Source organism: Dioscorea cayenensis, chromosome 18 (assembly GCF_009730915.1).
Source record: "Dioscorea cayenensis subsp. rotundata cultivar TDr96_F1 chromosome 18, TDr96_F1_v2_PseudoChromosome.rev07_lg8_w22 25.fasta, whole genome shotgun sequence".
NCBI classification, from domain to species: Eukaryota; Viridiplantae; Streptophyta; class Magnoliopsida; order Dioscoreales; family Dioscoreaceae; genus Dioscorea; species Dioscorea cayenensis.
In genome coordinates this window covers 19,450,895-19,517,874 of record NC_052488.1, presented here as the reverse complement: position 1 = coordinate 19,517,874, position 66,980 = coordinate 19,450,895, and the positions used below count along the sequence as shown (strand labels likewise).

Here is a 66,980-nt window from a genome sequence, read left to right as displayed (position 1 = left end):
CCTCTAAAATTTCAACATGATGCCAATATTTTAACTCTGCTCAAATCTTTCATCTTAGCGCAGTGCTTAATTCATGAGTTGGGCCTTCAGTTGGGGATATCTAAATAGCTGATAATTGCTAATCTCTTGCAGCCTGCCGGTGGTCCAAGCAGCATGATATTCAGTGAGGAAACTCCAGTCAAGACAGCAAAGAAAATCTACACTCAGAAAGCAGCAGAACTCTCTGGTAATGACATCTTCAAAGAAGATGCACCACCAGGATCAGCTGACAAACCCCTCAGCAATGCAAAGCTAAAGGAGATGACTGGCAGTAACATTTTCGCAGACGGAAAAGTCGAGTCTAAAGATTATTTTGGCGGCGTTCGCAAGCCACCCGGTGGGGAAAGCAGCATTGCACTGATTTAATTGTTCTAACCATCCTTGTTTTTCAATCTGGTGTTGGAAAAACAAATGGATATTTATTTGAAATGTAGAACAGGAAGATCAGTGTGTTGTGATGTGGTGTTGTGTGATGGAAGGGACTTTGATCTTAACTATTGCGAACTTTGGACTTTAATTTGACTAGAAATGATGTGTGTTTTCTAGTTGGTTAATATCATTGTTAGGTTTAATTGTTTCTCTTAATTTTTTTTTTTTAAAAAAAAGTCCGAACTTGGTTGAGCCTAGTCTAAAGACCCCCCCTTATTCAATAGCCAAGTCTATAGTGCTAAAAGCCTTGTTGTGCTAGTTCAAGTTCCTTGACATCTATTCTCTCATTCCTAACTACATATATTTCTTTTTTCCCAAGTGTAACTAAATTTAATTTAATAATTAATATTTATAATAAAAATAAAATAAAAATAAAAGGTATTTCCTAATTAACCTTTCCCAAAAGTATCATGTCCCTCATACCAGCAACCAGAGTGTAGGGAGATATTTTGCGGTAACCATACCGGGTAGCAAAGATATCTCCATATTAAATATTATTATTTTTTTTTAAAATTCACCCAAAAGAAAACCATAAAATCAAGCCCCACGAACCAAACGTCCATATAAATTCTCTCACCTCACTCTTCCTTCTTGCGCTTCCTTTCTCTCTCTCTCTCTCTCTCTCTCTCTCTCTCTCTCAATTGCTCCTCATGCCCTTCATCGGTTCATGGATGAAACCTCAATGCCACAACGATTTGTTGTGATTGATTTTGTTACTAGGGATGGTTTGTTTCAATCTCTGATTTCGTGTTTCCTGTGGTTTGTTTTCTGTTTTTTCTAGAGGTTTTTGATGATTTTTTTCTGTTAGGAATGAAGGATTTAGGGATGAAAACAATGGCGAAGCATTGATTCTATGCCTGTTATCTTGTTTTTGTTGATTTGATGTCATCCTGATCTCCAATACTATGGTTTCCGGTGTTTTCCTCTTTTTCTGGGATTTTTCTCTGGTGGAATGGAGAAGAACAATATAAAACCGTGATTTGTGATCTCTGTTTTGAGATCCTAATTTATTTTCTTGATTTTTGGATCTTTTTTGTGAGGGTTTTGTGTGTTTCTTGGGGTTTCTGTGGTGATTTCTGGGAGGAAACCATGAAATTTGAGAAGCAAGAGGAGAGGGAGATGGAGAACCTCTTGGATGAGATCCCTGATGCCATTGACAAGCATAGCATGCATGATGGATTGCTCGGCGATGACCTTTTTGGTGCCTCTGACTTCAAATAATTCATTGTTATGGCAAAGGTTTGTCGAATCCCATCAATATGTGCATCACGGTGGCGAAGGCAATGGCAATGGCAATGGTCACGCTCATCCAGCTTTGTCGCCGGGCTCATCGAGCTCCCTTTCCGGTAGTTTATCCTCTGCCGGTGAAGACCAGATGATGGATGAGCTTAGGTTGCTTAATGGCTTTCAAAAGATGAGCATTGGAAGCAAACCAATGAATGCATCGGCATTAAGGAAAACCAATTTCGATTCATCGATGTTTAAGACTAGTTATAGCAATGTTGATAGGAGGCATTCTCCTGATAAGGATATCGGAGCTTCACGTTGCCCTGTATGGGCCTCAGGGGAGCAGTTTGCAGTGAATGGTGGTTTATTTGATTCTTACCGACGTGATGCTTTGATGCCTTCTTATGATAGTGTCTGTACTGAACCCATTAGAAGCAGTAACTTTGGTAGAGAGTTTTTTGATAGGGGAGCTCAGAATGTGTGTGGTTTCTCTTCTAGGCGTGGGTCTTTCACTGGCCAAAGCTTTTCAGAATCAAGGAGGAATTTGGTTGATAATAGAAGTGCATTGGATTCTCTAATCTCTTCTTATAGATTGAATCCTAAGCTGCAGTATGAGTATCCAATCCATGATGGTTATGTCTCTTGGCCTCCATCTTCAATGGAGAACGTGCAAAATATGGAAAATCTTCAAATTGAAAACAGTTTGATTATACAGGGTGATGGACTGCATTATTTGCCTAAGGGATTGAAGACGTCTCAGATTGATCACTGGCAGTCTAGAGGTGGTTTTGGGGGTACTGCTGATAATTGGCATAATCTTCGGCCGCATTGTGCTCCTGTACAGCCAACTTCATATGATCAGTTGATGGAGATCCAAGGTGGCATTTACCACCTAGCAAAGGACCAACAAGGGTGCCGGTTTTTGCAATTGAAGTTTGATGAGGGGAAAACTCAAGTTGACAAGATATTTGATGGAATTATTGACCATGTTTGTGAGCTCATGTTGAATCCATTTGGGAATTATCTTATGCAAAAATTGCTGGATGTGTGTACTGAAGAACAGAGGATTAGCCTCATCCTCGTACTCAGAAGATATCCTTATCAACTTGTCAGAATCTCTCTTAACATACATGGGTATTGCTCATTTTCCAAAAGTTTAATCTTGGCTTGCCTTTGGTAAACTATGTTATCGGAAATGGTATTCTTATTTGTGTCGTTATTGCTTATATTTTTAACAATTGGCTCAGGACTCGGGCAATACAGAAACTGATAGCAACTCTCAAAACAAGTCAGCAAATTGCTCTGGTGATCTCCGCCCTTCAACCAGGGTTTCTCGAACTCATCACAGACGCAAATGGCAACCATGTTATAAAATGTTGCTTGCAATATCTTGCCATGGAGAACAATGAGGTATAAACATCTCTTTTAACTTGATTATCAAATTCCTGCTTCCTTTATAATTTTGCTACAATTGTACTTTAGCCTTTATTTACAAGAGTTCTTGAATCTTAATAGCATTTAATTATGCTCACATTATTGAATTACATGCATGCTTATTTCAATATGAACTTGCTAATATGCAAACCGATTCTTATATGTTTACCTGAAAATGAACTCCTAAGATTGACCACAATTCTCTATAGAAAAAGGCTGAACAAACGTTAATTAATTTGAGTTATTTATTTCCTGGAACATGGATGCAGTTTGGGCTTCTGCTAGTGTTTATCTTCATTACTTTTTCTTTGCAAATGAAATCACCTGCCCAGATGCATTTGAAATTATTTGGTTTTGATGTTGCTAAGCTTGTGGCATCTAATATAATGTTCCACCAGGTCACTGAGCTCTGTTATTAATGCTTCTTATTAGTGTTCTTGTTCACCAAAATATGAATAAGTTATATTACCAAATGAACCAGAAATGCTATGAAACAAAGCTTTTATGTTTCACAACAGAATGTTGCAGGGTCCCACATTCCGACTTCTAACATCCTAGGAATCTTCTACTCTATTGTTTGAACTTACCTTATTTTGTTCAAATTTTAATTAATATACTTTTTTGGTACATTTTATGTTTTTTTTTTGCTGTTACTTCTGTATAAAATCTTTCTGCTTGATTTGTTGTTGCAGTTTATCTTTGACAGTGCTGCAAAAAACTGCATTGAAATTGCAACTCATCAACATGGATGCTGTGCCTTGCTAAGTTGCATTACTGCTTCATCCGGAGAACATCGAATGAAATTGCTGTCGGCCATTTGTGTTAATGGACTTCTATTGGCACAAAGATCCTTACGGGTAAATTAGTTCATAATTCTGTTGGGTTTTGTTTTCAGGATTAAGTATTAGGTCAGGAGAAGCTCTAACATCCTTAGAAATTGTTGTATAGATATGGCTGCATCTGTGGAGTTGATTGTCTTCAGATTCATATAGTATGAAACATCTTTTATGAATTTATCACTTATGCATAGTTGCTTGCATTTGCTTTGTCACACTAAAAGATTTATGTTTTCCTAATTGCTGTTAAAGCATTCTTTGCAAAGCCTTTTTTAACATATTCTGCAAATGACATTGATTCATTTATACTAGATGTTATTCTATGTTGTTTTTAATTGAAATATGCACGTGGATTTGTTTATAATAGTAGAATTCGGCCAAGAATAAAATTCAAAATAGTTCTCTGTTTTGTGCACTGTTCAGTATACTCTGCATTTTACGTCATAACTTTCATGTTTTGTGCTGAAAGAAGAGTAACCTCATTGTCCTGCATATTCACTGGCATCTTGATAATGAAAACTTTCATTTTCAAATTCTTAATGAAGGATGAATCAGTTGTTGTAATTTGTAACCTTCTGTTCTGGAAGTGTAATTTTCTTTTACCACTGAACCATCTGCTTGCAAAGTGTCATTGGTATTCTCTAACATATTTTAATTTTTCTTTACTTACAATATGTGGATTATTCTTGTTCAGAAACTATGTTGTTCAATATGTTCTCGACCTGAAGAACCCAATGATTATTGCAAAGTTGGCATCTCAATTTGAGGGGTACTATGTTAATCTCTCAATACAGAAGTTTAGCAGCAATGTGGTCGAAAAATGCTTAAAAGTAGTTAGTGAAGATCATCGGGCAAAGATTATACTAGAACTAATCTCCGTCCCCCGTTTTGAGCTGTTAATACAAGATCCATTTGCAAACTATGTCATCCAATCTGCCCTTCAAAGTTCTAAGGTTTTTGTTCTTCCCTTCTTGTGTACACAAATTCTTTTTTTTTTCCTTTTCGTTTTGTTTTTAATGTCTTCGATGCAGGGTTCTCTCCACGCTGCTCTAGTGGATGCTATCCGTCCTCATGCTTCCCATCTCCGAACAAGCCCATTCTGCAAACGCATTTTCTCTCGTGCTCAATTGAAGAAGTGAAGTGCATTTTGATTGTTGTTGAGCTGTGTTGTTGTCCTTCATATTTAACGGCACTCCGTATCATGTTTAGGCCTGTAGAAATAAGCGGTTTCGCCTTCTTCTGAGCTATGTATCTTCTGTTCACTCTGTGTATCACCTGTAGTACTCTACTCTGTTTGTCCATATAGTCTATGTCGTTACTACTGTCATGTTGTAGACTACTGTTGTTAGCTCCTCCAGTTCTTGTTACTCAGTCAGTCAGTGATATACTTTTTTTTAGATGCAGTGCTGCTATTTTCTTTGGATAATTTGTTTATTTATACTCTCTTTCTTATTGTTCTTTCTAGCTACTATATTTAACTTGACAGCGCTGCTATTTTTTCATTTTCAAGTTTTGTCCCATTAAAAATATCTTATAATTATAGGTGCCTTTGTTTTTTTGTTGCTTTATTTTCTTTTATATGTTTATTTTTTGGTTTCTTAATAAAACGGTGGTCCATTGAATATTTTTGCAAAAAATACAAAAATATTTTATAATTTTTTGTATCCCTTGTTTGGTTTGGAGGGGGATGGGGAGGGGGAGGGGGAGGGGGATGAGTAAAGGGTATGGAAAATTTGGTTTAATGGAGGAGTTTGGAGGAGTAATTTTTTTATGAGTGTGTTTATATGATTTTCTTTTAATTCCTAATTCCAGAATTTATTAGTAAAATAAAAAATAATAATAAGATATTTAAAAAAAATGAAAATGAATAAAAGAGATGGAAAAAGAGGGAGTTTGAAGTTTAAAAAAAAAATTTAATTCAAAAAAAAAAGAAGAAGGGATAAGAATTGAAAATTTTTTAATTTAAATTTTGAAAAAAAATTCTCGTGATTGAGGATTTTCTGGGGGTGTTGAGGATTTTTGGGGGAACAGGAAAAAAAAGAAAGAAACAAGAACAGAGAAAGGAGGAGAAGAAGAGAGAAGTGGAGAAAAGAAGGAAGAAGAGAAAAGAAGGTTCACCATTCATTTAAAAAAGGGTGGTGTACACAAGAAGGGAAGAACAAAAACCTTGAAAATGTTCAACATTCATTTAAAAAAAATGATGATGAATGAAAGAAAGAAAAAAAAAATGAATGAAAATTTTCACAAAAAGGAGAAAAATGTTTCTCGTCAACACTCCTTGAAAATGTTGAGTTGGCAAAGACTTTCCTTAAGTCCATTATGAGGTCTCTTTCGAGAAAAAATGAGTTTGAGATCCATTTTAAAAGCAAGTCAAAATTATCAAATTAGTGACCTAACCATGTTGAAAGTCACGACTTAAAAATCCAGTGGTCAAGTCTCAAAAGCATTGAAGAGTCAAGACCTAAATGCCTTATGTAAGTGACAAATGCAATTTCTCAAAGTTTCAAGACACCGAGAGTCAAAGACTTGAGGAGTTTCACAAGTCCAAAAAGCGGAGATTTTACTAAAGCACAAAGGGCCAAAGTCTTCGATGATAAAAGAAGAAAAAGAATTACCAAGTAGGGCAACTCATAAATATAGAGTGGCAGCGAACTGAGAAATAAGCGATGTGTTAAGACACAAACCCACATAAAAAAAAGGAATCAAGGAGGGCTACATTCACAGAGCTAAAAAGGGGTCTTCTAACATAAAGGAGCTAGGAGCGCCAGCCAACCAAAGCAAAAAAAAGAGAAAGCTTGAAGAGCATGATAAAAATAGTTCTCTATAAAAAGAAAAAAAAAACTCTCTTGTCAAGTTCTCTTAAAAAATAACTCTCTTAATACTTGTGTATTCTCACCTATGATCATGTGTTCACATGTATCTTTGAAATTAATAAAAAGATTGTTATGTTTATTCAGTTATTTCTCATTCACACTTGTTTCCTAATTGGAGGTTCCCATGATGTTGTCTGGGGTAATTAATATTAGGGCTTGCCCCTAATAGGAGTTATGAACCTGCAATCACCTAAAATATAAAAAAATTAAAATTTGATTTGTGATCCATGCTTTTTAGCCGGTCAATCCCAATTAAAAGCCGGGTGGAAAGAAAAGAGCCCACAGAGTGAAAAAAAATTTAATATGTATTTTATTAATTTATTTTTTATATAAAATCTATCATAATATTTTTATATATATATATATCTAAATATTAATATTAGTATTAGTAATAATAATATTAATAATATTATTATTTTATTTTTAAACTAATACTATAATTACTGATTTTTTATATTTGTTTATCATTTTTATATTACTATTATAAATAAATAATATATTATTATTAATCTTCAATTTTAATTGACACATTAAAAAACATAGAAAAAAATATATAAAAGATGAAATTATATTTTAAAAAAAATATTATGATAATTTCTCATTAATTTCTTATTTTCACAAAAGTTTAAACATTAAATTTTTCCTATAATAATCTCACCCATGCAAAAAGACCCTAATTTGGAATGATTGAATGTGAAGAATCTGGATAGGTGAAACACCTCTCCAAATTTCTCCTCCTCCTTACTCTTCTAATCAAACACATTTCACCCTTAAAAAAAAAAAAACCCAACCAAATAAGGGGTCTGTGATTAAGATAGGAACTCAACTCCTCCAAAATTATTTCTCATTCCATAATTTCAAAAAAAAATAATAATAATGAATATATGGACAGAAAAGAACGAGAAGTCTTAATCTTTTAGTTTTGCTTGGCTATACTCCTAAGCCCAAGTTGGTGATACCATACCATTTGCCGGCCGAGTCCGGCGTGCCCAACTGCGACCAACTCCCCCGCCCAAACCCATTGTCTGGGCCCAAGATCTGCCGTTCATCTTATCAAGACAACATGAGTAACAATCTCAAAGCATCCTCTTCGCCCTATCTCAACACCCGCACGTGAGACCACTTCCTTAAACTCTCGGAATAATTCGGCAGCGCACATGATCCTCAAAGAAACCAGCTGGATAAACCCACCTCTGGGACCCACTTCGATAAGTCCGTAACAACCGCGAATTATGCCACGTATGCACATCATCTGGACACACTGTTCCCAACGTGCGGGTGCAATATCAGCCGTTCATCTTCCCATCGATCAAGAGTCACAATCTCAACGCATCATCTTCCGGCTAATCTCAACATCCGCAGGTGAGAATCAACTCACGTGATCACTTCCCAAAACTAAATGAAAAAATTCGGCAGCTCGCGTGAGCCTTGAGAAACCCACCGGATAAACCCACTGCCGGGACCCACATCTAACAAGGCACCACGGCCACGAAAAATGCCACGTTAGCAGCATCGGGACCCACTGGACTCAGCCAATCATAGGGCGCGATATGATCTGATCTCCTCGGCGGGTTTTGGGCCACGAGTTTGGACCTTTGTGGGGCCCGCTTCTCTACTTTGGGCCAACCATTCTTTATTTAAACTAAATCGTTTTATTTATTTATTTATTTATTTATTTATAATCTAAAGCTTTTGAAACGCGAATTGGAAGGAAAAGTTTGCTGGGTGGAAAAGAAGGCTCTGGAGAAGTGAAGAGGTGGAGAGCTGGGTTTGGAAGTCTAGGGATTTTTGGAGTCGCTGAAGGAGCTTGTTTTCTTGCTGGAAGGGTTTCTGGTATTGGATTTCGCACTTTGGTTGCTCTTGTGTTGATGTTTTGGAGCTTGATTTGAAGAGTATGTGTTGTGAATCTGGATTTTTGGGTGCTGATTTCTGTGTTGTTTGTATGAATTAATGAGAATTCTTTTTTGTTAATTTTTTCTCTGGAGAGCTGCAGAGGTAGGGTTTGAAGTTTAGGGATATGGGATTTGTTGAATGATCTTGTTTTCTGGTTTCTGGTATTGGATTTCGTAGTTTTGTTGCTCTTGTGTTGATGTTTTGGCGCTTGATTTGGAGAGTATGTGTTGTGGATCTGGATTTTTTTCATTTTTACTGAGTTCTGTTTTGTTTGTTTAAATTAATGAGATTTTTTTAAAAAAATTATTTTTTGCTCTTGGAGAGGTAGGGGTTGAAGTTTAGGGATATGGGAATTGTTGCATGATCTTGTTTTCTCGGTTGAAGGGTTTTGGTATTGGATTTGGCACTTTTGTTACTCTTTTGTTGATTTTTTTTGGCTTTATTTGAGGGTTTATGTTGGGGATCTGATTTTTTTGGCCGATATCTGTGTTATATGTATGAATTAATTGGGTTTTTTTTACTCATTTTGGGGGGTTAATTTTTTTATATGAGTATTCAAGGGCTTCTTGTTCCTCTTCATTCGGTTTTTAAAACTTGAGTGGTTCTTTCTTTTTTTTTTCTTCCCTGGTTTGAAGGGAAACTTGTGTGCTTAGTGGTTTGCTCTATTATTTATTTATATATTTTTTAAGTTTGATGTGAGTGTTTCAGAGAGAAATTTACTCCTTTTTTTTTTGTGAATTTATTGTTTTCCCCTCTGGTTTTTCATCTCTGAACTGTTTATCAGGGTTTAAGTGGGTGGGAGGGTGATCTTGCAGCAGGAGCAATTGTCGCTTTTCACAAGAAAAAAAAGTACTCTTTTTGTGTTCTGTTTTTCATGATTTTCCTTCTATTTTTATGAGTTTATGGGTTTTATTTTGGTTAATTTGCTCTGGAGTTCCAGGATTTCTTGTTTTTCTTCATTTGGTGTTTCTAAGCTTGGTTAATCTGTTTTATTATTATTATTTTGAATTTCTGGCTTAAAGGTGTAGTTGTCTTGTAATATGTGGTATTTTGTTTTCATGTTTCATGTTTTGAGATGATTTTTGATGGAAACCTGTATGCTTGGTGGTTTTCCCTCCTCTCCTATTTTCTGAGACAACTTTACTTGGACTTTTGTGAATTTTTATTGCTTCTTTCCTTCTGGTTTTTCATCTTTGTGTTGTTTTTCAGGATTTACGTGGAAGGAAATCTGACCTTAACGATAAAAAAGAAAAGAATTTTTCCTTTTTGGCCGGAATTGGTGTTTTTTCCTCTATGAACCTACTGTAGATCTGTCTCTCTCGGCCATAAATGCATAAGGTGCAGGTTGCTTTGCATCTTTTCAGGAACTGGGGCCATGATAAGAGATGTTGTTCTGATGTTGGAAGGATTGGTTTTCATGCAGATTCCTGTTTTTTGGTGGAATTAATATGAATTGTTTTTATTTTGGAATTATTTGCACGTGCCTAACCAGTATAGCATGCTTTGCCCTTCTCTTTGATACTTTATTGTTGAATACTAGATTTTTTTGCTTTCGAAAGTTATTCTTGAAATGAAGTATTTTCTAATTTTTTGAAATAATTTTGATATTTCTTGTAAATTGATTCCTTTTCAGTATTGTTGTTGGGGATTGATTTATTGGAGTTCGGTCCAAGGGAAATATGACTTCGGATCTTGAACCTGGATAGAGGGAATGATGAGGATTCAAGACTGGAGTATGCATGAGGTATCTACATTTTGATCTGTTCTCAATATTCATAAAGTTCATATAGTTTGAGTTGTAAGGATCAAGTGGAAGCCTTTTGTGGCTGTCCTAGATTTTAGATTATGGATTCTAGTTTCAATGTATCCTCTCAAAAAACTAGTTTAGAAAGAGGGTTTGTGCTGTAACTTATTATATATACTTTCTTCCTTGACATATATTTTGGTTATAATAATGCTAGCTTTGCCACCAGGCTTTTTGGCATATTGATTAACATCAACATATTTCAAAAAGCCTGTGAGGATGACAACTTTTTTTTGCCTTTCAGCTTGAAGATATCATCTGTGAAAATTTTGGTAAAAGTGGTGATCATGTTGTGCCACTTTGGTGCATTCAACAAGTGGATGAAATCTTGGAGGCTCTTGATGTGCATAGACAACTAGGGCATAGAATAGGAAGCGTTGGGAAGAGTGCTAATAGTGGAAGATCGACAGGAGATACTTATCAGACGGAAGATGCTGGATCTTTTCACCCTTCTTCAGAAGTTGGAAGCAATAGTATGCTAGATGGTTCATGGTCTCAGGAATCAAAAGGTCCAGCTCCTGCAACAAATGGCACTAAATGCACTGCCAATGTCTCTGCTTTAACTTCTCAGAATGTTATTATCTTAGATAAGTGTGGTGAAGGCAACAAGATTGACTCGGTGTGCAACACAATCTACTTAAAGGATGCAGCCTTTGGTACTCAGGGCACTCCTGATGACTACAGAGGCTGCAATTTATCACCTGCTGACTCTTCTTCTCGTGATACTAATGTTGGCTTCTTGGAAAATGACAAGGACAAAGATGTTGATCTCATGGATTATGATTGGCCTGATGACAGCAACATGGAGGACATTGACAGACTGTTTAGGTAAATGTTGCAATTAATTTTTGGATACTAGTTATATCTATTATATAGTTATGTTGGGTCTGAGTTCATTTATTTCTGATTTTATTTCTTGGAGAAACTGCAATTCCACATTTGCTCAAGGGAGTACAAGCTATGCAGATGAGCCATCATGGCTTGCAGGTTCTTCTCATGGGGGTTATGGTTTGGAACATACCTTTGAGTTAGGTTTAGAATCATCTCATTCAGATTTTAGGGTGTTGAACGGTACATCAGCACTTACAGGTGTGAACTCCAACTTCTCGCTTAAGAATGATCTTCTTGCTGCTTATGACGATAAGCCTCCCACTATTGGCAATCACACTTATGCCGAGTGGTTGGATTCTAATGTCGAAAGTGAGTGGAATTATTCAACCACTAAACAGGTTAGAAGTGAAGATGTGCATTTTGAATTAGTTTATTAATATCTTTTGTTGGTGAAAGTGGCTATCCCCCTTTGGATTTTCTAAGTTACATCATAACATGGCAGGCAAATGATGGAAACGATTGTACCAAAGTTTCAGCCATCACACAACTCAGCAATGAAAATATCCTGTTTGGATCCGAAGACAAAGATGTGGTAATTCTCATCATGTTTCACTTGTCTTTATATTTTTTGGATCGCAAGTGAAAGAAGACTTGCAAGCATTACTCCTATGGTCCAGGATCGTGAAATCAATATTTGGATGAATATTGATAATAGTGTTGTTCCATGATTTGATTACTCTTCCTTTTTCTGGTTTATATTAGTATTTTCAAATTTAGATTGAGGAATTTAGAAAAAAATGCTATCCAGCATGGAACCTTGCAAGTGAACCATTTTATATTTAATTTGTTCCAGAATTCTGTCTCCTTTTCTTATTTTCGCTTAATGTTTTACAGATTAGTGTTCATGCAAAGCCACCGGAAAGCCATTATGTATTTTCAGAGAAAGCAAGGATTCAACACTCAGATTGTAACAATAGCAATTTGGAGCGTCGCCATGGCAAAAAACGACCACTTGCAGAAGAGAAAATTGAGACTTCAGCTGCTTCAGGGCATCAAAACTATTCTTCTCATTTTTCTGATCAAGAGCATTATTCTGGACCCACTTCCAATCCTCTGGGGCAAATGGAATATGACCTGCTGACCCATCAAGTTCCATTTTCCCTGATAAGGTCAAGTGATAAATTTGATAATGAATCTCATCCTCCAACTTCATATAAAGCCTTAGATCATCTTATATGTGATTCCCCTCAAAGATTTGACTGTTTGGATCATCATTTGTCTAAGCCTGCAAGTATGGCAACACAAGAAGATATAGATAACCAGCAGACTAGGCAACAGCTATCTGAGGTTTTGATGGCTAAACTCCCATCACAACAGAATTCTTTTACATCTGCAATTCAGAAGAAGTACCCAAAACACTCTCAGCTTCAATGTGAGATCAGTGATAGCAATCTATTAGTGGATAGAAACTCAGGGCATCCTGTAGTTGAGATGGATGTTCTTACTGCACATGAAGGCTCTTGCTTGACATCTGATCTTTCTGATGACTCACTTAAAGAAACAAGTTTTTGGCAACTTCATCATGTAATGGATCTGGTATGATCAATTATTATTTTTTACTGGTATTCTATAATAGTTGCGTCTCATTTCTAAATGGATTATACACACTCACAGACTGCTATTGATCTTTCCAACTTGCATTTCTATGAGTTTCTCACAATTTGTCTAGTAAATCTCATGTTAAATTTTAAGTATTTCTAGTTCTCTCTTTAGTAAATCTAGTGCATTGGGTATTCTGCTGAGCCACCATGCCCTTTTATCTATCTTGAGAAGTTTTATAAAAATAACAGACTATGGCCATAATTTGTGGTTAAGAGAATGTCTCTAAAGCTTTGATGATTTACCTTGCCTTAATGTGGTTTCTTTCGAATTAGTTGTGTTCTGTTTCAGTAATGACCTGGGTAAGACTATGATATGAGCATGCACAGGTAGACTTCTTCCATGTAAATTCATCCTTCTCTCTCTTTTTCAGTTGGATATTAGGACAACACTATCACTGAGAGATGGACTATACCGTCTGGCCAAGAGTGCTGAACAAAGGCATGGTTTTACCTGCGCAAATAGTCCAATCAGAGCCAGTAAATGTACCGGAAGTTGTAGCACAGAAAATTTACAGAAGTACGTTCAATTTTCCTGAGCTCTTTTCATTATTTGAGGCATATTTTATCGAAATATGTTAATTTATCAAAGCTTGCATGTCATAACTATTTACACACATTTTCATACTTATCTATTCTTGCATTTACATGAAACCTGACCTAAGGTGTGTAAAACACAAAAGATATATTGTAGGAGCGTGGATGCGATTAATTTTTTTTTAACTGTATACAAGAAGAGTAAAAACCTAATTTCAGTCTTTTCACAGCTATGCTGGCTATATGGACACTGAAACTAACACAAACCCCATTGATCGAGCTATAGCACATCTCCTTTTCTACGGGCCTTCAGACAGTGTCAGTAGGCCTACCAGTGATGCTGCATCAATCAAGTTTCTCCCTCATTGTAAGTTCTACTTTTCCATTCCCATCTTAAGTTCTTTCCACATTCTCATCCAGCTATGTCTAACAGATTGAGCTTGATTTATACACCCCTTCTAGCAAGCGAGTGCTGCCTGATCATGTTGATCCCACGTTTGCTCTAGCAATACTGTTCCCATAATCAATATCGAGTGAACGCATGAACCCTTACAAGCATAATTGATGAATCAGCAAAAAGTGAAGAAGGCCTGCTTTCTTTTTTTGTTATCTGGGCATATCTGTATGTGTATTCATATATATATATATATATGTAATATGTATATATATGCTTCAAAATACTGCAGTTCCTTAATAGATAGCAATTTTTCCTCTGTATGGAGTGACTCTTTCTCTTTATTTTCTTACTTCTCTGAAGCCATAACAACCAAATCACCAGAGTTGTTGAGGATTATAGATGAAGGTATTGAATTTATCTTGTTTCAGAACTCTTAAGTGACTCTGGAGTTCAGAAGTTCTCCGAGAACTTTTGTATGAAAAACCTAAAAACCCTAATTTTCATGCTTTTTTGTTTCAGTGATTCTTTTAGGCTCTGTTTGGTTGGGGGAGTGGGGGTGTTGGGGGGTGTAGATGTTGTTCAGATGGAGGAGTGAAGCGGGGTGAGGAGGGGTGAGGCACCCCTCCTCACTAATCCACTCCCCCAAATTGGGGTCTTGTGGGGGTGGATGTTTATTTATTTATTTATTTTAAATAATGTAAAATACCAATAATACCCTTCACATATATGTATAATTCCTATTGTATCCTATTTATTAAAACCCTATCTTTCTCATTTCACAAATGACAAAAATAAGGTATGTTTGAATGATCATTGGGTGTTCACATTTTAACCAATATTTGTCAATTATAATCAAGATGTTATGACTCCTCATAATTTTTTTTTCAAATAAATATTTTTTTCCTAATTATTGTGTGTGTGTTTTATAATGTTTATCATATATTATATATTGTGTTATTATTATTATTCTACAATTGATTATTATATATATATATTATTACCTATTTTATTGTACAAAAGACAAAATAGTCAAATACACATTATACTCTTTCTCTCTCCTCCCCACTTCTTTTTTCAACTAAAAAAAATAAACTGCTCCTCCATACTTCTCCATGAACCAAACACAATATTTTCTCAAACCCTCCATACTCCCTCCCCCCCTGCCCCTCTAAACCAAACAGGGGCGTTAGGCACTCAATACAGTAAATGAAGCAAGATGGTTATTTGGTAGTTCCTGGAAGGTGATTCCTGAGATGCTGACGGTTCTTATTAAACATACTTTGCAAGTGATCATCAATTTTGTTTTATGTTTTTACTTAAAATATATCTTTGTACCTGAATGTATTGATATTTTCTGCTTATTTTTTTATTCGTTTCATTACATTTTATGGGGTGGTGCTGTATTTTCAGTAGTTTATTTTTTTTAAAAATAAATGTGTTGATATTTACGCTTATTTTTTCCTTTCATTATATTTCATTATGTGGCTATGCCTTTCAGCTCGGCTCAAAAAACATCTCAAGTTGAATTATTATCAGATCAAAACGGGTGCATTTTAAATCAGTTTTTTTTTTCTTTTTCCTCAAATGAATGTACTAAAATTGACATTCGAAATTACCAACCAGTTCAATTTTATTATTTAATTCAAGCGAGGAAAAAATGTTAATTATCACCAATCTTCTTTTTTCTATCCATAAACCTAAAAATGGTTATATTTTAAAAGATTTAATTAATTTATGAATTATTTTTTGTCAATTTGGGTTTATGAACCGTTTGGTGTATATGATAATAATATAGGCATGATAAGCTGGTTTGGTGAATCTGATAAAAATATAGGCATGATAAGCTCCATAAAAAAAATAATTATATATATATATATATTTTGAATAATAGGCGGCAAGAGCCTTTTTTATAGATATAAACAGCACCGAATAGTACTGGAGTTCGGATGCACAGTGTATGTACCCGAGTTAAGTGTATGAATAGTATGGAAAACAATACTGTCGGGGGAGGGATTTGAACCCATGATGTCCCCCTTCAGTGCATGATAAGCTCTATACAAAAAATAATTATATATACATACATTATTTTAGTCCTATTTTGAGATAGGTTTTTCTTCCCAAACTGAATGAAGGAAAAAAAAATATTTTATTTTTTAATCTTATGATATGTATTATATTTCACCAAACAAAATGATAACAGCATGATAACTTTATCCTATTTTATCCTCATGAATTGTAAAACACGTAAAATTTACTTATTTCCAAAAATAAATAAATAAATAAAATTAGTTATACTTTTATATTTTTATTGTATTTAAAGGTAAATTTAGAAGATTTTCACCACTTCTACATTTTGGATCCGACCCACTAACGCCCAAAAGATCCGATCCGCTAAACCCGATTTTCATTTCCCCCTTCTATATAAACCCACCCGATGACAACCAAGCATCTTCTCAGATCTCATCCTCCCGAAACCCTAACCTCAAACTCTCCACTCTCTTCTCCTCTTCCTCCGGCGGCGGCGGCAACCAGCGATGTCGCACTTCGGAAGATCCGGCCCTCCGGACATCAAGGACACCTACTCCCTCCTCGTTCTCAACATCAGCTTCAGTAAATCCCTCTGCTTTTTCGCTTGGTCTAATACTTTTCTTGAATTCCAACTGTTGTGAACTGTCTGCCTATTTGCTCTCGATTTGGTGCAGGAACGACGGCAGATGATCTTTACCCTTTGTTTGACAAGTATGGGAAGGTGGTGGATGTATTCATCCCGAGGGATCGGAGGTGAGAGTGGTTTTTGGAGTTTTGGGTCTTGAATGTAGTTTTATTGGTTTCCGGATGAGAATTGGCTTTGTAGGACGGGAGAGTCGCGTGGATTCGCTTTCGTGAGGTATAAGTATGCTGAGGAGGCGCAGAAGGCCGTGGATAGGCTTGATGGTAAAAGTTTATATCTTTCTTTTGTGGTTTGAATATGTTTATTGTTCTGGAGTTTTGGCTATTATGTGTTGATTGTTTTGACTGTTTGGCTTTTCAGGAAGGAGTGTTGATGGTCGGAACATTATGGTTCAGTTTGCCAAGTATGGCCCTAATGCAGAGAGGATGTAAGTTGTCTTTTAATTTTATTTATGGTGATTGTTTCTACTGATGGAACATGATGTCTTAGCTACATTAGTTTTTGGTTAGCTCTGATACTAACAAGAGTTTGGTTGCTTTCAGTTGGACATGTTTTAAATGTATAACCTGGTCTTTGTTTTTAAGATATGTTATAAATTGGTGTTTGAGGTGCATTTATTACTTAGCAATTTTATTCCTGTTATCTATTAGTTGCCTTTGGGCTGAACCATGCTTAGTGATTTTCTTTGTGCTTAGGTGATGACAGAGATTGCATGCTCATGATGCTTCTTATGTTACATAAAATTTATAGGATTAAGCTAATTACTTATTCAAATGTTCAGATTTTTTTAGTATGCTTTGCAGCATATTATAATCATCCGGAAATACAAAGTTCTTGTTGATGTTGTATTCTTGCTTGGTTCATTAGCATGTTGGCTACATTTTGTGATGCTTATGTCATATAATTTACCAAAAGTTTTTTTCCCCTTTCTTTTTTTATATTTTTTAAATTGCCTCATTTTTTTTTTTTTAACCTTAGTGAACCACCTTTTCGATTTAACATTGGTTTTTTATGGTTTGCAGTCAGAAAGGCAGAATCGTGGAAGCAGTACCAAAATCTAGGGGAAGGTCAAGGAGCCGTAGCCCTAGGCCTAGGTAAGCGTACTTAATTTTTACTTATCCTCTTAGTCGAGTTTTGCAAACTACAGAATGGGTGTATTTTATTGATGTAGATTAATTAAAGTCTGCAAAACTGAAACAGCAACAAGAAACTGAAGTAGCTATGTGTTTAGTTTTCTAGTCAACCTGTCTGCACCCTTCTGAAATTTGAGTTGTTTATGCCAAATGTTCATACTCTTTTGTAAACATTCTTTACTGGTTTTTAGTGATTATAGATGAAATAAAGGACTCTATATTTTGTGACAGTGAATTTTCCTTTATAAGAATCTTCATATTATGATTGCTATACCAAATAGTAGCTCTTTCAGTGCTCAATTCTAATGCCAATGCTCAGGTTTTTGGGCTGATAAAGTTGGTGCAAGTATAGATGTTGCTAATCACCTGTACAGTTTGTTTTGCCATAGGCAGATTTATATAACATGTGTTAGTCTTGGAACAGTAACAACTACAGTGAACATCAATCCTAGTATTTTGGAGAATCATTCAGCCCTTCACCATTGTCCTCCACTCCTGTAGCCAATGCCATCTATTTTAATCATTTACACTTGTTTGATTTATCACCTTATCCATGAATTTTAGCCATCATGAAATTGAAATGTCTCAACCCCATCCTTCTGGTGCATTAAGTTTGAACTTGACCATGTCTATCTGAGGGGTTATCTCTCACCTTCAATGGATGTTATTACTAGTTAGTTTACACATATGGACTTTAATACCTCCTTGTATCCGTGCTGATAATTCTTTTTCCTTGATACTGACCATGCTTTCCTGTTAGACATAGAGATGATCATCGAGATAGGGATCATAGGAGACGGAGCCGCAGCCGAAGCAAAGGAAGGTATGAGCGGGACAGGTACTATGACAAGGAAAAGGACCATTACCGTCGGAGCAGGAGTCGCAGTATTAGTCCTGATCGTGGAAGAGGTCGTGATAGAAGAAGGTATTCCGATGAACGAAAGAGCAGGAGCCGCTCATTTGACAGGTATTCTCTACCTTTAAAATTAGTTTATCTACCTTCTGATTTAAAATAAATTATTTTGTCAGTGCATCACCTTCTCGACGTAGCTACAGCCCTAAGAGAAGTGCATCTCCACGTCGGACACCTTCTCGTGATGCAAGTGATGACAAATACAGCAATGGGAAAAAATCTCCACGTTCTCAAAGTGCATCACCCAAAGGTCGTGATGACTCTCGAAGTCCTTCCCCACACAATTCTGCTGAGGTAATTAACCTTTGATACCTCTGATGATCTCTGTTTGTGCCATATGTCGTTCCTTCTTTCAAACTGTCTTGTTCATTAATCTAATCATGCTCCTACACAATTGTTTAGCAGGATTGATGAAAATATGCAGCAGATAAAGCCAAACCAGCAATTGCAAGATTTGTGGAAGTAAAACTATGGTTTTGATGGCAATGGACTTTTTTCAAGGTTTAAATCTTCTTCATTGAAGCTCGCATATGCCCTCTATTTTGTGCTTATAGTAGTCCTGCATGTGTTCTTAGTTATCTACAAGCATTCTAGAAGACTTGTATTTTGTCATGTACTGGATGTTATCACTTCGTTTTACTTTAGAACTGCCCTTGGATGGTTTTATCTTTCTTAGTATGGTTCTGATTTATGATGGACTATATCGTGAACTTTCCTAGTTCTGTTCGAGAGTGAGTAGCTGATTAATGGCTGATTAGCAAGATGCTTGCAAATGGATGCGGTCTTGCTGATGAAGCTGTGTAGCTGCTGCTGATTATAATTTTGATGATATTGATGGTGAATGATGATGATGATGATGATGATGATGATGATTGATGATGTTCATGATGATGATTCATGAGATGATGTTGGTGATGGTGGGTGATCACATGATCGGTGACCATACAAATTTTTTATAGAACAATGGTTGCGATTGCTGAGACGAACTCCTAGTAAATTTCTCTTGGTAAGAACCTCATTTACTTAATTTCCAGTCTTCCTCACAGGAATAAACCTCTGATCATGTTCTCCACTCTTTCTAAATTTTTTGGGGCCTGATCATAAGTTGTTGCTGTGGAGTTTGTGATGATCATGTTGATGATATTCTCTATTGGCTGTTGGGAAGCTGTTGCTGTCCTTGTAGCTGCAGTGGTTTGATCTGAGTGCTAGTCTTTACATTGCTGTTGATGTCCTGGTGCACTGTAGCTTTTCTCCTATGCTTTCCTCCATTGTTTTTGAAGCCGAATCAACTTTCATTAATCTATTGAAATGCAGAAGTATAGGTTTAGCATGCATTCCTGAGTTTTGTGGATTCATTTTTATTCTGGCTGGCTGGCTGGCCTGCACTAAGCTTAGCTGTTGAGTACTTTTGTTGGTGAAAGCTGTGAAAATGGATTCCTCTGCTTGTGATTATATGCATGAATAACCATGTTGGGTTGTTGTTTAACCAGAGGTTTTCTTTTAATTATTATACAGAATACGTTTAAAGACGCATATCACTGGTTCTTTTGAGGCCAATTTTAGGGTATTGGTAGAAATTTGGTTAACGTGTGCGGTAATTTCTTGAGATCCATCTTAAGTGGATGCTAAATGTTGATGTAATATACATGTTACAAACCAGTAGCCCCTGCCTTGATTGTGGTGATGTTGATCATGCTATTATATGCCATGCAAATTGGTACTTGTGTAACAAACATGGTATAACATCACTGTTTCAGGTGTCGTGATAAAGATGATAAGTCAGATTGACAAAGCACATCAATAACTGAATGACGTGGGGGTAAATAAAATAACCAGGTGAAATAGCGGTACATCATTGGCCATGAGATACATAATTAAGAGTAATAACTAGCCCTTGAGCTGGGACTTGAATCCGCAAGTGGTCAAGTGCTGTGCAAGTTTCTCCCCAACTTCCTCCTGCCAATTCAACCCGGTTTTAGCTTCTGGTGAAGCCCATATGATAGCCGCTCCTTGCAAGTAGCTCACGCTAGCTGATGATACTGGAGCCTGCGATCATTTTTTACTATCAATTACAAACAATCAAGTTAAAAAAAGATTAGCATAGCAGCACGTCAGCCTTAGAACTAGTATTCTTCTTACTTGACTTTCCAGAATCCTTTTCACGCTTGCAGCGCATCCATCGCACATCATTCCCTGCAATATAACCATTTTTTTTCTTATCCCCGAAATGACCTCCAAATTATTTTCCCAAAATCTCCTTCGACCCACCCAATCTCTTAATGGAAGTGCGGAAAATTGAAATGAAAAAGAAAAGTGAGCGAGTTATTATGATACCTCGACCGCGAGGGTTAGATCTCCAATGCTCGATCTCGGCTCGCCATCGGCGCTTGAACCGGATACGGCCGCAGGCGTCGGAACACGTTGAGCAGGAGATCTAAGAGAAGAGATCTGGCCGATGAGAGGTCTGAAGCATGTGGAGGAGTACTTCGCGAACCGAATCTGGAGAGAAGAACGGCCAGGGATTAGAGGATTGGAGGTCGAGGTAAGGGTTATTTTGGGAAGAGCAAGAGTCGCCATTTTCCCAATTTGGAGTCCAATGCTGCAGTCGGCTAAGGCAGCTTATTTGTACGCACAAGCCATGATTTTTACAAACTAGTCCTCGAAGAAAATGCTAATAAAATTCTCCGAAAATAACGATAATAATTTCCCTATTTTTAAGGGTTTGAAAAGAATATGTTTTCTCATTTTTATTTCACCCCCGGCCCCCATCTATAACATGATTTTACGAATCGTTATAAAAAAAACCTCGCTATTTTTTTTTCTCTAAAAAATTGCTGAATTTTCAGTATAGGGTTTGTATATTTTGAAGTAGACATGCAAATACACACTTTAACAGGGGTATATATGAATGTGTGTTATCGGACTTAAAAGTCCATCTCCAAGATCCGACCCGAATTCCGGATCCGATAACGAGGCTAGAAGCAGAAGGAAGCGCCGCCGCAGCCACAGAGAGAGAGAGAGAGAGAGAGATGGGAAGCAGGCTCGGCCGCCGAGTGGTGCACTTCGCCAACCTCCCGCTGAAGCTCTTGATGCCGTCGCCGCCCTTCGATTCCATACGCGAGATCGCCTTCAAGACCATCCCCTCTGCGTCCAAGATCGAGATCCGCCGCGTCCTTGAATCCCTCTATGGCTTCGATGTCGCTGATGTTCACACTCTCAACATGGAGGGCAAGAAGCGTCGCCGTGGTCCCTACCTCGCTGCCAAGCCGGACTACAAGAAGGCCTACGTGACTCTCCGAACGCCGCTGTCTATCTCGCCGGAGTTGTTCCCCGTTGGGTTGGTTCAGGAGGAGAGGGAGAGGATCGCGGCGAAGGCGAAGGCAAAGGCGAGTGTTGTGGAGGAAGGGAAGGTGAGTACTCATTGGCTTGATGAGCGTGCTGAGAGGGATCACGGTGAATTTAGTGGGCGGAGAGGGGGTAGGAGCGTGGAGATGAAGATGAAGATGAAGAATAATAAGAAGAAGGAAGAGGAGGCGAAGGAGGAGAAGGCGAGGTTTCCGTGGAGCAGCATGAAGCTGTGGAAATGAGGTATTTTGTTTTAGGGTTTCACTGAAATTTTCAAGCTTGGATTGCAATTTCTAATGAAAATGGATTTAAAATGAGTATAATTACGGTTTTGATCTTTGTTTTAATGAGTTCTCAATGTTGATTTAAATGCTTAGATGTTTAAACTCTTGTCTGGTAGGTGTTTGATATAATGTCTTAGCAAAAAATGGTATAAACTGCGATAAGATTTTTATGAAGCTATGAATGGAAGCCTTTCTTATGAGGTAACCAGGAAGTTAGGGTTTCAAGATGCACTTGTGACACTTGATTTTGAGCATTTTAATCTTGAGTTAGTGTTCTTGGTGAGTAGAGAATGTAATTTTTGAATTGATGTCTGTTGGAGTTCTTGTGTTGGTTTTAATGGTGGGATTCAAGGACCTGTTTAGTGTGGTGAGAACATATATATAACAAAATTCACATTCAGGAACTCCTTGTCAGTGTATCTTTCAATAACATCTTATAGCAAGCTACAAGTGATGCTCCATGTACTTTGAAGTATTGTCATTAGGATAAGAGTGTTGTTTCTTCTTATTTTGGATGACAATTTTCACTTATATAACTATATGAGCAGCACGGGTGAATTAAGCGCTTAGTAGGGCAAATGAAGGTTGTACTCCTGGTGATTTTTTAACTACTAAAGCAATTTTCCCAGATTTCCAGTATATGTGCTTATGGTCATAGAGACTGCAAAGTGCTTTGTCAATTTGGTTAACATGAATAAGTGTGTGATTATTTTGTTGGGTTAATATGTCATTTTGTTTGATGCTTCCTAGTTTGTGTTCTAGCTAGTAATGCTGAAGTGATTTTTGTCTCAAGGCCCTCTCTCAGTCATGGTTCTTGGTGATTGGGAAATGCGATTTTTTTATTAGTTTTTATTGTATTGATTTTAGGGCTTGCAGTGGAAGACCTATGTTCGTTGAGGTGTGAACATATATGTGGACCAAAGTGATTGGATTTTCAATGGGGCAAATCGCACAAGATAAGGCTCTTTGGTCATTTTGATCACTTCAAAAGTGTGTCATTTAAGTCTATACTAGGAAAAATGTGCACTTTTAGTCCGCCACAGTATGTTATCAATTTTCATTATTAATGTTGATCGCTAGGCTTCTATGGCATTTGACATGTCATGCACATATTAACACCTATGCCATGTCAGTTGCCACATGTCATGTGGTTTTATCTTTATTTTTTATTTCTTTTATAAATTTAAAATTGTTGATGTGGCACCAAAACCTATTAAAAAAAAAAAAAGTTTAAAACCACATGACAAGTGGCATATAACATGTCGTGAGTGCTGACATATGCATGATACATCAAATGTCATGCAAGTCCAATGATCTACATCAACATTAAAAACTGACTGCATAATGGTAAGAGACTAAAAGTAGGGGTTTCTCCTAATTCAGCTATCTAAATGCATGCTTTTGTTTTTATTTTTATGGTCCAAAATCACCAAAGCTCATCTAATAAAGGTGCATTTGTCCTTTCCATAACGTCTTTTAGTTGGTCTCAAGTGTTGCTTCATGTAGCTTGGATGATTGAGGCCATCTAACCAGGAGCGTTAATTCTTCTGCTTTTGGAAATGATTTTATTAGGCTTCTGCTGAATTAGGCTCTCTTGTAAAGGCCAAATGTAGTACCTGCAGTGATTTTAACCATGAAACACAGTTCTTGTGGAGAAGATTTCTAATACAAAGGACTTCGTCTACTTGGTAAACATGGATGACTGATGGCTATTTTGCTAAAGTTAATATGTCATTCTCTGTTCTCAATGCTGCCCACTTTGTGTTCTGGCTATGGATGTGCAAATAGCCTGACACTCGTGAATTTTTTCTCCTTTATTCTCCTTATCAACCTTGATCACTTACTAAATCTCTGCAATTTGGTGTGATTAATGCATGCTGAGAAGCCTGATTAAGTTTTGAACTCTTTTGATGATCTTATGAATCCAGGCAGCTGTTCTCAGTATTGTGCTCAAGCACAAGCTAGAATTTGCACTACAATCCCATGGAGTTGCTGTTGGGGCACATCTGCCATCTGATCAGAAACCGAGGACAAGAAGAGCAATGTATGTTAGGTTTTCCTATGTTTCTTCGGCAGACATTAATGTTACAGTTTAACACCGGTGCATATTGAATTTTCTTTTTCTTTTTTTTTTTTCCACCGTCAAGTGAACTTAATGCTTGTGAAATTTTGTCACAACTTTGCCCCAGTGATTGATGCATGTCAAGAACCTTGATCCAAGTTTTGATCTCTTTGATGATATCAGAAACATCTTCTCTCTATATTGTGTTAGAAGTTCCAAATATTTCTTAGGATGTGGACATTGTTAATGGATTGACACTCTTAACATGTTAATAAGCTAATACTATTTCCTTCAGTAACCATTTGCCTCTTCAATTATTAGTCTCATCTGAAACACTAACACACACAACAAAACATCTAGAGAAAACATTGTTAAGTCAATGTAAACCAAGAACAAAGAAATCAAATCACACCAAGTTCAATTCCTTTTTGCTTTCCATTTGATCAAACTAATGACACAAGTACTTATTCTTATTTTGGGAATCTATTTACACAATCACCCATGAAACTAGTGACTAGAAATCAAGTGATTCATGAGTCTTTTGTTATATAGATTCAAAACACTACCAAGAAAGTAGAAACACACAAAGAGAGAAACTTATCTCTCAAGCAAGCACGAAAGCACACAGTATCTTCAGCGACGGAGAATGATCTCACGGGCGATGCCGCAGTGGCAACGCACGGAGACCCAAATCTCGTCGCAGAGCTGCTCCTCTGTCACGCTCTCCTCCTTCTTGCTCTCCTCCGAGAGTGATGACACCGTCTTCTGCTCCGCCGAGCTCGACCCAGATCTCTCCAGCATCTTCTCTCCATTCATTGCGAGCTTTGCAACCGCCAAGGGAGCGATCGGCGCGGTGGAGCACGGGGATTGGGATCCAGGTGGCGAAGGGCTGATTGTTGACGGCTGAATCGTGGCGGCATCGGGAGGAGAGAGTTGTGGCCGTGAAGGGGTTTCGAATACCAGGAGCTTCTTTCGAGGTCCGGTGAGCGGTTGGCGACATCGGCGCTTCTTGCTGCCACAGCAGGGGCAGGGGTCGGAGAATTCGATCGCCGCCCAGGAGCTCTCCAGCCTGAGCTCCGACAGGCGCGATGGCGAGCTCTTCTTCAGCTCCTCCATTGAGAGGTCTTCTCTGATCTCTAAACTCTTGCTTCTTGATTTCGATCGATCGATCGAGCTCTTCTTTCTTTCTTTCTTTCTTTCTCGTTTCAAACGGCGCGAAACGGGAATGATATATATATAAATAAAAGGGATGGTGAGGGTACAGTGTCCCGCGGAGGAGCTTAAGATGATATCGCTTCTTTCTTCTTCGTCGTGTGATTAGTATCGGACGGACAGGATTGTTCCGGGTATAATGGTACACAGAGGATGGAACAGTGGAACAGGATAAATTGAGGAATGATGGGTTTTTAACCGGCACACCTTGACAAATAGCGAAATTACTCCCCACTCACTAATTATTTTCCCTCTTTTATTTTTATGAATTTTTTTATAACAAATATATTATTATTTTTTTTTTTTATAAAAAAATCATCCAAATTGGACAAAAGGATTAAAAAAATAAATTATATCTAATAATTATTTAAATTTTAATTCAGGGGATGAAAAGTAAAAAGAAAAAAAGATTATTCTTATATTATTTTCTTAAAAAATCACAAACACCATCAATTAAATTAGAAATAAAGCCAAAATAGAAATGGATTAATTCGAGAACATTCATAGTTTTCAAAACGAATCGAATGCTTACGTTTCAAATTAAGTTCTCATAAACTCACAGAAAAATGGCGAACAAAAGCACACCCACCCTCGAATTCTAGCTACTTCGATCTCACCCAAAGCGAGGTGAGAAGCATGGCGAAGGCCACGATGGTGAACACCAGATTGATGAGCATTGTCAGTAGCAACCGGGCATATTCAGCCGATTCTCTCCTCTTCGATCTCTCCTCGGCCAGCGCTGCTTTCAACTCCTCAATCGATCGCCGCATTCCCTCCATTTCCTGGTAATTTCTTCTCATCAGGTCACAAATCGAAACCCTAGAAATGTGGTTCAATTGGGATTAGATAAGAACACCAGAACACTCACCAGATTGTTCCTCTCTGCGGCGAGCCCGTCTGGCAGGGAAGATCTCATCGACGAGAGCATGAACGCCGTTTTGGAGCATCGGATCACGATCCCTTGACTGAGAGCTATCCCATCGTCATTCCTCTCCTTCTCCATCTCTCCCTTCTCTCTTTCTTTCCAGGTTTTCTAAAATTTCATCGCTTATATAGTGTCTTAAGTTTTGCATTTAGCCCCCTAACCTTTTCCTTATCTGCAGATTTCTTGGGAAATCCTATTTCAAAAACTAGTTAGGATATTATTGAACATTTTATTTTATTTTATTTTACCGTACCAATATACCCCCATTCAAATTTTATATATAAAATTATATTTGTATAATTAAATAGATATGTTAATTAGTTTTTCATAAAAAAAAAAATTAAATTGACTTTTGGTGAAGTATATATGTAAGAAAATATGGGTTTACAGGCTATAATAATTATATATATATATATATAGATATTCTTATAAGAGTACAAGTTTAGGAACATTGAATTCAATTAATAATTATAATTTACCATAAATTTCAAGGCAAGGATAAGAATATATGCAGGAACTACGTACATTAAATCTCACAAGTCTCATTTGTTCGGCACCTAAAAAAAAAATTAAATCATCAATAGAACATAAATGAGATGGAGTTGGACATTTAACCAACATCACTTAAATTAAATTTGCACCACCTAATTCAATCAGAAATATTAAATTCCAACATGCTGTAATCCTACCTTTTTTTAGCAATTAACTACCCAATATTAATGTCATGACATGGATGTATGTATAATGTTCATGCCCATCCATCTCTCTTTGCAATCTCATTTGTCTTTGTTTGATCTACTTCTGATCATATATCCTTTTTCCTGCCATGCATCTTTCAAAGATTTCATGCAATTAATTAACACAAACACACTCTTGATAATTAAAGTGCAAACATATATATATTTATATATTTATATAAATGTTCTTGTGTATGTACATGAATTCATATATGAATTTTCATGAGAGTTGATTTAATCCTTGCAGCACAAGAGTCTGAGGCTGAGCGCGGGCTTGAGGAAGGCCGGGGAGCTCCGATCAGTAGGGGGATGCAGGAACTTGCAGTTCGGGCAGGCCGGAGATGCTTTGCACATCATGACTAGCATGTGGCATCGCATGCACACGGCCGCGATCATCTCGTTTTCCTTCTCATCATTTGAACTCAAATCTAATGAATTTTTCTTCTTGATCTTCTTCATGTTGTTGTTGTTGTTGTTGTTGTTGTTGTGTTGATCATTTGCATGGCTTGCAAGGTTCAGTTCAAGATCAAGACTCACCACTGCCTCTGTGCTGATCTCTCTTGGGTCTTTAGATGTCCTCATCTTTGTCCTTGTGTTGTAGTAGTGTATTTCTCCAGACTGCATGCATGAATCATGTATATATATATATATATATAATTCATGGAAATTAATCTTGATTGATAAAATAAATAAATATATAAATATAATTAATACCTTGATATCTAAGCATCTTTGCCATTCCAAAGGAAGAGGAGTTTCAAGATTGAGCTCTATATCATCCTTTCTCTTTGGTTCTCTATGTTCTTCTTGTTCTTCTTCTCTATCAGCTTGCCACTTTCTCTTCTTCATTGAAACTTGGCCTGGATTGAGAGCTGCTGCTTGTAAGGACACCATGGATACACACACAAACAAAAGGAAAGATAAATACTTATTTTCAATTGGGGATATGTGAGTTATATTGTTTTGAAAGGGGAGGAGAAGGAGAGCTTATATAGGCAGGATTATTAGGTGGTGATTATTTAAGTGCACTGAAGTGCAAGCAAGGATCTAATAGAGCAGCAGGGCTCTAGAAAGGACATTGGGCTCTGGTCACCACCACCCTCACTTTGTTTTAAATTTTTATAGACTTTGTATCCCTTTCCCATTCTCTCATGTTTCTCATGCTTTCCTTTTCTGCTTTCTAGTTTCTTGTTCCCGTCATTAACTAGCAACAAAACTAACGATAATCAAAATATTTAATTAAAAATCACTTTTTTAACAACTACTTTCTGTATTTTAAATGATAATTAATAGTTATTTACTTCCTTCGTTCTCTTTATTAGTTGTGGTTAACCAAATCTCAGGTACCAAAAAACATAGTTATTCACAAAATTGAATAAAAAATTAGTTATTTTTTCAAAATTACTCCTAATTAATATCTTCACATTTTTCTTTCATATTTAGTTCAAAAAAAAAAATTATAGAGTGTTCAGAGTAATTTTGGAAAAAAAAAATAAATATTTTTTAATGTTAGAAAATGACAGATAAAAAAAACATGGATTTATGACCGATAAAAAAAACGGAGTTAGAGTAATTTTTTTTAATAATATGAACAAAAACTACCACACAAAAGTCAAAACATTTATTATATCTCAATCATACTACATTGGAAGAGAGTCGAACTCTCAATCTTCTGTATAAGAGTCAAATGCCTTATTGTTTGACTATTGCAACCACCACACAAAGTCACAAGCATTTATTATATCTCAACCATACATTGGAAGAGAGTCGAACCTTCAATCTCTTGTATAAGAGTCAAATATCTTATTGTTTGACTATTGCAACTGTAACTATTGGTTGTTTAATTGATAAATTTAAAATTGTATTTATTTGTTTATAATATTATATATATATATATATATATATGGAAAAGGAGGTGCAAGTTAAGGAAGGGAAGGCGGTGAGAATAGTGGGTACATATAGTTGAAGGGGGGGTTGAATGTGGCATTGGGTTCCATAACTCCAACTTCCACTTTGGGTGAGCAAAGAAGTCTCAACTTTAAAGCACTCCAACACCCACTTTTAAATCCCACAAGCCTAATTTAAAACAACCACAACCTCCCCCAATGTATTTAATAGAGGCCAGGGGGGTTCTAAATTGCCCATTTATTTCACTTAATTTAATGCACCTTGCCATTCATTGTTTTGTCCCTTTTCCACCCTCCCAAGTCTCTCTCTCTCTCCCTTAGTAACTCAACCATCATCATACCTCTCTCTCATTTACTCACTTCCTACTATTTCATCTCTTCTTCATTTTTCTTTTGCCTTTAATTATTTTTTTTAATTTCGGTAATTTTTCATTAAATAATTATTATTAGAGTTTATAATTTTGAATTCTGTTTAACCCAATCCTCCATCAAAAAATTCTGACTTGACTTATGTAATATTTTAAATTGTGAAAAAAATTTATAATTTACAGTGGTAGTAAATACAGCTGGTGCAACTCTATCTTGACCTCTTCAAAGAATTTAAATGGTTGTAATGCACCTAAGAAGCAACAAACTCAAATCTAATTAAAAGTCAACTTAGATTTGTAATAAAATCTATGTAAAAATGTAAAACTTATTTTAGAATTTTGTTACAATAAAAAAAATAACTTTGACAAAATAAGTGGCCGCCATTGTCATCAATTTTAAATACGGCCAAATAACATACTCCTCTTTATCATAATTACTTTTCCCCATTTTGGGTTTTCCATATAAATGTTTTGTGTTTTTATATATTATTATTAGTATTTATTTATTTATTTTTATATTTTTTTTACAAAATAAATATGTTACTGTTTATGTATTTCACCATGCATGAAAAGAGATTGGATCTCCCAACCTCCTCCATCTTCATCTTCATGGACTCCCATAATAATAATGTTTAAAATAATTGCTTAATTATGACATCATGTTTGAAAAAAAAATACTAGTTTTTTATTTATTACGGAAGTACTTTGATAAAACAATTTATTTTTCATTAATTTTTTATTCATTGTCCTCACCTACTGTGTATAAAATTTATTCAAAGTTTTAGACTTTTATATAATTTTTTAGCTTTTAGTTTTGAACTCTCAAACATCACAATAATAAAAGATAGAGTAATGATAAATGCACCGAATTCAATTCCCGAAGCATTCTTGTAAAAACAGTTCTTGTTACAGCAACATGGAGTGAAATTGTCAAAGTTCTTTTCCGAAATCAATAATATTTGTATTATTTATTTATTTATTTATTTATCTATTATTATTGGCATATATAATAATAAAAAAATTGAAAGAAAGGAACATTGTTGTATGTGAAATAAATATCAATTTTAATTTATCATGAAATATGAAACCTATATTTGAAGGACAACATTAAATGCTTTACTAAACGGACTTATACACCAAATATTGTTTTTATATAAATACGGTACATTGCCTAAATAATAATAATAATAATAATAATAAACCCTTCACCTAACTATTTTTTATTCTTTGAAAAAAAAAAATGGAACAAGGGGCGTTGGCATTTATAAAGGATGTGTCCATTTGAACAAACTCACGGAAATCAAGAAATTAATGAAACCATTTGTCGATCCTTTCAATTCAAAACAAGTTGATTTATCTTGAAAGTTAAATTAAGTTTGATTTATCATAGATATTACTTGATTTATTATTTGATTTGATTTGATTTATTTTGTTATTATAACTATAAAAAATTTTATAATTTAACATTATTTTTTATTTATTTAGATTTAATAGTTGAAATCAGTGTGGTTTATATATAAAAAAAATATTTTTACTCCTAAATTATATGATATTTTGTTTTTTTTTTAAATTAAACTAATATCTTTACTTTCGCTCCTAGACTGATGTGAAGAAATATATAATATTGTTGTATGAATTTATTTATTTATTTTTAAGAGAGAGGTGAAAACAAATAAATTTATATAGATTAGAATATAAAAATATTATAAGTAAAATAATAATAATAATAATAATAAATTAAAATTTTTGAGAGCCTTACCAAAAATGTTTGGTCCAGTGGTATTTGTTTCATTATATAATTGATTTATGAAATTTTTATTGTCTAGATTTGAAGTGCGCAACATAATTTTTAAATCGAGTCAATAAAAATATATGAATGAATTATTATTGCTCTTGTGCATATTCCATGTCACAATCTGTATAGGCACTTGTTGTATTTGAAAAATAAAAAATAAAAATTATAGGTCTAAATTTGAAGTGGAGGGAGAGGGGAAAACACAAATTGTTACTATTTTGAATCCAAATTGAAAAACTAAATGAGTTTGCAACATTGTGAGCGCCTGAGCGGTATACTTATTAATCAATTCCAACCAAAAAAAATTGACTAATAAATTGTTATGTTGTCCAAAACAATTAAAAGAGGTTGCATGACAAATTTTTGGATCATTTTTTCTTTAATATATTATGTTTATAAGATGGGGCAAATATTAAATCAATTTGTAAGGTCATTAATGTAACCAGTACAAGAAGGTTCCATTTAGACATGTAATAAAACGACTTTGACCTCACCAAGATTAGGGGTGGCAATAATCTGTCCGGACCCGCCGGCCCGGTTTTGTCCGGCCCGGAATAAAAAGGGTTTGGACATAAGGTTTGTAAATGCGGGCCGGGTCCGGACATGGCTTGGTTGTCCGGATTTAAATCCGGGCCGGGTCCGGACATAGAAATTCGGACAACCGGGCCCTTTTAACCCATAAAACTTTAAAAGCCCACAACCTTAGACCCATTTGTTTTAAGCCCATTCTTCTAAAAACTTTAAACATCTATTGTTTTCTATTAAGACTTAGATTTTTCTATAATTTGAGTTGAGTTTTGGATTATTAATGTTTTTTTTTTGCATTTAATGTGAATTAAATTATTTTTGTATAATTTAATATTTGAGCGAACTTAAAAATAACTTATAGAATTCGGACAAATTTGGACATCCGGACAACCCGGTTTTAAAATAAACCGGGTTTGGACATACCAAGTTTGTCCGGATTTAAAACCGGGCCGGGTCCGGACACAAGTTTTTCTATTTATATTAGTAGTTGTCCGGACCCGGTTTTGTCCGGACCCGAATTTTTGCCACCCCTAACCAAGATGGGACCAAAGAAGAAGTCAGATAAATTGAATACATATATAAGAAACATTACTTATTAGTCCCTGGAATTTTTTGTTTACTCCAATCAATCCTTATGACAAAATATTATCCTTTGCAGTTCCTTTTTATTACAACCAGTTTCATTCCATCCCTCTCGTCATCTTTGTAAGTTCGAATTTTATTTGACAATACACAAATTTTAAATAGATTCGTCAAATAGTAAGCGGATATAACAAAAATTAAAGAACAAAATTAAAAATTGAAGGTGATTTAAAAATAGTAAATTTAAAGTACCAAAACCAAGGAGCAAAACTAAAGATTAAACATGATGTAAGAATAGTAAAACCGAGATTATCTAGCCATTGAACTTAAAAGTAATTCTGAAAAAAAAAGGACTTCCAAAAATTCGAAAAAATTAAAGGTCTTTTTGACCCAATGGTAAAGTTATTTGGACCTTTTGAGCGATTCCTCTTATATATATATATGGAAAATAAGTTTTTTTTAAGTTATAAATAATTTATTTGTAATAGCAACTTTCCGAATTTGATTGATAATAAATAAAAATAGTGTATTGCAAGTCTGATAATTTTATTTAATGGATGAAAATTAAAAATAATAACTTTGAATATATTGTGCTTGGTTGGAACTTATTCAATTATTTTAAAAAAAATTAGAGAAACTTACATACATTTCCCTACGTGTAAGAATATAGTTAAAAATATACAATTTTAAAGATTAGATAGAGAAATCATAATATATATACACATATCTTCTACAAACGTTCGCATATGCACTATTTACTAAAGATGTTTATTGATAACCGTTGGATTATCATCTATCAATTATTATTTATACGGATAATGCAAAGTTACTATTTATTATTATTGTTTGACATTGTGCATAAATGGACCGTAGTCGTTTGATGTAAATTCAATAACTACTATATAAGTCTTTAGGTGATGGGTTCTCTATATATAACTCTAAAATATAATTGTACATGAATAATACAAGAATAAAGTATTGTAAGAAGCATTAAAAGCAAGAAGATGAAGAAGTGAAGTCATGGTGAGGATGGGCATCCATTTGAATCCACCTGCTTCCATTAACTCCAACTTGGAATTCTCTCTTTATTGCTTAGCTATCCATTGCTTTATTGTTCCACTCCATTCCATTCATTTCATCCTCCTTAATTAGTCTCTTTCTCCCACCAATCTCTTTGAAGGCCAACAACACCTTTTCTCCACATTCAATGAACTCTTTTTTGTACAAAGAATAATAACTTGGAATCAAGTTTAAGACTGTTACTTATCATAGGAAACCCTCGTTTCTAATTTGACTTTTTTTTTTATTCATGAGATCATTAATTGATACATCCTCCCGTTAAAAAAAAAAATTTATAAAACATTAAATATTATTTTTATAAATTTACTTTTTATATTTAATGGACAACATGACATCTATAATTTCTAATAAATTATATTCAACTACATATTTTATTAAATTATTTTTAAATAAAGATAATATTGGAGAGTTAATATAGTTTTTTATAAATTTTAATTTTTCACCTAACTTTAACTAATTTTTTTAATCCATGTAAATTTATTAAAATAAACAAGCAAAAAGAACTAGAGAAAGTATTTCTTTTAATAAAAATTTATTTACATCATTTGATATAAGTAAATGATATACTTAATTATAAGTGATATAATATATGGACAGAAGAGGATGGATATTTAGCCCTTCCCCCAATGAATAAGTACAAACAGTCATTCTCTAGATGTTCTTGAAGCCAAGAAAGTCAAATTGGAAGATTTCGAAGCAATTGCGTAACATACCCTGGAGTTTCTAAATCGTCCCAGCACTAATGACTTTAATTCTGTGACAGTCAATTAGGGAGTCAATTTCTACCTTAGACTTTTTTCAGGGTATATTTTCTATTTTACTTTTGTGTTTTTTATTGTAATCATTGTTATTGTTCCTTGTTGATTTTCTTTGTTGTTTTTTTTTTTGTTCATCCATTCTTAATGGAATTTATTGCTTTTTAGTCTATTAAATACTAGTCCTTTTTATTAATGCTTATGATTTATCCAATTTTTTTAATAAATAAATAAATACTTAATTTCCACTTGGTGTTAGTTAAAAATTGTTGGAGATGTTTAGATATTATTAATTTTTGTCTTAAACTAAGACAATCAAAGAAATTTACAGTTACTAAATACTAAAAAATTGTTAATTCTCTTTCCACGTTCCAAAAATTAAATAGCAATCCGAGTTGAAGAACATAATTTTTTATATTTAAAAATAGAAACAAGCATTAAGAGATATTTTAAAACTCAAAAAATTATGGCACTAAAAATTTCAAATATTTAAAGCCAAATTTTACGTTATTATTTTTCTCAAATAATAAAAAAATAAAAATTAAAAACCCCCAAATATAAAATTTTAAAAATAAAAATTTTAAATTTATGCAACGAAGAACACACAGCACACGAAGCAACGAACCCAATGCGCCGCATCACCCGCCACTCGACTTCCCGCCTTCTCCTTCTCCCTTTCTCCTCTCACTACTCCCCAACTCCACCAAGCTCTCATCGTCTCCACTCCCTCCAAGCTCCCACCTTTCCACTCCCAAGCCCTCAATCCATCCCCGAAACCGCATGCCTTTTGGTCTCCCGAGCCTACGAAGATGGCGACCGAAAGCTTCGATCTTTTCAATTGGAGATAACCCAAGAACAAGCATTGTGTATTGTTTATTTGCTGGCCGAGCGAGAGGGCTCCATGGTCGCGCTGAGCTTCTTTCATTGGGCGATTGCCCGTTCGGAGTTTCGCCATTTCATGCGGCTCTTTTTGACGACTGCGAGCTCGTTGGTTCTCCGTGGCAACTTGGAGAAGGCCCGGGAGGTGATGCGGTGCATGGTCATGTGTTTTTCGGAGATTGGGAGGTATACAGAGGCTGTGGATATGGTCTTGGAGATGAGGAATCAGGGATTGCCGCTTGATGTTCATATCATGAACTATATTCTTAGAGTTGCTGTTGAATTGGGGTTCATTGATCATGCGCATCAACTGTTTGATGAAATGCCGCTTAACGGGATTTTGCCTGATTTTGTTACTTTTAAGACTATGATAACTGGTTATTGTAATGCTGGTTGTGTTTCAGATGTTGAGACGCTGTTGATACTTGTGGAAAGCCGAGGTTTTCGCATTGATAATGTGACATGTACTAGGATCGTCGAAGCATTTTGTAAGAAAGGTTGGCATGGGAAGGTGTTTGGTGTTTTTAGGAAGATGTTGGACATGGGTTTGCCTCCAAATGTGATAAACTACACTGCTTTGATTGATGGTTTGTGTAAGAGAGGCTCTGTGAAGCAGGCCTTTCAGGTGTTGGAGGAGATGGTGGGGAAGGGAATGAAGCCCAATGTCTACACTCACACCACTTTGATTGATGGGTTGTGTAAGATTGGGTGGACAGAGCGTGCGTTCAGGTTGTTCTTGAAGCTTGTGAGGAGTGAGTCTTATAAGCCGAACACATTCACTTACACAGCGATGATTGCTGGGTATTGCAAGGAGAGGAAGCTTGGTCGAGCAGAAATGTTGTTAGCTCGGATGCAGGAGCAAGGATTGACACCAAATGTCAATACATATACTGCTCTTATTGATGGCTATTGTAAAGAGGGAAATATAGAACAAGCAAGAGGATTGATCAATATCATGACAAAGGAGGGTTGCATTCCGAACATTTGTACATACAATGCTGTCATTGATGGGCTCTGCAATAAGGGTAGGGTAGACGAAGCATATAGACTTGTTAAAGCAGCTCGCCGGCATGGTTTGTTACTCGACAAAGTCTCGTACACCATTCTTATTTGCAACCATTGCAGGCGGGGTCAGACTGAGCAGGCTCTAGAATTGTTCAATCAAATGGTCCAGGCCGGTTGCTCCCCTGGTATACATACATATACTACATTGATTTCTTTGTTCTGCAAGCAAAGGAAAATGGAAGAGAGTGAGAGGTTATTTGGGGAATGCCTAAAATTAGGACTGGTTCCAACGAAGCAAACCTACTCTTCAATGATATCTGGGTACTGTAAGGATGGTCAAGTAAGTGCTGGAATGAAGCTCTTTGAGAAGATGATTAAGAATGGATGCATTGCAGACTCAGTTACATATGGTGCCTTGATAAGTGGGTTATGCAAAGAGTCTAGACTGGAGGAGGCAAGAGTTTTGTATGATGCTATGTTAGACAAAAGTTTTGTTCCATGTGATGTTACTCGTGCCACATTAGCTTATGAGTATTGCAAGAAAGATCAACCGGACAATGCATTGTCCATCTTGGATAGATTGGACAAGAAACACTGGATTCGAACAGCCAATACCCTTGTCAGGAAACTTTGTTCTGAAGCAGAAGTAGAGACTTCGAGCATTTTTCTTGACAGAATTCTAAACAAAGACTATGAGCTTGATCATATAACTTATATTGCCTTTCTTAGTGCTTGTTATAGTAGAAACAAATATTCCATGGCTTCAGAATTCTCTCAGAGGATTTCAAAGAAAGTCAATAGCTCTTGTATACAAAACAGTCCTCGGATAACATGAATACGCAGAATGTGATGGATTTATCGAACCAGATAAAGATAAACAGGTTGAACCAGACTGTGAAGGTAAATGAGCTTTTATATTTATTTCGATTAAAGAAATAGTTGAAATAGTTAAGCATATGTCAGACCATGGAAACTGTTTGAATTTTCATAGGGTTGTTGTCAAGAAGCAATATTCTTCATGCAGTTGCTTTGGAAGTGTCACCTGATGCAGAACACAATGAGCTCCAGGGATTATAAATCAATTGCCGTCTTCATTAAAGACAAAGGCCAGGTGTTTCTATTCTTTTTGTTTGCTACTTTGTTTCATTTTCTAGATAGTTGGATGGTTGGTACTATGAAGCAATGTCATTATATCACTGGTTGAAACTCTACTTTCGGAGGATGTTAGGAAAGCAAACACATACTGCATGAACAGTGTCCACCTAACATAAATGAAAACATCAGCACACATGGTAAGATGCTTGGCTGTCATTCAACTTTGAACCTGGTAGAGCTTGTCTGTTGTTAAACAAACCTAGGAATTGATTAATGCCATCCACATTGTTCATTGCTAGTAAATATGTACTTTTGTCAAAACAAATTCTATCTTTATAATCAGATAGATGGACAATGAATCATGATGATAATAGCTCCTTTGTCAACATATAATTGTTAGCCCATGTAGTTTTCATATACCTGCTTGAAATTTTTTTCATGTTGACAAATAATTCCATGAAATAAAAAAACAAAAAATCAAAGAGTGAGAAAATATTTGTAGAATTTACTAACCAATATCAACCATTGGATAACCTAATGGTATGACACAAGAGTGCAAGAGAAAAATGAGAGTACAAATTCTTCCTCTACAGTAATGTTCATGTACATTGTACTATTTATACATTGTACATTTGGGCCTAATATTGTTCGTTCACGGGTCTGGGTAGTCTCTTGTGGGAGAAACAATGATTTCATCTCTCAGGGTTATAAGGTAAGAGGATTTTTTTGGGAGGGCTATAAGTCATTGTAATTAGCGCACTTCTATACTTACATGTTCTTTTGAAGGTCATGTCCCCAACCAAAAAACTAACCAGCAGGGCTAATTTTTCAACAGTGTCATGCTTCGCTTTATTTCCCATCATTATTATAAGGTAAAGTTGGACCATGGTTAATTTATTATATAATAAATATGGTTGGGGAGTATTTTTACATAACTACAAAAATTCAGGGACATGTTTATAATTTTATTTAAAAAAAAATCAGAGAGTTATATAATAATAAAAAAATTAAATTAAAAGATATATAAATGGTTGCGATTTGATTCGGTGGATGAGATGGAAAGCATATCTCGAGGCATTCACCCGCTTTTAATTACGATTACGAGGCAGGTAGCGAGAGAAGTGAGAGAGGGCGGAGGAGAAGAAGCGAAGCCGTGAAGCAGAAGGGTCCAAAGCTCCCTCGAAGGCTTCGTCGATGGAAACGGAGCAATGCGAATGATGCCCTCTCTTCACCACCATCTCCCACTTGCTCACCTCCAAACCCTAACCCTAGGATAAAGTTGGATTCTTTTGTTCCATTGTTCTTATTCTCCTCCCCAATGGCTTCCTTCTTCTTAAACCCTAATAGTTGTGGTGGAAATTTACACTCTGTTCGCCGATCGTAGCTACTTCCGTGATGTTGAGGGTTGAGGATCCTCCGGGTGCACTGTTCGTCCAAGGAGGGCTGTTTCTGGATCAGTGGGTGCCGCCGTCGTTGCTTGCGTCCGTGACAAATGGGAATACATCGGTTTCGTTTCCTGGGTGGGGTTCCCGAAGGCGAAAGTCGGTGGCTTTGGGGGTGTTCATGAGGGGAGGGCCGACGTTTTTGTCAGTGAGTATTTCGGTTAAGGGAGGCCAAGGGTTTGTGGGGGAGGCGGCGGGTATTTTGGGGCAGGATGGGAAGAGAAGAGAGGAGGAGGAGGAGGAGGAGGAGGGGAAGAAGGAGGGAAAGGTGGTGGAGGTGGAGGATGAGGGCGTTGAAGTTCGTGGGGCCGGTGCTGGGGCTATGAATACCACTAAGCATCTCTGGGCCGGTGCTGTTGCTGCCATGGTCTCCAGGTGATAATATTTCTCTTCATTTTGTTCTCAAATAAATTTAGATAGCATGTTATTGCTCAAATGCTTGAAAACCATGATTTTTTTTCGTCTGGCTTGTATGAAGATGTTTCCCGTGCTTGTTTCTTATTGGTAACGATAAGTGTGCTGTTTTGTGATGCTGTTAATGTTGAAGCTACTGTGTTGTTGTTTTTTTTTCACTGTTTCTTTATTAACATCTTTGCTTGCAATAATTATCTTGTGTGTCAGAACTTTTGTTGCTCCTCTCGAGAGACTGAAGTTGGAGTATATAGTTCGTGGTGAACAAAGGAATCTTTTTGATCTAATCAAGCATATTGCTGCTACTCAGGGTCTGAGAGGCTTCTGGAAGGGAAACTTTGTTAATATTCTTCGTACTGCTCCATTTAAGGCAGTCAATTTTTATGCTTATGATACATATAGAAAACAATTGCTTAAGTTGTCTGGAAATGAGGAGACAACAAATTTTGAGAGGTTTGTTGCAGGTGCTGCAGCTGGGATTACTGCAGCTGTCCTGTGTATACCACTGGATACGGTATGGTTCATTTGGATGTGTTTCTTTTCTTGTTATTGGTTTGGATACATAGTTTGGAAGATACACATTAAAGTGATGGAACTTACAGTTGGTTCTGAGTGCATCTCAAATTCAAGTTTCAGCTGGCTTCAGTCCCATCATTCTCCTCTATATCTCTTTTGATGCTTTAAGTGTTCTTGTTCAAACTTTTAATGCTTCAGATACGAACGAAGATGGTAGCGCCTGGAGGGGAAGCATTGGGTGGTGTTATTGGTGTTTTTCGTCACATGGTTCAAACTGAAGGGTTCTTGTCACTTTATAAGGGACTAGTACCTTCTCTCATTAGCATGGCTCCGTCTGGTGCAGTTTTCTACGGTGTTTATGACATACTGAAGTCAGCCTATCTCCATTCACCAGAAGGAATGAGGAGGACGTTGCTGATGAAGCAACAAGAGGGTGGAGAAATGAATGCATTGGATCAACTAGAGTTGGGACCTGCAAGGACCTTAATTTATGGGGCCATTGCTGGTGCCTGTGCTGAGGCTGCTACATACCCCTTTGAGGTAGTTAGGAGGCATCTACAAATGCAGGTCCAAGCAACAAAACTGAATTCCTTTGCAACTTGCATGAAGATTGTTGAACAAGGTGGAATTTCTGCACTTTATGCTGGCCTGATTCCCAGCTTGTTACAGGTACTTCTAACAGAAAGCAGTCAATCAGCTAGTTCATTCTTTATTGTTTTTTCTTTGAGCTTGAGAATAATGACGGATAATCACCTCTAAATGTGAAGTTTGCTTTTTAAAAACTTTTCAAATGAGTTTTTAGCTATTTGGTACTTAGGAAAAGCTGGTTGTTTTGCTACTTTAGATTTATTTGGCATAACGAATGCTGATAATTAATTTGTAGGAAATATTAATTACCTTCTAGTCTTTGTCAAGAAGATATTCTTATTTATTGAGTGTATGTGAACTAGCTAGACTTCAAATCTCCATGGGGCATAAAGAACTCACCACTTCTACAGTGACAAACCTTTGTATCAAAGGTAAGGAATAAAATTGTTGCACGGAATGAAATTTGTTGGAGTGACAAGTTTCATAGTTTGTAACTGTCAATGGAACAAGCTAGGTTTGGGTAAAGGGCGTTTTGGTATGTGTCCACACCACAATATACTGATTCTAATTGCTATGCTACAAACCCATATACTGATAGCCTACTATATTTTCCTATATAGTGAACTCAAAACTCAGCATAGGTGTGTAATATGAAGGCTGGTATTTGGAGAGTTAATGAGAGAATATTTCTGACTTGGTTTTCAGGTCCTTATTGAAATGAAGAAAAAATATCATTTACCAAGATATTTACTAAAGAAGCGGAAGCCCTTAAGGGGTGTTTGGTTTGTGGATTGCCACATGCCTTTACAAAATAAGATTCTAAAGAATTTAATCCTTGGCAATATGATTCACAGGAATATGAAAACTCCATATTTGTTTTGTAGAAAAGTTAGTTCAAAGTTTGACAAATATCTTATATACTTGTTGCATGCCTAAGAATGTAATCATATAGAAGGTCTAATTTCTGAAAATGTGTTTTACATGCTTCATATCCAGCTCTTGTTTGGATAGGAGGGTTAGATAACCAAAATACCTCTTATTTACAAAAAAAATTTGAGCCATTCTGATAAATACGTGTTTTAACATCGGTTAGAAAGAGAAGGATTGACAAATATCTTACATTGATATGCTTGGTTTACTTGTTGCATGCCTGAGAATGTAATCATGTAGAAGGTCTAATATCTGAAAATGCGTTTTACATGCTTCATGTCCAGTTTATTTGGATAGAAGTGTTAGATCACCAAAATACTTCACATTTACAAAAAGCTTTGAGCCTTTCTGATAAACATGTGGTTTAACATGGGTTAGAAACAGAAGGATTCGAAAGCATCTTACAACAACAATGCATCGGAGTAAAAACTGCAAGGCTAGCAACTCTTTCCACTTACCACTGGGTATAAATCAAGAAACAACCAAAGAAAAAAATTCCACGATCAAGAGATCTATGAAAAGAAATGCAACCAAGAAGGCAAAAGAATTACTGCAGGAAATTCCATTTGATTTGGGCAACAACCAAATCAACAACTTCCTCTTCTTCAAGTACAGTCGCCAAAGAGGATTAGGAACCTTGACTTCCAATGTCCTTTGACCTATTAGTATTTTAGTAGTAAGGATTTCTGTTCACTTTCCTGCCAGAATGTTACATTCTTGGGCATACTACCATAATAGGTTTTACCAAGCATAGGTATCCCACATGCCTTGACATGATTACAAGAAAATTTTGACCATATTCCAGTATACCAAACGCCCCCTGATTCCTTGAAAGAGGCTGGTTTTATTCGTATTTTTAAAATAATCTATTTCTTGTTTTATATATTGGCTATTCTAACAACTCATCATGAGGAAATCACATCACTGCATAGTAAATGCAATTTATATTTGACTTCTGATTAGGTGCCTCCTTATTTGAACCTCAAAACAAACTGCAGCTTGCAATGTAGTTGGTTGATAGCGATACACCCCATTTTGTGTAATATTAGATTATTGACTTACCATTAAGTAGTGAGATTGATTACTTTTCCTTTTAATAAATTCAATTGATGAATTTAGGTTTGTTTTATGTGAAGATTGAATGCGCTTGCTTTATTCTATGAATTCAATATTTTGGTTAATAGTTGGAATTGGCGTCTTTTTCCCTTAACAATATATTAATAAGTTTATTAATTTTGAGATGAATTGTGTGCTTATGGACTTTAAATATCATTTTCATATTTTCAAATTATTAAATGACTTTGTTGAATTTCTTGGATGCTATGTTGTATTACTAATTTTCACTATTTTTTATTCAACTATGCATGTGCACTTGGGTGAGGCCGTATGCATGCTTGGCGCATGGTGTTATAATGCTTGCCCACACATCTTACTGAAACAGAGTTCCACATGACAAAATCATGCTTTTGAAATTAAAAAATCAGACATAATATAATAGTTTCTAAAGATAACTACATTAATGGGAATCCAAGAAATAACATAATTTTCAGGATGTGTAGTTGAAATATCTGAATGCAGTAATACAGTTGAGAAACATGATGCCTCTTAAGGTGCTTCTCTTGAAGTGTAGAAAAATCTGGATTACTTTTTGAGCAACAGACAACAATGATGCTAAATTGCTAATGCATTCATGACTTAACAGGCTTGATGTGAAATTTGGCTATCGTCAAATGAAAAGAGACACCATTCAGTCATCATGCATATCTATAGCAATAGTTATTTATTGTATGTTATGATTTTCATCCAAGAAAACCTCCTACAAGCCCTTTTTTCTACATGCTACTGATTGCACACATGTTCTCTATTCTTTTTTATCAGCAACCTTAACGGTCTTTTTTTTTTCCTACTCAGGTTCTGCCTTCTGCTTCCATCAGCTACTTTGTTTATGAGTTCATGAAGATAGTCCTGAAAGTAGAGTGACGACAACAATGTGATTACGCTCCAGATACAATGCCTGAAAACTCCCTGCAGTTTGAGCACTACTCATATCTCCCTAATTGTTTCTCATGTTCTGATGCTCAATCATTGCAGGAAGCAAGGGACTTTAACAACAGTATTTCATATAAACCATTTAACATTGAATAAGAGTTTTTAGAGGTTTCTTTTCTTTCACATCCTAATTATCCTGACTGAACTGCAGAGTGTTTACCTATGTAATAACATGCTGTGCTTATTAGTAATCACATTATTATGTTACTCATGAGTAAAACCATTCTTGATCTCTTTTTTGTTTTTTTTCTTTGCTTGTCGTCTAGTATTTTATACTGAACAGATCCTGTCTTCATCTTCTGCTATAATTTGGGTGCCAGAAAATATCCTCTTCATGTTTGTTGGACTGATCAAGTGTTTGGCAAGGTGTATGTGCCTTCCCTGCAGGACATCCGGGCCCACTTATAAGTTGTTATAGCCTCCATTGATGGACCATGTTACCCCTGTGTTCTTATGTTTGTGTGTGCAGAGATTGTGTTCACCACCACTGCCTGTGCTGGTGTTTTGCTAATGCTTGGGAATGTTTTGACTGAAGTGAGAAATTGGGGTAAAGTTCCATTTTTTTTTTTTTTTGCCTGAATTGAGTGGAGTAAAATTGAAGTTATGTTTTTTGTGTTTATTTTAGTGAAAATGAGACCCTTGCCAACAGTCTGTGGTCCAGCAACATTGGTTCACTGTGAAAGATTTAGTTTGCAGAATGCTAATTGTTAAGGTTTAAAATGCGCTGGAAATAGTGGTATCAAGAGTCTCAGACTGTGGGTGTGAGTTTGCAGTTCAATCGTTGTGTTGGTAGGGCAATGGTGCATGGGTCTCATTGTATATGCATCTGTCATGTTTTTATTAAAAAAAAACCTTTCAAAATATTTTTTTCATATAATAATTATCAATATAAATTTGCTTCCGTACTCTAGGAAAAAATGATAATTTATAAAATACTTTTATTTGCTTTTATGGCTTTGTGGGTTAAGAATTAATTTACAATTTTTGATAAAAAAAATTAGGTTAATTTTATTATGAGCATTTGTTTTATAAGATAAAATGAAGTGAATAAGGGTAAAAAGACAGTTATTTTATAAGATAAAATGAAGTGAATAAGTGATAAAAAGACAGTTAACCAAAAACAACCCATTTTCAAAATAGTCTTTTCATGGTAAAAGTGACCTAAGTTAATTATTTTCATAACTTTCAGTCACGCGTCTTCTGATTAGTCTTTATTTAAAAAATCAAGTACATAAATAATTCTCAGACACTATATACACCAGTCAAACACTGGCGATTGATTAGTCAAATGAAGTGAATAACCACCCTAAAAATTAAAAATATTATATAATTCAAAGACACTATATACAATAAATGATCAAACATGCCATCAACCAAAGATTGCCGCATATATATATATTCTCCATGACCAAAGACCTTATCTTTAACACGTCACTGTTTAGTTTGTTTGTTTTCTTTTTATTTTCTCCAAAAGTTGTAAGTACCACCTCATATTTGTTAACTCAATCAAACATTACAAGAAGTAATTAAAATCCCCTCACATTTGTTATTTCAGTCAAACATCACAAAAAGTAATTAGAATCTTACTATATTAAATTTTACATAAACCAATGGCATGCAATTTTGATGAGAAGGAAAACTTCATACCCACTCTTGACAACAATAAAAAATAATATTATTGTAATATTTTTATAATATTTATACAATTAATTTTGAATTTATATATTCCTCATTTAATTTGATTAACAATCCACTACAGTAAAAAAATATTTCTTTTTATATCACTGTTTAATTAGTAATTATAAAATAATACACCAAATTTAATCAAGAACAAAGTGACCTATTAATAATCAGGTCTTCATTAAAATCCTTCACAAATGATGAGAATTTGAATTATAAGTAAATGCACATTTATGAAAATGTGAGTAGTGATTGTGTGCGGGTGGTTCCAACATCCATATGTATGACCTCAAAATTAACCAATGACAAAATGGTTTATTAATAGTCGGGTCTCTATTAAAACCCTTCATAAATAGTGAGACTTTGAATTATAAGTGTATGTACATTTCTGAAAATATGAGTAGTGGTTATGTGCGAGTTATTCTAATGTCCATATGTATGACCTCAAAATTAACCAACGATAAAATAGTTTATTAATAATCGGGTCCACATTAAAATCATTTACAAATTATGATAATTCGAATCATAAGTGAGGGCACATTTCTAGAAATGTAAGTAGTGATTGTGTGTGGATGGTTCCAATATCTATATATATGCGGGTTCTATTCTCACTTGCTCCACCAAAGTTTGCACATGACGTCTTTTCTGTTTTTAACCATTCATCTTTTAAAAGAAGCTCAAAATTATTAACAACATCTGGAAAGAAAAATTAGAATTTTTAATACAGACGTATATAATTTTGGCTCTATACTGGTACCTGATCACTGCTTCCACCAAACACACCGCCCTTTTGAGCTTCTTTTTTATTTTCTATAAAAGAAACTTCTACCATACCCTCCCCCAGTCTGAACATCAGAGCATCATTCTTGAAAACTACATCCCATATCAGCTCCTCCGCTGGGTACGTTCACCGACTTATTCCCAAGAATTTATCCCTTGTTTTTTTTTTATATATATATATATTTTATACGTTAGACTAGATACTTCCCAATCAAAGCCAGATTTAGGAAATATATAATTTTAAACTGTTTATCAAAAATAAATAAATAAATAATAATGTAAATATTCTTTTCTTAGTATTCTAAAATTGATATGATGCATTATATTTGTTTATATTCATTATCTTTATATTGTAATATATGATTATATATGTATTTGTTATGGTAAATCATAATTTTTTTAAGTGGAAGAACAATAAACACAAAAATAACTACTAGCTGAAGCAAGAACATACAGATAAATTTAACTAAAAATAAAATAAAAAAAATATGAAAATAACACAATAATAGTTTATTTTTTATTTAAAATTATTAATTTTTTTATAAAATAAAAGATCAACAAATACAAAAACAATTACTAGCTAAAATAAAAACCGAATGAAAAGTTTAAACAAAAATATGGCAGGAAAATATGAAAAATACAATACGTAGGCTAACATTTATTTATTTGTTTATTTATTTTTCTCTTTTGACGGACCATTCACAGGCTAACATTTGCGTCCATTGGCATAATCAAGAAATGAAATCTAATCCATTTATTAAATAAAAAAAATCCCTAAAATTAACAATCTCTCTTGAACTTATTTCGGTGACGATTCGCTTACACCTACCCTCGGTGATGGCACGTTTTACTGCGCGCCAGAGTGCTTATTAGTCTTTTGACTGAATTAGACCTCTTCGATGACGCGAACCACTAGCAAAACAGCACATGGATAGTGGCATTATCGTAATAATCGTAATTATTCAGGGGTGTTTTCGTCAAGAAGTGATTACAAAAGCGCGACCCAATACCATCCTTCGTTCCTCCTTCCCGTTTCGTTTGTCTTTCGTTTCTTTCCCGTTTCTCTCTTCTTCGTCTCCGGAATCTTGGATCATCGGCGGCGGCGGCCACTCATTCTCGGTCTCCGGTAATGGTCGGAAAATGATCGTCGGATTGGAATTTCACTTCCCGAATGCTTCGCATGGCTGTGATTTTTTTCCCCTGTTTGTGGTTCGAATTCCTGTGTTTTTTTATGGGTTTTGTTGTGATTTTGATTTTTCAGGGTAAAGGGTTTTGAGATTTGGATCTAGGAGGAAGAGGGCTTTGTTCATTCTTCATGGCGGAAACCAGGCGTTATGCGATAAACCCGCAATTAGGTGAGATAATTCGATGGGATTACCCTGTTTTTCTCTTAATTCAGTGTTTGTTTATGATCGTGGTGTTATATTATACTTTAAAGACAAGGAATTGGAGATTAATAGATTTGATTTGTGCGTCTATTGATAGTCTTAGTGTTTTGTTACACTGATGGTATGAGTATTGTGGTAGTGGAGTTGGTAGTGAAGGATCAAAGTTTTGTTGGGAGAATAGTTTGAAGGCAGTGTCTGAAGGTAAGTATGGATGGGAGGTTGTTAGTAGAAGAATCAATTTAGTATTTTGTGGATGTTTGAGGAAGAATGTTAATAGAGTTTATTTTTTGTAGAATTGAACACTGATGCTGTGAATTGGTCTTTTGTGTCTATTGGGGGACCACACGCTTTCTCTCACATATGGTCAAACAGTCTAAACTTTTACTTAAGTCAAACTAGTTTAATGGAAGGGTTCTTTTTAAATTTTATTTGAAGTTGATGGAGACTCGTGCGTATGGATCTCAGTGTATGATCACTGATCAGCATGCATCGAACATGATGGGTGTTTCTTGCTTGTTTTGTTTTTGCATTCAGTTTTTATTTTGATGAGTTCATGGCTTTGGTGTGTCTTTTTTGTTTAATTTATGTCTCAACTTCTTTAAAAGAAAATTTGTGTTCTTGTTGTGGATGAACAGATATTAATCAAATAATACTGGAAGCTCAACAGCGATGGCTGCGCCCTGCTGAAATATGTGAAATCCTTCGAAACTATCAGAACTTCTGCATTGCCCCAGAACCACCAAATAAGCCACCTAGTAAGATCTTGTGTTGCGTGGTTTATTGAATGTTGAATTTTGCTTGTGATTTGATGAACCTCAGTTTATACCATTTAATACTGTATTATCTGTATCTTTTGAATATTATCTCTCATGATGCTGTAAGCTTTGGTCAAAACTGCTGGGATCTTTCAAAGTGAATCCATTTTTACTTCATAATTTGACAGTTATGGAGATTAGTATCTAGATTTGCTTATTTTCCTGATAGGACAGTCTGATTATGATTTTTGTTTTAATCCCTGTTTAATGAAGTTTGGGTTTTGTTGAAGATTAAGGTATTGGGTATGCGTTGGATCAGGGCAATTCATGTATTCTGTTAACATTCATTATCTCACCCAACAGCCTGTGCACTCCTCGAATTTTTGTAATTCATCTTTCATCTACGTTTTCAATAACCCATATTTTAGTTAAGACAGACATTAAAGAGGCAGTTTGCATGCATAATCTTCCACCTTAGTACATTCTTTTCACCTTTTATGAACTGGTTTACTCTGTCTTGACGAATTTTTTTTTTCCTTGTATTGAACAAAACTGGTTTACAATTTGGGATCATATATAAGTTGGACATTTCAGCTTGGTTTATCCTGCTTTTATTCACTTGATGCCATAAGTTTCTTTCTTATTAGGTGGTTCACTTTTTCTATTTGATCGGAAGGTTTTGAGATACTTCCGAAAGGACGGCCATAATTGGAGGAAGAAAAAGGATGGGAAAACTGTGAAAGAAGCTCATGAGAGGTTAAAAGTAAGTGAGACATGAATGATGTATGTGTATAGTGTTTTGTGGTTATACATTGGCACCAGATAAATTTATTTGAAATGAATTTAAGAAAGATAAGGTCATATGGGACATGCCTTAAGGGAAGACACCTATAGTTTTGCTGTACCAAGCCATACTTGCTCTTGAACTTAAAAGTGATCATAAACTGGAGCACTGAGCTATTGGAATGAAAATTTCTTAGCATTTTGTAGGTTGGATTTCTTGGAGAGTTAAGTTTTCTGTTGATCAACTAAAGATGTATTTTACCTTCTGTTTCAGTCAGGGAGTGTTGATGTGTTGCATTGCTACTATGCTCATGGAGAAGAGAATGAGAACTTTCAACGGCGGAGTTATTGGATGTTGGAAGAGTGAGTATTTAATAAAAATCCCTTGTTTATATCATTTAAAAGTTAAAGTTTATTTTACATGCCTTAATATGTATTATGTGCTTCAAGGTAACGGCTATGTATATCCTTTATGATCTTAAATGACCATTGTATACATTATCCTGCATATGCTTACTGACATCTGACGCATAGTTAGCTTTTGTAGATGCCTGTGTCACACCTTTATGTAGCATATTAATAAGGTCATTAATCTTGCTTTATGATTTATCATTAAGTCAGTTGACATGTTTTTATGCACAATACTTCTCTAGTTGATTACTTGATCTATAACTTGAGAATCATCTTTCTATGCTAAATAAGAAATACTTATTCTCTGAACTAAATCAGGTATTTTAGTGGCTTGCATAACTTAGTATTTTTATTTCATTTACCTTTTTATTTTATTTTATTTTTCTTTTCTTTGTTCACTTCAACCAACGCATTAAATGTTATCCGGATGTTAATTTGTTTTTATGTTTCCTAGCTGACCGTTATATTGTTTCTTTGAGGTAGACCATTAAGATTTCCTTCCATTAGGAGCTTAAAGATTATAAGAACTAGGTCATTCTTGTTTGTTTGTCTCTCTTTTAAAATTGTCATGCATCACCCAAATGTTCTAGATTTCTTTATTGACATGCATAAGCACGCACAGCTATGTTATTCAGACTACATTTTTGGTAACCTGCATACTTTTGGATGATTATTTCTGTGAGAATTGTCATTATTTATTTTTTGAAAAAGCTCTCATTATGTTCTATATGCTCACAATGTTGCAGGGATTTGATGCACATTGTTCTTGTACATTACCGTGAAGTTAAGGTCAAGATCTTGATCTCTCTTTAATAAATTGTCTTTGTGTCTTTTATCGTTGTTGTATGCTTTGCTTCACTTGAAACTTAAGAATTTTTCTTTATTTTTTAGTCCTTTTCCTTGCAATTCTATGATTTGTGGCTTGCACTGAACTACCATCCGACAAAATGAATATATTTGCATTCTATGCCATGTATTGGGCCATGACGTTTCGTACAGCTACATGTATGATTTTACGTTCTTGAAACTTGCCATCATATTTTGGTTGAACATCAAAATTAAAGACTGTTTTTTCCTAAAGGTCGGCCATTAACAACTCTAATGCCTTACATAGCATCATATGGTATGTTGTATTCCAGGTATAACTGGTCATGGTGATACCAACACTCAAATGGACTTCCTTTTCTTCCCAATTTTGCCTTGTATCTTTTTCTGTATGCATCCTAGTAATGTTTGACACTTCAGTGGTTACTTCTTTGTCACTGTGATTAATTTGATCTCCAGGGCAACAAATCTAGCTATAGAAGCATCAGAGAAGTTGAAGATAATTCACAAGTGACCCAGTTGGATAGTTCTGTAATTTCAAATTCTTTCACACATCGAAGTCGTCTGCTTTCTCAAACAACAGAAGCCGAAAGCGCAAATAGCACCCAGACATCTGAACTTGAAGATGCTGAATCTGGTATAATTTCTTCTTCCATGTTAATTCCAGAGGCATCATCTTATGGAATGTTCTGTTTCTGATGTAGCTCTGCTCATTCATATTTTAATCGCACTCACTATTGCTCAGCGTATCTAAATAGAAATTTGATGCAGCAGATAATTATCAAGCAAGTTCAAGATATCACTCTTACCCTGACTTGCAGAGGTGTGCTGATGAGCCGGTGATTGATGCTCGGCTATTCAATCATTATGTTCCGTTTCATCCTCCAGATGACCAATGTGAGGAGCACCTTTTGTTTGCTTTCTTTCTTTTGTTTTAGTTTCTGGATGGTTGAGTAACTTTCTGTACCCATGTCTTCCAGTTCATTTTCAAAAACCACATGTAGGATCTCTTGAATCTGGATTCTATTCAGTTTCTCAAGGAGACAACACTAAAGCTTATGACAGGACGAGCCTTGGGTTAACATTTAATGCAGCTAGAACGCAATTTGACTCAACATGTTGGAATGAACTCTTGGATCACTGTACAACAGGTTTTGATGATCCAATTTTTCGGCCTCCAGTTGCTTCCACGGATCCTGCTAGTTTGGAGAACAATTTTGTGAAAGAATCTCTCATACTTGGTGGGCTTGGAACTGATGATTTTAATTTCAAGCATGATGTTGTTGCTATTTCTCAAGATCAATTAATATTTCAGGTAAGATCTTAATTTCCCTTCTTCCAAAAGTTAAAAGAGAGTTTATATAATCAGACTAGGAAGTATCTTGGATGGTACTGTGGAAGACACTTTTGAAATGTTAAATTAATAATAGCTTGCATCTGATAACTGACATTCAGATTTTTTTTATTTTTATACGAAGCAGTATCTACTTCGGGATTTGAATATTTTGTGGAAGGCTTTGACATCTGAGAACTTGTTCTTTGAATATTCTATTTATTTCAGGGTTCTAATGCTGAAATCGGTTCCTTGCCTAAATTAGATGTGGATTTAAAAGCTGAGCATTTACCAGAGGGAATTGACTATGATTCTTGTAATCGGAAGTCTCAATCATTGGACCTTGCAAATATTGGTGAGGGAGGCTTGAAGAAACATGACAGTTTCTCCAGATGGATGAGCAACGAGCTTGGAGAAGTAGAGGACCCTTGTATAAAATCCAGCTCTGGGGTTTATTGGGGTACTGTTGATAATGGAAATGTTGAAGTTTCTAGCTTGTCTACTCAGGATCTCTTGGAAACATACCTGATGCCTCCCTCACTTTCTCAAGACCAGCTTTTCAGCATAATTGATTTTTCTCCCAACTGGGCATACATAGGCTCAGAAACCAAGGTTTTAAATCAAAGCTAGTTTTATTTAGTTTTCCTGAATGGCCTTAATCTTCATATGCAATTGATTCAATTACCACTTATCCCCTTAACATTTTACTTTAATGTTTGACAGGTTCTTGTCACTGGAAAATTCTTGAAAGATAAGGAGGATGTGGATAAATGTAAATGGTCATGCATGTTTGGGGAAATTGAAGTTCGAGCCGAGATTCTGGCGGAAGGTGTTCTTCGCTGTATTGCACCACTACATGCCTCTGGGAGGGTTCCTTTCTATATCACTTGCTCTAATAGGTTGGCATGCAGTGAAGTGCGCGAATTTGAATATCGTCTCAGTGATGTTCAGCACATGGAGATTTCAGATTCCTACTTGTGCAGTACACATGAACTGAATCTCCATATTCGTCTTGAAAGATTATTATCTTTGGAATCTGCTAGCCATTCAAAACCCTTATCCAGTGTCCTAACTGAGAAGCATGACTTGAGCAGCAAAATCAGTTCATTGCTGATGGAAAGTGAGGATGAGTGGTGTAATTTATTAAAGCTGAACCAGGACAAAAGAATTTCCCCTGGAAATGCAAAGAACCATTTACTTGAAAAGCTTTTAAAAGATAAACTGCATACTTGGCTTCTCCACAAACTAGCTGAAGATGGGAAAGGTCCTAGTGTATTAGATAGCGAGGGGCAGGGTGTGCTGCATTTAGCTGCTGCTCTTGGTTATGATTGGGCTATTGAGCCTACCATCACTGCAGGTGTTAGCATCAATTTCAGAGATGTTCATGGATGGACTGCACTTCATTGGGCTGCATTTTGTGGTCGGTAAGAATACTATACCCATCATTGCTTCCTTTGCTTCGGCTGGTAGCCAACTGCCATTTTTCTCATTTGTTGAACTTTTGAATCTCAGGGAGCGCACTGTTGTTACGCTCATCGTTCTTGGTGCTGATCCTGGAGCGTTGACAGACCCAACACCTGAGTTTCCCACTGGAAGAACTGCTTCAGATTTAGCTTCTACTAACAATCATAAAGGCATTGGTGGTTTCCTGGCCGAATCTTCTCTTACCAACCACCTCTCAATGCTCAAGTTGAAGGAATCAGAAGGCAATGATGTTTCTGAAATTTCTGGTCTGAGTAGTATTGACGATGTTGTAGCAGAGAGTGTCGCTCACCTGGCTGATGGGGAGGAGCATGCTGCTGTTTCAATGAAGGACTGTCTAAGTGCCCTTCGGAACTCGGCTTTAGCAGCAGCTCAAATTCACCAAGTGTTTAGAGTGCAATCGTTTCAAAGAAAGAAACTTGTTGAATTTGGTGATGATAAATGTGGAACATCACATGAAAGGGTTATTTCTCTTCTGTCATTGAAACCTTCCAGGCTGGGACAACAGGATTTGCCTCTGAATGCTGCTGCTATAAAAATACAAAACAAGTTCCGGGGATGGAAAGACCGAAAAGAATTCATGGTTATCCGCAAACGAATTGTTATTATCCAGGTATATATGATCATCCTTTTTTTCCCGCTTGCTTCTGTAATACTATTTGCTCAGTCTTTTTATTCCTTTCTACTTAGCTGCCTTAGCGATTGTCCTGGAACTTATTCTTGCAAGTATAATAATTTTTGTTAACTATGGTGTTTTAACGTATTGAACCATGCTGGCTCTCAAGTTTCTAACTGTTCAGGCATGCATGTTCTCATAGATTGAATGAAATTCTTTCAGACATTATTAGGTATATTATCATGCATTTCTGTCTTATGCTGGGCAACATGTAATCCTGACATTTTAGTCATACTTCACATCCAGCCATGAAATGCAGGGCAAATATATGTTATCCATTCTCTTCTTATTAGTGTTTACTCCTGATTGCTGACCAGGCTCATGTAAGAGGCCACCAAGTGAGGAAGCACTACAAAAAAGTTGTCTGGACCGTAGGAATTGTGGAGAAAGCTATATTGCGCTGGAGGCGTAAAGGAAGTGGCTTGCGAGGGTTTAGGTCAGAAAACTTGCTTGAAGGATCAATGATGCAAGACCAATCTTCTACAGAGGACGAGTATGATTACTTGAAAGAAGGGAGAAAGCAGACTGAGGCCAGGTTTGGGAAAGCATTGGCCCGGGTGAGGTCAATGGTTCAGTATTCAGAAGCAAGAGACCAGTACCATAGGCTGCTGAAAGTTGTCACAGAACTTCAGGAGTCCAAGGTTGGTAGAGTTATATTCTAAATGTTCTAATTCTGTTTAACGTTCTTCAGTCTGATGAAATCAGTACCATAGGTTGCTATAGATAACATAGGCTAGAAATTGGCACCACTCATAGGCTAAGACATTGGCACCACTGGTCAACAGGTAATGGCTGAAAATTAGTTTCGAGCAGAAAATTCATTTAAGATTAGGTTAAAACCTTAAAATTTTCTGTATGTTCACCTCAAAACTTACTCATCCACTGGTTGTTCGTTATTGATTTTGTCATGTTCTAATTAGATCATTTTTCCTTCTGATAATGTTGAAGTCTTGATTAAATTTCTCATAATGTTGTATCTAAGTTCCAGTCCAAGTGGTTCACAATGCTTCGTGGGCATCAGCCATGTGTTTCCTATCATCTAGATTTTTGCCCTTTTAGATTGCATCCATGCATTGTGCTTTTTTGGTGTATATTTGAACTTGGCAACATAACTTGTCTATTACTAATGACCAAGTGGTCTATTGGTATTCGGATCTTTGTTAGACTCCTTCACCACAAGTGGTGAGAGTTCAAATTATGGGTGAGGGCATATTTTTAGTTGTGTAAGTGGTGGTTGTGTGCAGATCGTCCTAGCACCCATATGTGTGCAGGCCTCGCAGTACTGAGACTTGTGCACGCCCTTATCTTCCTAGCGACTAGGCCGCTCATCTTGGTATAAAAAAAAAAAAAACTTGTCTAGCACTATAAAGTAATTTAGCTCTACTATTATTTCAACTTGTGCTTGTAGATAATATCAACCAAATTCATAGAATTTGAAACTATGTCTGGGATTCTTTGTTGATTATGAAAACAAAGAAAGTATGTGAATTGTGAAGTAAATCTTTCATGTTCTACTTTTATATCCTGCAAGCTGGAAAATTCAGAGTAAACTTAGAAACATTATTTTTGTAGGCAGTTATCCAAATTTAAGTTTTTAAAATGAAAAACATAAAACCTTAATTACCTACATAATAATTAGAAATTTTCATCTGCAAATATTTTCAGGTCATGCAGGAAAGTCTTCTAAATGGTCCAGTAGATGGTGGAGATTTCATGACTGAACTAGAGGAGCTCTGGGAGGATTCACCACTGCCTCTTGGACCTGCTTGATGAAGCTGAGGTCTTCTTGCTCTGTTAGTAGTCATTAGTGTGTAATTTCTCTGCTCTATTAAACTGTTCTTGATTGTTGATTTACTTGTAATTGCTTTTCCTCCATTCAGGTCATTTGTGTGTTATATAGCATTGAGGCTTTTGATTAGTTATGTATATATATATATATATATATTTATAAAGGGTTTGCTTGTTATTCGTTGGTAATTGGAGATGTGTGTAAATGTTTACTGTTAAGTTCCTGAGACTTTGAAAGTTAGAAAAGAATGGTTTCTAAATAAGTATTAGTAAATATTTATTATTAGCGTTATTGTTAAAAGTATATTTTTTTTTTCACCCGAAAGGGTTTTGGAATTCAATCTGGTCTGGGTAAATAGGATAAGGTCTGGGCAATTAAATAATAAAGTTAAGATGATCTTTTGAAAATCTGTATCCAAAGGGGATTACAAGGAAAAATTAAATTCAAACAGGACCCGAATTCCATGGCTGATCTCTGTGATGGTTGGTATAGAGGATTTGGAGTTTTTCATAATTCGTTGTGGTCCATATTAGTAAAAGTGATTATTTGGTAAATTTTGGCTTGAGAGAAATAAATGTATTTTTAATTTTAAAATATGTAACTCTTAAAGTTAAAGAATTTTGATCATGGTTTATAAATTTTATTGTTCTTTATAATATAATCTAGAGATAGGTTGGTAATTATCTTAAAAAGATTATTTTATTTTATAAGTTATTAAATCAATGCAATCCAACACGTGAGATCAGTTACATTTCGGTTCTATAGTAATTATTACGGAACCGATTTATGGGATCACCTCTCAAAGTTAAAAGGCAAACTAGAAAGCTCATTAGTTGTAGTTTTTAGGGCTTTTTCCGAGAGATAAGCATACGACCTTGATGGTCCTCAACCATTCATCGAATAATACGTAATTTTGTTCTAGTCCACTATATCCTAGGAGGAGATCCTCTTTACTCAAAGGGAAGGGTCTGTCTAACTTTTTAATCTTTGTTATATCCCATGTTAGTTAACTTTATTATGCATTTTGTTCCTTTTTTTTACTATTTTATTTTTATATTCTCTGAATTCGGTTTTTAGTTAATTTGTATTTTATTTATTCTTTTTAAATAAAAATAAACTAAATTAAATTAAAAGAATCTCTAGATCTTCCACACCCATGTTCCATTTTTTTTTATTTTTCAGAAAAAAAAAGAACTTGGACAAGAGATATTAAAAGAGAGGAAACTTGAACACATGTTATCTCATTTGTGAAGCAAGTAAAATGTCATCTCTCCATCACAATTGTGGATATGGTTCAATTTACTATTATATTTTTTAATAAATAAAAATCATAATTTATCTTTTAGTGAATTTTTAAAAATAAAGTTTATTTAAAAGTTATAGATGATTTGGTAACACCAGAATTTGATAAGGATTCCGGTATTCCACACGAATTTTGCATTTTGTGAAAAAGGAAAAAAGAATTATTAAGATATATTTAGTAATTTTATTTTCTTAAAATATCTTTTTATAAAGAAAGATTTCATAGGAAACGTAAAAGAGCTCTCTATTGTGTAAAATGTTTAGCTCATTTTTTCTCATGTCACATGTTAAGTGATATGGCATATTATATACGGTATATTTAGTTATGTCTTATGCCACATTTATAAATATTTTATTTTAAAAAAAATGTAAATATTATTATTTTTGTAAAAATATTTTCCAGCCAACACTCATTTCATAACATTAAAATTCACAAGTATTTCTCTTAAAATCATTTTTATTTTTTCAAAAATTATGATACTGCATATAAAAAAATTCTATTAAAAACAATTCAAACATACCTATAGTAATTTTTTCATCAAGATAAGCAGTTATACCGCTAAAAAAAACACAGATGTGCATAAACCTCTGTGAGGTAAATGACTAGAGTCCTCACCCAGCATTCAAACTCTCACCACTCACAAGAGTTTTAGAGGCTGTTTGGTTACCTGCAACTAGCTGTAAGTAGCTGTAATGTAACTGGTTTTACATGTAAAATGCTGTTTGGTTTGCTGTGAAATCAGTTTTACATGCAAACAGTTTTGCAGTTTTGTGTACTTTTTTGCTGTAAGTTGAAATGCAGCAAAACATTTGGGCTAAAATCACCATTCTTCACTCTCCAAATTATGCATTAAAAGAAAATGAAAACTTACATGTAATCAATTGTTAATATAATTAAACTTATACTTATTTATATTTTATTAAATTTATTTTTTTATTTAAAATATACCAATTTGTATTTAATTTTAATTAAAAAAAATATTTTTTTATATAAAATTAAAGAATTTTATATATTTTTAATTTAATAAAATTATTATTAAGTTAATTAATTAATTAATTTACATTAGTGTTAAGAGTAGATGGGGAGAGTTAAATTAATTATTTAGAGTTAGTATTTAATTATTTAAGTTTCTTATTATTATTTGGCTTAGTTATTTGAGTTTATGATTATTATTTTTAAATGTAATAAATACTTTATTAAATCATTTATTTTAATTTAAAAATTAAATTAAATTAAATTAAATTAATTATTTTAGTTTAAATTATTTTTTTAAAATGCATTAAATAATTAATAATAATACAGTATATTGGGGGTAATCTCACCCCCTCTACTTACATGGTGACCATATCTTTTAACTTACATCAAACCAAACAAATTAAAAGTAATGCAGCATTTTCAGTTACAGCAAACCAAACAATAGTGATGTAAATAGAAATGCAGCATTTTCACTTACACTGTAATTTCACTTACAGACAACCAAACAGCCCCTTAATATGTATCCGGATACCAATAAACCATTTGATCATTGATAATTTATATCAGTTTGTCAATACTATGAAAAAAATATTCAAAATAATAATAAAAAAATAAATTATAAATTTGAAGAAAGAATTACAAGCCTTTCAAGGGGGCAATGTGCAAAACTCCCGTTTGTTTATGTTTATTCGCCGCAACTTCGCTTCGAGATCGTGTTCTTTTCCTTCGAACGCCGGCATCAAATCGATCGTCTCCTCCGGATCATCCTCGTTCTCGAAGTCAAGAAGAGAAAAAGGAATTCATCGAAACCCTAGAATACGAATTCATCTCCATCTCTCAATCAACTTCGAAACCCTAGAAAGCTGAATCAATGGGCTCGCAATCTTAGAAGGCTTTGCTCTTGGAACTGGATTCGGATCGGTGGTTTTTTAATTTCGAGTGGTTTTGAGAAGTAGGAGAGCTGGGGTGGGTGTGGGAGAAGTTCATGGTCATGGGGGCCTCGGGGTCAAAGCTCGAGAAGGCCCTCGGAGACCAGTTCCCCGAAGGAGAGAGGTATTTCGGCCTTGAGAACTTCGGCAACACTTGCTACTGCAACAGCGTTTTGCAGGTATAGAACCGTAAATGAGGTTTTTCAATTTCGTGTATGATTTGATCTATTGCCTTTGATTGGTAGTATGTGATTGTTTAGGTTGATATCAAGTAGTTTGGTTTCGGTTGGTGATGTTTGTGGTTGTGAATTGGATTTTCAGGAGTGTTGCCTCTGTGTTCAAGATGCTTGCTTGCTTTGTTCTGATTCAGTTGACTTCTTACTTTGTTTGATATGTTTCGTTTTCAGGCGCTCTATTTTTGTATACCTTTCCGAGAGCAGTTGCTGGAATATTATGCAAATAACAAGAAGCAAGGAGATTTAGAGGAGAACCTTTTGACTTGTTTGGCTGACCTGTTCACCCAGGTAAAGTTCTGTGCTTGAATTATTGGCATGTTGATTTATTGGATTATTTGGTTGCTTTATGATTGACAAGGATTGATCTGTTGAGCAACTGTAGGAATTCTCTCACATTGCTTTCATATAACTGCAAGAATATCATTGTTTTTTTTTTTAAAATGAAAAATGGGATTGAGCTACTTGAGTCCATGATTCAAATAGCTTGTGAAATCAGACCTTGTCAGTGGCAAAGTCGAGAAGGAAAGGATGCGCCAACGTAGGTAGTCGACCATTGTTAAATTCTCGTCTCGCTGTAATATCACTGGACAAGCCTGTACTAGCTCCATGATCAACGGTTTCTGTTGTGGACCTGTTGGGTTGTGACTTTAGCACAGCAACAATTCTTATTAGTTCTCTACCATGTCTCTGGCTTGTTCATTTATATTTTAACTATGTAGCATTCCTCGTACCATGGGCCATGGACACAAGGAAATGTTCATGGTCGCCTTTCTATGAAGTCAATACAATCTTTTGCATTGTAGTGTGAGTGTCATTTATTTTTTTTTTTTTAAAAAAAATATAACTTCTGCTCTCGTTAATATTACAGTTTTAACCATAACACAGTGAAGTCCCATCAGTCAGTCTTTCATCATATACTTGTTCTTTAAGGTTTAAAGTGTTTTTTGGTTGTCATTTGAATGTGTGCCATTGCAGGGACTTATATGGCTAGTAATTTTGTGCAGATTAGCTCCCAGAAAAAGAAAACTGGTGTCATAGCTCCAAAGCGTTTTGTGCAAAGAGTGAAAAAGGAAAATGAGCTCTTCCGTGGTTACATGCACCAGGTTTCTTTGTCATTCCGATGTTATACTGAGTTGTGTTTTCTTCGTCCCTGTGAGATTGTGATGTCATTTGCATATATGCTTTTTAAAAATTGTCTCACTAAATAAATTTAGTAACTAGTAATATATGCTTTCCCCAGTGAAACTCTTTTTATCTTATTGTATTTCGATACTTGCTTCTTTGGCCTGTCCTTGGAGGTTTTGAAATGCAGAGGAATGTGGTCTTTTCCTGGGTATCCTGGTTGGTCTCTTTTTATGTTACGTGCAACTTTACAGTGATCAAGATTCAAGACTAAGAAAAAACCACTAATCTAATTAATTTTCTAGGAGCTAATGTCTAATAACTTGTGAAACTAGCTTGTATTGGTTTCTGTCTGATACTATGTCTTAGTTGACATTCATCTTGATGGTTCACAATTGCAATGTCTGCCATTTGCAGGATGCTCATGAATTTTTGATTTTCTTGCTTAATGAACTTGTCGATATCCTCGAGAGGGAGAGTAAGGCTGCAGAAGGTTCTCTTGGTCCCCCAACACCATCAGAAATGTTGAACAATGGTCAAGTTTGGCCTCAAGCGAATGGTGTGCACAAAGAAGCCCTTGTTACATGGGTCCACAAAAGCTTTCAGGTGAATCAAGTCGACACGTCTGGCTTGCCATCTTTCCCAATATGACATACATACTGAATAAAGTAATCTATGATGTGTGTGATATTCATTTTGAACAAAGAGTGATATGCTTTCGTCTAACAATCTGCTGCTCTAATAAACATGCAGGGTATTCTAACAAATGAAACAAGGTGCTTACGGTGCGAAACTGTGACTGCAAGGGAGGAGACATTCTTTGATTTAAGTCTCGACATTGAGCAAAATAGTTCAATTACCAGCTGCCTGAAAAACTTTAGCTCAACAGAAACCTTGAATGCTGAGGATAAGTTCTTTTGTGACAAGTGCTGCAGGTCTTTTTCATATATCTTTGTTTGTTATCTTCTTGTGGTTCTTTCTTCTTTTTTTTTTCCATGGTTGGCATTCAAACTTCTTATGATCCCCATGTCTAGGTTGGTAATGCCCTGGATTGTCATAATGTTTGACTGGTGAATTCTAGACAACACCAGAAGTTCAAAGTATTATATGCCATGCAAATCTAATTCATAAATTTCATCACGCTCTTTTACACTGATCGTATTGTCTAAATTTTAACGTACAACTCGTATATAAATAAAAGAGTGAATACTTTGCAGTTCATTTGCTTTTGCATGGATTTTAAAACTTATGAAAATGTGTTCCCACTGCTAACTGTTAGCATAATCATCATTGTATCATCCACCACCCATTGTTTTCCTAAATTCTAGAAATATTACTGTTTGTATGGACAAATATGCAACATTTAATGGAAAAGATTATAGATTTATTTGCATAATTGTATGAAATAATGCATTGTGTATTTATTATTCCTTTTTTTAGACGTCAGTAGTATCTGTATATTTTCCTTGAGAGGCAGTCTCTATTGTCTGCTTTCATTGACATCTATAGGCTTCCTGCTGCAGTTTGCAAGAAGCTCAGAAGAGGATGAAGATTAAGAAACCACCATCAATCCTGGTCATCCATCTCAAGCGTTTCAAGTACATGGAGCAGCTTGGTCGCTACAAGAAACTATCTTATCGGGTTGTTTTCCCTATGGAACTGAAGCTTAATAACACAGTTGATGCTACTGACATGGAATACTCCCTATTTGCAGTGGTAGTTCATGTGGGGATAGGGCCAAACCATGGCCACTACATCAGCCTAGTCAAGAGCCACGATCACTGGTTGTTCTTTGATGATGAGAATGCTGAAATGATCGATGAATCCACTGTCCAGACTTTCTTTGGGTCTGCGCAGGAGTTCACAAGCAACACTGATCATGGTTACATCCTGTTTTATGAGAGCATCAGTGCAAGACGATGATTATCATGCCAAATTTCACCATCAAAGGCGCTACAGCACTGCCATTTTTTGCCCAACTTTAGCTTCACCAAATGGTTTGAGCATCAATAGAGCTCTCGGAGATGAGAGGACGTAAAATTTACTGTGGTTGTTGTGTACAGGTCATGCTGGAAATACATCAGTCTCATGAAGGAATAAAATTGAGTGTACATGCTCGATCGATTGTTCAAACATTAAGCGTTTCCTGTAATCTTGATTGTTAGTTAACCAAATATTATAGTGAATAGAAAATGACGAAATGCCCAATCCTCTGTGTTTTTATATATCTGTCTTGTTGTTCATTTAATCTTACTTTTTGAGGGTAGCTTGGAGCCATCATTTATGCATTCAATCACAGACATGAAGTAGGTATTGAATTAGTCACAACATTCAGCTATTGTCTTACTGATCTTAATAAATTTCAGCTAAAATTCAGTCTAAATGGCAACACAGGAACTGTTGTTGTTGAGATATTCAAAACCATCAAGTAATTTTTCATTTGATCTTAATAATTTTCTGCATAAACTTTACTACATATTGCAACAGAAACAAAAAAAAGGGGGAAAACTTTCCCAGATAAGTACAGCAAGTTCAGCAATGAAATATTTGTTCTTAATTTCACACATTAACTTCATATGACAACACTGAATATAACACAATTCCAACTCAATATAATCCTTTATGAAGCCGGACACAGACAGAACACCCGATCATCGATCTTTCACATGGGGGTTTTGTATCAAGGTTTCAACATAAGACCTTATTGGCAGATGGGCAATGCGGCCACCAATTGAGAATCAAGAAGTCCCATTTAAGTTTTGGAAGAGCTCTGGAAGATGAGCATTGGTTAGCTTGGTCCTCCTGCTGATCTCACGCTGCTTCTTTTTGGGCTTCGGCTTGGCGGTGATGCCGTGAACTTGCGCCATTGCTCGTCTCTGAGCAGTGTTTGTGGCTGGCTTCATACCGTTCTTCTGGAGATCCCTCTCAATATCAACCATATCTCTTGGTAATTCAATGCCCCTGAAGAGCTGCTTGAGATCGTCATCTACCTTTATCACTGCCTTTGGATCGTTTGGGTAGACAATGTCCTCCTGGGAATCCATGTTGGAGAGAAGCCAAACCTGGCCAGCTGATTTAAGAGCCTGAATGATAAAATTTAAATCATAAGATATAATTCCAAATGAAATGAGTTGCCAAAAAACAAATTCCAGGCAATATCCACGAAAATAATTATCAGTGATGTGAGCCAATAATATAAATTCATAAAGTGCTTGATTAAATCATTCAAAATTATAAGATCTGAATGCAGTCATGCGGACGTGCTTGCAGCACTGCATGTCAAGCTCCTTATAGTTAGCTTAGTAAGATCATCAAGAGGATTTTGAACTTTTAAAGTTTGAAATGAGACAAAAAAATAAATCAATAATCATTTGTGAAGAGCAGTCTTGACTCTCAAGATCAGGAGACACTGTCACTGTTTGAACTTCAAAAGTGGGATGAAGATGAAAGGGCAACAATCCTTCAGAAAAATTTTAAATGTAATTACTCCATCAAAAAGAGGAATGGAGAGTCTGCAAAATTCCACCCCGCGTGCAAAGAATGTTAATTCAGGAGATATATTTCAAGAAAAAAAAATCTATTTGTGTCACACTAACAGCTGTAGCAGACAAAACTATAGCTTGTGCTGTTGAAGACTAAAATGCATGTTTCTTCCAACATAAAAACAACCCTTAAAATGTATCAGTGGGTTGTATCGAGCCAACAGCTTGGTATTCTCCATGAAACATTACAAAGTAGAAGAGAAGAAGCTCTTTCCAAGCAACTTGGTGGTTAATTAATATGTGAGTGTACACCATCTACAGAATTCAGAGCTTAGTTTTCAGGAGTACCTGTAAGTCATCCATTACAGATGGGTAAGAATCCTTCACATCAACAACAGCAAGGCCCTCTGGAAACTTCCGTATCAGAGAAAGTAGTTGATCTTTTCCCTTCAAGTCATGCTTGGACTGTAAATTCAAACAACACATTAATTTAAAGCAGCAGTCATTTTTGCTAATTGACATAGACAGGTGATCGACCAGGGCAAATAATCATATTATCCAAGCCCATCCATTTTTTCAATAATGACTAAGTGGCTCAAGATGATCCAAAGTGGGAAAACTTCCATCGAATATTTGCAATGTGTGATAGTGGATTGTATAAAACTAGACCACAATCAGACCATTTAAGTATTCTTCCGCAACAAGCAACATAATTGCATAGCCGTCATAGTATTACTATGGAACAAGAAACAATAACATTTTTCAAATAAGGCCAAACTTCCTATAAGACATCTGATGGATAGACAGGAATTTATAAGAAACTGTTGCTTTTTTTTTTTAAAGAAAGGCCTTCAAAGAAGTTTGAAATCTATAGTAGAATGACTCAGAAATATCAGATCACACTCTTACAAGAAAGTAATGTTGGTTTTAAGAGCAGGTGCACTTTACCTTGTATGAGAATCGCTTTCCATCATAATTGACTTTATGGTTATTCCTCAAACTGTCAAAGACAGCCTTATTTCCATTGATGTCCACATAGCATGCTTCATTTATTTGTTCCGGAGTGAGTGCCTGCCTTGTCTGCAAGGGCAATAAGGCAGGTGTTGATTACAGTCAAGTATGTGAAAAACAGCATTATCATCTTCAATATGATACATAAGCTCAAGTATTTCAAGGAAACCAATGTTGTTATAACTATATTGATTTCGTTGGTGCCTACTTTTTGCTGATATTGACATTATCAAAGATTTATTGACAAGATAACAAAGTCACTATAGTAGAAAGTTATTGGCACTTTTAACTTTTGAATCTTCTCATCTGTGATTATATCTAATTTCTAGACACATTTCAGATAGGGGCCACCACCATATTGATGCAAAATACATAACTATCAGTGAACATTAATACTCCTTCCAACTATAATGTTAGGATCAGCCAATCACCTTAACTCCGTAAAAAAACAAGCAGGTTACTTAGGATCCATGATCTGCTTTGAGTTGAATTCCTCATTAAATAAGCAAAACCATTGTCATTTTCAAGATATTGGAAGGTTATCATATAACCAACAAGCAGGCAAGCAAGGCACACTGATGTTTTAGTTGATTCTCAGTATGAAAAAGGGAGCAGAGCCATGCCTCAAAAAGCAGGTCAATGACGCGTTTGATTTGGGCGCCCACAGGGGATTTCCTAATGGCATTGATATGTTGAAGTCTTTCGGTATCATTTGAGAATTTCACTGCTGCACTAGGAGCTTTTATTGTGGCTGGAACAGAAGAAGAGTTTCCGGGTGCGGCTTTGTGTGAGTGGGAGGATTTTGAAGATGATGATCGCGCTGCAATACTGGTAAGCGTTGATTGGCACTTCTCCTGCTGCTGCTTAAACTTATTGAGGCTTTCTTGCAATGCCATCTGGAAAACTGACGCCAATATTCCCAACTGTCAGAACCAAAATATAAATTCTTATGCATTAAAAATTGTGAGGATGATTACTCCTCAGTCCTCATTTGGCAACAAGAGGAAGTAAGCTGATATCATAAGTACAACAAATGCATGCTCAAACCATATAAGTAAAAATGTCATGAATTCTTATAATCTAGACAAACAAAATAATTCAACCAAAGGCATTAAATAAAGAATGAAATGAGAACACAGTAAATGAAGTTTCAAATTTTCCTTTTTGGAGATGGCTACAAGGTTATTCCTTAAGGTGACTAGAGGGAAGACTACAAACTAGTGTGAGAAGGAACAGGATAGTTCTTATTAGTCTTCAAGAACCGACTTCAAACAATCACAGCACAGTCAGCCCTGAGAAGTTTACACAACATTCAAGCCAAAATACAATTTTCTGATATCTAAGAGAATAAATGACCACCACTCCTTCTCAATACAACAAAATTAAACTCAGGTACCAAAAAGCATAACAAGACTTGAATTTGAAGATATCTATCTTGTATGAAAGCACCTCTAACACTTATCAAAGAACTGAAACTTCAATGCAGGCCTTAAGTCTTCAATTGTGCCACAACAACTCCCTCAGCTCACTACTGTTCAGGTGTCACCAAAATCCAAAACAAAGGAAACACAGATCTAGATGGCTCTCATGTTGCACAAGTTATCTCAAGTTTCAACTTTTAATCAAGTAAAATCAACTCCTCAATATCTTGTAATTTTCCTTTTAATAAAAAAAAGCAAGCATACCAGCACAGAAATTCAACCAAGTTTCCAACAATAATCATTAGTTCCAACAAACAAAAGCAGCTCCATATCCCAATTACAGAAAGATTAAACTTTTACCATCAAATTACACGCAAAAGAGGATCTTTCACACACACATATAGATGATTTCAATCATACATCTCAAAAAACTAAGCAATCCAAGGGTTCAACCCAAATCAAATATGAGACGACATGGCCGAAGATTCAAACTTTTCCCAGAAAATCAGAGCGGTGAACAATAAAAATTGGGGAAAAGCGAACCAGAAGAGATTTGGCTCGAGATTAGCGGAATCGAACGGATGATTAGGGATCCAACGCCAAGCTTGGAGGAATCTAATGGAAAAGTCCGGGAAAAAATTGCGCAAAAAATTGATTTAATTGATGAAGAAAAAGGAGCAAAACTTCGACAAAAAGGAAAGCCCTGCCAAGGGAGGGTTGATCTTATATAGGCAAAGGAAATAGCGGATGCGGGTAGGGTTTACTTTGGATCCGCACCCGTTTAGGAGTTTTGCAATTATACCTTTTCAAAATTTATAATTCCAAACGATTTTAAAAAAAAATTATTCATTCATTTATACAATACAAGATAAGAACCGAACCCAAATCCAACTTGTGTTAGTTGTCACGGTCCTCCGATCGCACCAACGATCACTGTGCGGCGCTCGTCACACCACCAAGGCGCCGAGCCAGCCTCCAAGAACCTAGGTCAAAACAGCCCAAGAAAACAAGCAAGATGCCTATCAAGTAAACAAGGCATAGAAGCACACAAGCATCATCAAAGACATCATAACCAGGGTCCAAGGGGTTCCAGCCGCCCACCACACCAAGATACCAGGAGGAGCAAACTCAAGACATGGAACTAGAGAGAAAAAGATAAAACTCTCAATTGAAGTGCACCGAATTACACCATGAGCCACATGACACAAGCAAGACCTTCACTCACCCAAGGAATAAAGATGAACAAAGCCCTTAAGAGCTAGCTTCTCCCAAACAAAGCCAAACTTTATCCAGGTTCTCTAGTTGTCATCTCAAGAGGAAGGAGAGGGATATATATATAGCCAAATCCCCTCTATGGATAAAGACACCAGCCCTTGATCCAATGCCAGGATATGCCAAGTTGTCCCATCACAACAAGCACAGTGCTACA

At 35.6% G+C, this 66,980-nt stretch overlaps 13 protein-coding genes across 27 annotated transcripts in view; 9 read left to right on the top strand and 4 right to left on the bottom strand.

The window, feature by feature from the left end:
* Positions 1-556, top strand: part of LOC120282641 — a 3,324-nt gene extending 2,768 nt beyond the window's left edge. The window contains exon 5 of the mRNA XM_039289477.1: positions 133-556. Within this exon, the coding sequence (XP_039145411.1) occupies positions 133-405 (273 nt within the window). The 3' untranslated portion in view covers positions 406-556. The remainder of the gene's footprint in view (positions 1-132) is intronic.
* A 538-nt stretch (positions 557-1,094) lies between these two features.
* LOC120281916 (putative pumilio homolog 8, chloroplastic) lies at positions 1,095-5,357 on the top strand. Its single transcript, XM_039288611.1, is given in 6 exon segments — positions 1,095-2,829; positions 2,943-3,105; positions 3,822-3,974; positions 3,976-3,986; positions 4,660-4,918; positions 4,997-5,357. Coding segments are annotated over 6 exon segments (1,920 nt in total). The 5' UTR covers positions 1,095-1,603; the 3' UTR covers positions 5,105-5,357.
* Positions 5,358-8,528: 3,171 nt separating this feature from the next.
* LOC120282101 (protein LNK1) lies at positions 8,529-14,299 on the top strand. 7 transcript variants are annotated; one of them, XM_039288842.1, is made up of 10 exons: positions 8,529-8,671; positions 10,365-10,475; positions 10,780-11,363; positions 11,458-11,543; positions 11,625-11,764; positions 11,869-11,958; positions 12,261-12,962; positions 13,399-13,544; positions 13,792-13,928; positions 14,024-14,299. In XM_039288842.1, exons 2-10 carry the CDS (start codon positions 10,443-10,445, stop codon positions 14,065-14,067), a joined length of 1,962 nt encoding a protein of 653 aa, XP_039144776.1. In that variant the 5' UTR covers positions 8,529-8,671; positions 10,365-10,442; the 3' UTR covers positions 14,068-14,299. The 7 variants fall into 7 exon arrangements, 5 of the variants coding, with proteins under 5 accessions (XP_039144776.1, XP_039144775.1, XP_039144772.1 ...); XM_039288841.1 differs by having other exon boundaries at positions 11,616-11,764; XR_005542898.1 differs by having other exon boundaries at positions 11,458-11,764; positions 13,781-13,928.
* A 2,107-nt stretch (positions 14,300-16,406) lies between these two features.
* LOC120281887 (serine/arginine-rich splicing factor SC35) lies at positions 16,407-20,164 on the top strand. Of its 4 annotated transcripts, none has more exons than XR_005542826.1 (10): positions 16,407-16,568; positions 16,661-16,739; positions 16,813-16,892; positions 16,990-17,056; positions 17,652-17,723; positions 18,523-18,729; positions 18,792-18,969; positions 19,081-19,176; positions 19,395-19,681; positions 19,781-20,005. XR_005542826.1 is itself a non-coding variant. In XM_039288584.1 (8 exons), the coding sequence occupies exons 1-8, from the start codon at positions 16,493-16,495 to the stop codon at positions 19,084-19,086; spliced, it is 765 nt and encodes a 254-aa protein (XP_039144518.1). In that variant the 5' UTR covers positions 16,407-16,492; the 3' UTR covers positions 19,087-19,385. The 4 variants fall into 4 exon arrangements, 2 of the variants coding, with proteins under 2 accessions (XP_039144518.1, XP_039144517.1); XR_005542827.1 differs by having other exon boundaries at positions 16,506-16,568; positions 19,078-19,176; positions 19,781-20,164; XM_039288584.1 differs by lacking the exons at positions 19,395-19,681; positions 19,781-20,005 and having other exon boundaries at positions 19,081-19,385.
* Positions 20,165-20,459: 295 nt separating this feature from the next.
* On the bottom strand, positions 20,460-21,297 carry LOC120281889 (copper-transporting ATPase PAA1, chloroplastic-like). The gene is made up of 3 exons (XM_039288587.1): positions 21,010-21,297; positions 20,815-20,868; positions 20,460-20,721 (listed from the first exon to the last, which is right to left on the bottom strand). Exons 1-3 carry the CDS (start codon positions 21,250-21,252, stop codon positions 20,563-20,565), a joined length of 456 nt encoding a protein of 151 aa, XP_039144521.1. The 5' UTR covers positions 21,253-21,297; the 3' UTR covers positions 20,460-20,562.
* A 292-nt stretch (positions 21,298-21,589) lies between these two features.
* On the top strand, positions 21,590-24,543 carry LOC120281888. Of its 2 annotated transcripts, none has more exons than XM_039288586.1 (2): positions 21,590-22,263; positions 23,172-24,226. In XM_039288586.1, exon 1 carries the CDS (start codon positions 21,705-21,707, stop codon positions 22,260-22,262), a length of 558 nt encoding a protein of 185 aa, XP_039144520.1. In that variant the 5' UTR covers positions 21,590-21,704; the 3' UTR covers position 22,263; positions 23,172-24,226. The 2 variants fall into 2 exon arrangements, with proteins under 2 accessions (XP_039144520.1, XP_039144519.1); XM_039288585.1 differs by lacking the exon at positions 23,172-24,226 and adding an exon at positions 24,233-24,543 and having other exon boundaries at positions 21,597-22,263.
* Positions 24,544-26,043: 1,500 nt separating this feature from the next.
* LOC120282618 lies at positions 26,044-26,697 on the bottom strand. The gene is made up of 2 exons (XM_039289454.1): positions 26,447-26,697; positions 26,044-26,360 (listed from the first exon to the last, which is right to left on the bottom strand). Exons 1-2 carry the CDS (start codon positions 26,579-26,581, stop codon positions 26,181-26,183), a joined length of 315 nt encoding a protein of 104 aa, XP_039145388.1. The 5' UTR covers positions 26,582-26,697; the 3' UTR covers positions 26,044-26,180.
* Positions 26,698-27,383: 686 nt separating this feature from the next.
* On the bottom strand, positions 27,384-28,315 carry LOC120282391 (putative mediator of RNA polymerase II transcription subunit 7). Its single transcript, XM_039289199.1, has 2 exons — positions 27,955-28,315; positions 27,384-27,858 (listed from the first exon to the last, which is right to left on the bottom strand). The coding sequence occupies exons 1-2, from the start codon at positions 28,132-28,134 to the stop codon at positions 27,475-27,477; spliced, it is 564 nt and encodes a 187-aa protein (XP_039145133.1). The 5' UTR covers positions 28,135-28,315; the 3' UTR covers positions 27,384-27,474.
* A 6,541-nt stretch (positions 28,316-34,856) lies between these two features.
* On the top strand, positions 34,857-38,041 carry LOC120281978 (pentatricopeptide repeat-containing protein At4g19890). 2 transcript variants are annotated; one of them, XM_039288673.1, is made up of 2 exons: positions 34,857-37,039; positions 37,164-38,041. In XM_039288673.1, exon 1 carries the CDS (start codon positions 34,884-34,886, stop codon positions 36,972-36,974), a length of 2,091 nt encoding a protein of 696 aa, XP_039144607.1. In that variant the 5' UTR covers positions 34,857-34,883; the 3' UTR covers positions 36,975-37,039; positions 37,164-38,041. The 2 variants fall into 2 exon arrangements, with proteins under 2 accessions (XP_039144607.1, XP_039144606.1); XM_039288672.1 differs by having other exon boundaries at positions 37,131-38,041.
* A 318-nt stretch (positions 38,042-38,359) lies between these two features.
* On the top strand, positions 38,360-43,402 carry LOC120281981 (probable mitochondrial adenine nucleotide transporter BTL3). The gene is made up of 4 exons (XM_039288676.1): positions 38,360-39,051; positions 39,298-39,601; positions 39,802-40,272; positions 43,033-43,402. Exons 1-4 carry the CDS (start codon positions 38,630-38,632, stop codon positions 43,099-43,101), a joined length of 1,266 nt encoding a protein of 421 aa, XP_039144610.1. The 5' UTR covers positions 38,360-38,629; the 3' UTR covers positions 43,102-43,402.
* Positions 43,403-46,637: 3,235 nt separating this feature from the next.
* LOC120281976 (calmodulin-binding transcription activator 3-like) lies at positions 46,638-55,260 on the top strand. 3 transcript variants are annotated; one of them, XM_039288671.1, is made up of 14 exons: positions 46,638-46,756; positions 46,892-46,985; positions 47,654-47,773; positions 48,421-48,536; positions 48,831-48,919; positions 49,714-49,756; positions 50,252-50,429; positions 50,567-50,689; positions 50,773-51,107; positions 51,354-51,737; positions 51,849-52,549; positions 52,638-53,220; positions 53,601-53,924; positions 54,949-55,260. In XM_039288671.1, exons 2-14 carry the CDS (start codon positions 46,946-46,948, stop codon positions 55,051-55,053), a joined length of 3,141 nt encoding a protein of 1,046 aa, XP_039144605.1. In that variant the 5' UTR covers positions 46,638-46,756; positions 46,892-46,945; the 3' UTR covers positions 55,054-55,260. The 3 variants fall into 3 exon arrangements, with proteins under 3 accessions (XP_039144605.1, XP_039144603.1, XP_039144604.1); XM_039288669.1 differs by having other exon boundaries at positions 50,564-50,689; XM_039288670.1 differs by having other exon boundaries at positions 46,648-46,762; positions 50,564-50,689.
* Positions 55,261-58,047: 2,787 nt separating this feature from the next.
* LOC120281983 (ubiquitin carboxyl-terminal hydrolase 4-like) lies at positions 58,048-61,862 on the top strand. Its single transcript, XM_039288677.1, has 6 exons — positions 58,048-58,458; positions 58,687-58,803; positions 59,520-59,618; positions 60,055-60,243; positions 60,391-60,572; positions 61,161-61,862. Exons 1-6 carry the CDS (start codon positions 58,336-58,338, stop codon positions 61,558-61,560), a joined length of 1,110 nt encoding a protein of 369 aa, XP_039144611.1. The 5' UTR covers positions 58,048-58,335; the 3' UTR covers positions 61,561-61,862.
* Positions 61,863-62,061: 199 nt separating this feature from the next.
* Positions 62,062-66,233, bottom strand: LOC120281985. Of its 2 annotated transcripts, none has more exons than XM_039288679.1 (5): positions 66,095-66,233; positions 64,754-65,053; positions 64,068-64,199; positions 63,468-63,584; positions 62,062-62,720 (listed from the first exon to the last, which is right to left on the bottom strand). In XM_039288679.1, exons 2-5 carry the CDS (start codon positions 65,024-65,026, stop codon positions 62,376-62,378), a joined length of 867 nt encoding a protein of 288 aa, XP_039144613.1. In that variant the 5' UTR covers positions 65,027-65,053; positions 66,095-66,233; the 3' UTR covers positions 62,062-62,375. The 2 variants fall into 2 exon arrangements, with proteins under 2 accessions (XP_039144613.1, XP_039144614.1); XM_039288680.1 differs by having other exon boundaries at positions 64,754-65,034.
* Positions 66,234-66,980: the final 747 nt, after the last annotated feature.

Coding starts and splice junctions, on each gene's coding strand:
- LOC120282101 (XM_039288838.1), top strand. CDS start 10,443: ATGATGAGGATTCAAGACTGGAGTATGCATGAG. Junction 10,476..10,779: donor AAGACTGGAGTATGCATGAG/GTATCTACATTT, acceptor TTTGCCTTTCAG/CTTGAAGATATCATCTGTGA. Junction 11,765..11,868: donor ATTATTCAACCACTAAACAG/GTTAGAAGTGAA, acceptor ATAACATGGCAG/GCAAATGATGGAAACGATTG.
- LOC120281887 (XM_039288583.1), top strand. CDS start 16,493: ATGTCGCACTTCGGAAGATCCGGCCCTCCGGACATCAAGGACACCTAC. Junction 17,724..18,522: donor AGCCGTAGCCCTAGGCCTAG/GTAAGCGTACTT, acceptor CTTTCCTGTTAG/ACATAGAGATGATCATCGAG. Junction 18,730..18,791: donor AGGAGCCGCTCATTTGACAG/GTATTCTCTACC, acceptor TTATTTTGTCAG/TGCATCACCTTCTCGACGTA.
- LOC120281889 (XM_039288587.1), bottom strand. CDS start 21,252: ATGGCGACTCTTGCTCTTCCCAAAATAACCCTTACCTCGACCTCCAAT. Junction 20,869..21,009: donor ATCTAACCCTCGCGGTCGAG/GTATCATAATAA, acceptor GTTATATTGCAG/GGAATGATGTGCGATGGATG. Junction 20,722..20,814: donor AAAGGATTCTGGAAAGTCAA/GTAAGAAGAATA, acceptor AAATGATCGCAG/GCTCCAGTATCATCAGCTAG.
- LOC120281888 (XM_039288585.1), top strand. CDS start 21,705: ATGGGAAGCAGGCTCGGCCGCCGAGTGGTGCACTTCGCCAACCTCCCG.
- LOC120282618 (XM_039289454.1), bottom strand. CDS start 26,581: ATGGAGAAGGAGAGGAATGACGATGGGATAGCTCTCAGTCAAGGGATC. Junction 26,361..26,446: donor CCGCAGAGAGGAACAATCTG/GTGAGTGTTCTG, acceptor AGAAATTACCAG/GAAATGGAGGGAATGCGGCG.
- LOC120282391 (XM_039289199.1), bottom strand. CDS start 28,134: ATGGTGTCCTTACAAGCAGCAGCTCTCAATCCAGGCCAAGTTTCAATG. Junction 27,859..27,954: donor AAAGATGCTTAGATATCAAG/GTATTAATTATA, acceptor TCATGCATGCAG/TCTGGAGAAATACACTACTA.
- LOC120281978 (XM_039288673.1), top strand. CDS start 34,884: ATGCGCCGCATCACCCGCCACTCGACTTCCCGCCTTCTCCTTCTCCCT.
- LOC120281981 (XM_039288676.1), top strand. CDS start 38,630: ATGTTGAGGGTTGAGGATCCTCCGGGTGCACTGTTCGTCCAAGGAGGG. Junction 39,052..39,297: donor GTTGCTGCCATGGTCTCCAG/GTGATAATATTT, acceptor CTTGTGTGTCAG/AACTTTTGTTGCTCCTCTCG. Junction 39,602..39,801: donor TGTGTATACCACTGGATACG/GTATGGTTCATT, acceptor TTAATGCTTCAG/ATACGAACGAAGATGGTAGC.
- LOC120281976 (XM_039288669.1), top strand. CDS start 46,946: ATGGCGGAAACCAGGCGTTATGCGATAAACCCGCAATTAG. Junction 46,986..47,653: donor TGCGATAAACCCGCAATTAG/GTGAGATAATTC, acceptor GTGGATGAACAG/ATATTAATCAAATAATACTG. Junction 52,550..52,637: donor TGGGCTGCATTTTGTGGTCG/GTAAGAATACTA, acceptor TTTGAATCTCAG/GGAGCGCACTGTTGTTACGC.
- LOC120281983 (XM_039288677.1), top strand. CDS start 58,336: ATGGTCATGGGGGCCTCGGGGTCAAAGCTCGAGAAGGCCCTCGGAGAC. Junction 58,459..58,686: donor ACTGCAACAGCGTTTTGCAG/GTATAGAACCGT, acceptor TTTCGTTTTCAG/GCGCTCTATTTTTGTATACC. Junction 60,244..60,390: donor GGGTCCACAAAAGCTTTCAG/GTGAATCAAGTC, acceptor ATAAACATGCAG/GGTATTCTAACAAATGAAAC.
- LOC120281985 (XM_039288679.1), bottom strand. CDS start 65,026: ATGGCATTGCAAGAAAGCCTCAATAAGTTTAAGCAGCAGCAGGAGAAG. Junction 64,200..64,753: donor TCATTGACCTGCTTTTTGAG/GCATGGCTCTGC, acceptor TTGCCCTTGCAG/ACAAGGCAGGCACTCACTCC. Junction 63,585..64,067: donor GAAAGCGATTCTCATACAAG/GTAAAGTGCACC, acceptor TTGAATTTACAG/TCCAAGCATGACTTGAAGGG.